Source organism: Equus quagga, chromosome 3, assembly GCF_021613505.1.
Source record: "Equus quagga isolate Etosha38 chromosome 3, UCLA_HA_Equagga_1.0, whole genome shotgun sequence".
Lineage (NCBI taxonomy): Eukaryota > Metazoa > Chordata > Mammalia > Perissodactyla > Equidae > Equus > Equus quagga.
Window position 1 is genome coordinate 133126957 of NC_060269.1, and position 72089 is coordinate 133199045.

The window sequence follows — 72089 nt, forward strand, 5'->3', positions numbered from 1 at the left end:
CCTTCTATACCCATTTTACTGAGGGTTTTTATCATAAATGGGTGTTGGATCTTGTCGAATGCTTTCTCTGCATCTATTGAGATGATCATGTGGTTTTTGTTTTTCATTTTGTGGATGTAGTGTATCACGTTGATTGACTTGCGGATGTTGAACCATCCCTGTGTCCCTGGTATAAATCCCACTTGATCATGGTGTATAATCTTTTTGATGTATTGCTGTAATCGGTTTGCCAAAATTTTGTTGAGGATTTTTGCATCTATGTTCATCAGTGATATCGGCATGTAGTTCTCCTTCTTTGTGTTGTCCTTGTCAGGTTTGGGGATCAGAGTGATGTTGGCTTCATAGAATGTGTTAGGGAGTTCTCCATCTTTCTCAATTTTCTGGAACAGTTTGAGGAGAATAGGTATTAAGTCTTCTTTGAATGTTTGGTAGAATTCTCCAGAGAAGCCATCTGGTCCTGGACTCTTATTTTTGGGGAGGTTTTTGATTACCGTTTCTATTTCCTTACTTGTGATTGGCCTATTCAGATTCTCCATTTCTTCCTGATTCAGTTTGGGGAGATTGTAGGAGTCTAGGAATTTGTCCATTTCTTCCAGGTTGTTCAATTTGTTGGCATATAGTTTTTCATAGTATTCTCTTATGATCTCTTGTATTTCATTGGTATCTGTTGTGATTTCTCCTCTGTCATTCCTAATTTTATTAATTTGCGATTTCTCTCTTCTTTTCTTGGTGAGTCTGGCTAGGGGTTTGTCAATTTTGTTAATTCTTTCGAAGAACCAACTCTTTGTTTCATTGATCCTTTCTATTGTCTTTTTTGTTTCAATATCGTTTATTTCTGCTCTTATTTTTATTATTTCCCTCCTTCTACTGACTCTGGGCTTTGTTTGTTCTTCTTTTTCTAGTTCTGTTAGGTGTCGTTTAAGGTTGCTTATGTGAGCTTTTTCTTGTTTAGTGAGGTGAGCCTGTATTGCGATGAATTTCCCTCTTAGGACTGCTTTTGCTGCATCTCAAATGATTTGGTATGTCGTGTTCTCATTTTCATTAGTCTCCAGATAAAATTTGATTTCTTCTTTAATTTCTTCAATGATCCATTGTTTGTTGAGAAGCGTGTTGTTTAGTCTCCACATTTTTGCACCTTTCTCTGCTTTTTTCTTGTAGTTGATTTCTAGTTTAATAGCATTATGATCAGAAAAGATGCTTGATATTATTTCAACTCTCTTGTATTTATTGATGTTTGCTTTGGTTCCCAAAATATGGTCAATCCTTGAGAATGTTCCATGTGCACTTGAGAAGAATGTGTAACCTGCTGTTTTTGAGTGAAGTGTTCTATATATATCTATTAAGTCCATCTGGTCTAATTTTTCATTTAATTCTATTATTTCCTTGTTGATTTTCTGTCTGGATGTTCTGTCCATTGGTGTTAATGGTGTGTTGAGGTCCCCTACTATTATTGTATTGTTGTTGATGTCTTCTTTTAGTTCTATTAAGAGTTGCTTTACAAATTTTGGTGCTCCTGTGTTGGGTGCGTATATATTTATAAGTGTTATGTCTTCTTGGTGGAGAGTCCCTTTTATCATTATATACTGTCCCTCTTTATCTTTCTTTATCTGTTTTGCTTTGAAATCTACCTTGTCTGATATTAGTATAGCGACACCTGCTTTCTTTTGTTCATTATTAGCTTGGAGTATTGATCTCCATCCCTTCACTCTGAGTCTGTGTTTGTCTTTGGGGCTGAGGTGTGTTTCCTGGAGGCAGCATATTGTTGGATCTTGTTCTTTGATCCATCCTGCCACTCTGTGTCTTTTGATTGGGGAGTTCAATCCATTTACATTTAGAGTGATTATTGAGATGTGGGGGCCTACCACTACCATTTTGTGTCTTGTTTTCTGGTTTTCTTCAATTTCCTTTGTTTCTCGTCCCATGGTTTAATCTGTTCTGATGTAGAGCTGCTACTCTCTGTTGTTGTCCTTCTACTTATCTCCTCTGCTCTTGGTGTTGTAGCCCCTTTCCTTTTCTGGATTTTTCAGGAATGAGGGTTTTCCTGAGGATTTCCTGTAGAGGAGGTTTTGTGGCAATGAACTCCCTTAATTTTCGTTTATCTTGGAAAGTTTTTATTTCTCCATCATATTTGAAGGATATTTTCGCTGGGTAGAGAATTCTCGGCTGTAGATTTTTGTCCTTCAGATTTTTGAATATATCATTCCACTCTCTTCTAGCCTGTAAAGTTTCTGCTGAGAAATCTGCTGATAGCCTGATGGGGGTTCCTTTGTAGGTTGGTTTCTTTTGCCTGGCTGTCCTTAGTATTTTCTCCTTGTCGTTGACTTTTGCTAGCTTCACTACTATATGCCGTGGAGTTGGTCTTCTTGCGTTGATAAAGTTTGGAGATCTATTGGCTTCTGTCACCTGAAGATCCATCTTTCTCACCAGATTTGGGAAGTTCTCATCCATTATTTCTTTGAATAGGCTTTCTGCCCCTTTCTCCTTCTCTTCTCCCTCTGGTATACCTATAATCCTTACATTGCATCTCCTAATTGTGTCTGATAATTCTCAGAGAGTTTCTTCATTTCTTTTTAGTCTTGCTTCTCTCTCCTCCTCTGCCTGCAGCAATTCTATATTGCCATCTTCCAAATTGCTAATTCTTTCCTCCATATTATTGGCCCTACTGTTCAGAGCATCTAGATTTTTCTTAATCTCCTCTATTGTGTTCTTCATTTCCAATATTTCTGTTTGGTTCTTCTTTATCGTATCAAACTCTTTTGTGACATAGCTCCTGAACTCCTTGAGTTGTCGGTCAGAATTCTCTCTTAACTCATTGAGTATTTTAATGATGGCTGTTTTGAAGTCATCATCATTTATGTTATATATCTCATTTTCTTTGGGATTGTTTTCTGTGTATTTGTTACTTTCTTTCTGTTCTGGAGATTTAATGTATTTTTTCATATTGCTTGATGTTGTTGATTTGTGCCTCTGCATGGAGATAGAGTTTAGTTGCTCCTTTCACTTGTTTCAGCTGCTGTGGTGGGGGAGCAGCTGTTTATACTGCACCAACCAGGAACCCTGTCCACAGTTGCTAACTGGGCCTGGGCCCCTCCTCGTAGCCACAGTGGTCCTTTGGATTCCCTCCTCTGCCGTGGGGGCCATCACAGGGGGGCTTCAGGCTGCTGGTGCGTACTGTTGCAGGCCACCTAGATGTGCTCCCTCCTTGGGGTCTGCAACGGTGTTATGGACTATTCCAGCGGCCAGGGGTGGGATCACTTATATTTGTCACTCCGTTGCTGTCGGCACCCACAAAATCTCACTTGTCCTCTATGGGTCACAGGAGAGCTATTGGCATCTTCTACAGTCTGTGGTTAGTTCACCTAGCTATGCTGCTTTTGCCCTGGGGTCTTCCAGCCTTGTGGCTGCCGGCTGGGTGCCTTCTACTGGTGCTGTGCAGAGGCTTTCCCTAAGGCTGCTGTGAGCCTGTAGGGTTTCCCCCTAGGCTACGGAGCTGGGTCTCTGGAACTCCCCCCAGCCCCAGTCCTCTCTGAGATCTCCGGCTATCCCTAGTCCCACAGGGTGGGCAATGGCAGCTGGGGGTCGCCCCACCCTCTGGGATTCTCTCCGGGACTTTCCCGGAGCCGTGAATGCTGGCTGTGGCCCCTCTGCTAATGGCAGACAGAGAGTTTTGTCTGCTGCCCAGGTGGAACTCCGGAGCTTCCCCTCCGGGTCGCAGAGCCGGCCTTTGAAACTTCCCCCAGCCCCAGTCCTCTCCGAGATCTCCGGCAATCCCTAGTCCCATAGGGCGGGCAACGGCAGCTTGGGGTCGCCCCGCCCTCTGGGATTCTCTCCAGGACTCTCCCAGAGCCTTGAATGCTGGGCATGGCCCCTTCACTAATGGCAGACAGAGAGTTTTGTCTGCTGCCCGGGCAGAATTCTGTAACGTCCCCTCCGGGGCGCAGAGCGGGCCTATGGAACGTCCCCCAGCCCCAGTCCTCTCCAAGATCTCCGGCAATCCCTACTCCCACAGGGCAGGCAACGGCAGCTGGGAGACCTCCGTACCCTCAGCGACTCTCTCTGGGACCCTCCGGGCGCCACGAACACCAGGCAGGGTCTCCCTGCCAATGGCAGGGAGAGACTCTCCCCGCGGGCTCAGGTATGCAACTCCAAAGTTTCCCTCTGCATTTAGGAGTAATTGCGGGGGGTTTAGGTAGAGTTCTGGTCACCTGTTTCCACCGTCACTCCTCTGTTGTGTGCTCGCTCCTGCCCTAGATGTGTGTAGATCCTCTGGGGGCGTCTGTTGGAAGAAAGCCGCTTGCGGGTACTAGGCTGCTCGGTCGGGGTCGGAGATTTTTCACCTATTTCCACATCCTCCCGGAGGAAAGTCCGTCCGCCTTCCGATGTATAGTCGCGTGGGTATCTCAGACGTCCTGAGATGCTGTCTGGATATCCTTTGTCAAGCGATAAGTGTCCAAATAATTGTAGACTCGAAGGGGGAGAGACAAAGAGGACTACTCACGGCGCCATCTTGGATCTTCTCTAGGCTGATTGTTTTTAAGAAACAAAAAATACTCAGAAAATTTTTCTTGTTCCCTTCCCCTTAAGTGCCTAAAAGAACTTAGATAAATGGCCTGTAACAGGAACAAAGCTATCACCAGAGATATCTACAAAGAATATGGAAAGAATGTGGTTGGGGAGACTGGCAGGGCCTAGAGATCAGAGTCCTCTTCATGTCCTATTGTTTCTATATGGCATGGCAAACATTTGTTTAGCAAACATTTGCTTTTCCATCTCCAAGTGAATTGCCTTCTTCCCTTTTGAAGTCTCAGACTACTACCCCCAACATCCTCTTTTGTCTATGGCTGAAGATGGTATTTAAGTTGATGGCTTTGGCCATTTTGTCAAGTTACTCACTTTTCCTGGATCTCTCCCATGTATGCATGTTATTAAACTTTGTTTTCCTCTTGTTGATCTGTCCCACATCAATTTAGTTCTTAGACCATCCAGAAGAACCTAGAAGGGTAGAGGAAAATTTTTTCTTCCCCTATAGTGCTTCAAAGAATTCAGATAGGGGGCCAGCTCCATGGCTGAGTGGTTAAGTTTGCGCACTCCGCTGCAGTGGCCCAGGGTTCTGATCCTGGGCGCAGACATGGCACCTCTCATCAGGCTACCTTGAGGCGGCGTCCCACATGCCACAACTGGAAGGACCTGCAACTAAGATATACAGCTATGTACAGGGGGGTTGGGGAAGATAAAGCAGAAAAAAAAAAAAAAAGAAAATGGGTAACAGTTGTTAGCTCAAAGGCCAAAATTTAAAAAAAAAAAAAAAAGCCCTTTAAAAACAAAAAAAGAATTCAGATAAAAATATCCTGTTTAGAGTGATGTCAGCATGATGGTGGAGTGAGCTCTACCAGTGATCTCTCCCTTCCATGATACAACAAAAAAGACATTCTTACTCCAAAAAAGGACATCCATGCAACACAAAAGACATCTGAGAGACCCAAGCAGCCATACGTCAGAGGGTGGAGAAGCTGGAGCCCCCCTCAGAGGAGGTGGAATGAGGTAAGAGAAAACTTTGCTCCCTCCTCAAAAGACTGTGATTTGGGACTGTGTGCAGCCTCTGAGAGGGAAGGAAGAGGGAAGGAAGAGCCCATTAGCGGGAACGTCAATGATCCCCCAGGTCCCTCACAGCTTAGGGGAAAGTCCCCTACCAAGGTGAAAGCTATCACAGGGGTGACTTCATCAATCCAACACCCCAGGAGAGCAGATAGGAAGGTCAGAGCAAATAAGCCTGTGAGAGCATGCATAAGAAAGCCTCCCTCACCCCCCAGCCATCCAGTGCCAGATCCAGTGCTTGGGATCCTGGCAGAAGAAACAGGGCTCAGAATATGCAGCTCTTGACCTCAACTCAGTGGCCATAGGTAATAATGGCAAACAATAATACCAGGATGTGGAAAAACAGAGCCACATCTTCTAGCAGTGTCAAAAATTATATTAAATTTCCAGACCAGAGAGAAAATGGCAAGTCCACAGAAATCAGTCCTGAAGACACAGAAATATGACATCTAAACGACAGAGAATTCAAAATAGCTATCATCAAAAACTCAATGAGTTTAAAGAGAATGTAGAGAAAAAATTCAACAAGTTTAGGAGCTACTTCACAAAAGAGATTGAAACTATAAAGAAGAACCAATCAGGGGCCGGCCCAGTGGTGCAGTGGTTAAGTTCCAATGTTCTGCTTTGGTGGCCTGGGTTTCACCAGTTTGGATCCCCGGTGCAGACCTATGTACCACTTGTCAAGCCATGATGTGGCAGGCATGCCACATATAAAGTAGAGGAAGATGGGTATGGATGTTAGCTCAGGGCCAGTCTTCCTCAGCAAAAAGAGAAGGATTGGGGACAGATGTTAGCTCAGGGCTAATCTTACTCAAAAAAAAAATATATCTGGAGACAAATGAAAATGAAAATATACCATACAACTCATATGGGATGCAGCAAAAACAGTACTAAGAGGTAAATTCATCACAATAAGGCTCACCTTAACAAACAAGAAAAATTTCAAATAAGCAATCACAAACTTCTCCTAATTGAATTCGAAAAAGAAGAACAAACAAAACCCAAAGTCAACAGAAGCAGAGAAATCATAAAAATCAGAGCAGAAATAAATGCAATTGAAACAGAAAAGCCAGTAGAAAGGATGAAGGAAAGACAGAGCTGGTTCTTTGAGAAGATAAACAAAATTGACAAACCCCTACTCAGACTTACAAAGAAAAAAAGAGAGAAAGCTCATAAATAAAATTAGAAATGAAACAGGAGAAATAACAATGGATACCACAGAAATACAAAGGATTATAAGAGAGTACCACGAAAAGCTATATGCCAACAAAATGGACAATCTAGAGGAAATGGATAAATTCTTAGACACTTAAAACCTCCCAAAGCTGAACCAAGAAGAAGTAGATAATCTGAATAGACCAATCACAAGTAAAGAGATTGAAACAGTAATCAAAAGCATCCCAAAAAGTAAAAGCCCAGGACCAGACAGCTTCCTTGGAGAATTCTACCAAACTTTCAGAGAGGATTTACTACCTATCCTTCTCAAGCTATTCCAAAAAATTAGGGAATATGGAACACTTCCTAACACATTCTACGAGGCCAACATCACTCTGATACCAAAGCTTGACAAGGACAACACAAAAAAAGAAAACTACGGGCCATTATCACTGATGAACATAGATGAAAAAGTCCTCAACAAATTATTGGGAACCCAAATAAAGCAATATGTCAAAAAGATCATACATCATGATCAAGTGGGATTTATACCAGGGACACAGGGATGGTTCAACATCTGCAAATCAATCAATGAGATACACCACATTAACAAAATGAGGAATAAAAACCACATGATCATCTCAATACATGTGGAGAAAGCATTTGACAAGATCCAACAGCCATTTATGATAAAAAAAACTCTTAACAAATTGGGGATAGAAGGAAATTACCTCAACATAATAAAGGCCATTTGTGACAAACCCACAGCCAACATCATACTCAATGGGGAAAAACTGAACACCATCCTTCTGAGAACAGGAACAAGACAAGGATGCCCACTATCACTGCTCTTATTCAACATAGTACTAGAGGTTTTGGCATGAGCAGTTAGGCAAGAGAAGGGGATAAAAGTAATCCAAATAGGGAGTGAAGAAGTGAAATTCTCACTGTTTGCAGATGACATGATCTTATATATATACAACCCTATTGGAAAACTATTAGAAATAATTAACAACTACAGTAAAGTTGCAAAGTACAAAATCAACTTACAAAAGTCAGCTACATTTCTATACTCTAATACAAACTTACAGAAAGAGAAGTCAAGAATAGAATTCCATTTACAATCACGAGAAAAAGAATAAAATATCTAGAAATAAATCTAACCAAGGAGGTGAAGGACTTATACAATGAAAACTATAAAACATGATTGAAAGAAATAAATGATTACTTAAAGAGATGGAAAAAGATTCCATGCACATGGATTGGAAGAATAAACATAGTTAAAATGCCCATACTACCCCAAAGCAATCTACAGATTCAATGCAATCCCAATCAGAATCCCAATAACATTCTTCACAGAAATAGAACAAAGAATCCTAAAATTCTTATGGGGCAATCAAAGACCCCGAGTTGCTAAAGCAATCCTGAGAAAAAAGAACAAAGCTGGAGGCATCATAATCTCTGACTTCAAAGTGTACTACAAAGCCATAGTGATCAAAATGGCATGGTACTGGTACAAAAACAGGCACACAGATCAATGGATCAGAACTGGAAGCCCAGAAATAAAGTTACACATTTACAGACAACTAATCTTCACCGAAGGTGCCAAGAACATACCGTGGAGAAAAGATAGTCTCTTCAATAAATGGTGTTTGGTAAACTAGACAGCCTCATGTGAAAGAATGAAAGTAGACCGTTATCTCATGCCATACACAAAAATAAACTCAAAATGGATCAAATACTGGAAGATAAGTCCTGAAACTATAAAACTCCTGGAAGTTAATATAGGTAGTACACTCTTTGACACTGAATTTAAAAGGATCTGTTGGAATCCCATGTCTTCTCAGACAAGGGAAACAAAAGAAAAAATAAACAAGTGGGACTTCATAAGACTAATGAGCTTCTGCAAGGCTAAAGAAACCAGGATCAAAATAAAAAAACAACCCACCAACTGGGAGAAAATATTTGCAAATCATGTATCTGACAATATATAAGGAACTCACACAACTGAAGAACAAAAAACAAACAACCCAATCAAAAGAATGGGCAGAGGATATGAACAGACGTTTTTCCAAAGAAGATATACAGATGGCCAATAAGCACATGAAAAGATGTTCAACATCACTGATCAGCAGGGAAATGCAAATCAAAACTACACTAAGATACCACCTGATACCTGTTAAAATGGCTATAATCACTAAAACTAAAAATAACAAATGAAGAGGGTGTGGAGAAAAGAGAAAACTCATACACTGCTGGTGGGAATGCAAACTGGTGCAGCTACTATGGAAAACACTATGGATATTCCTCAAAAAACTAAAAATAGAAAGACAATATGGCCCAGCTATACCACTACTGGGTATCTACCCAAACAACTTGAAATCAACAATCCTAAGTGACATATGTACCCCTATGTTCATTGCAGCACTATTCACAATAGCCAAGACATTGAAGTAATCCAACTGCCCATAGACCAATGATTGGATAAAGAAGATGTGCTGTATATGCATACAATGGAATACAACTCAGACATAAAAAAAGACAAAATCATCCCATTTGCAACAACATGGGTGGACCTGGATGGTATTATGCCAAGTGAAATAAGCCAGACTGAGAAAGGCAAACACCATATCATTTCACTCATATGTGGAATATAAACAAACACATGGACAAAGAAAACAGTTCAGTGGTTACCAGGGGAAGAGGGTGGGAGGTGGATAAGGGAGTGAAGGGGAGCACTTATACGGTGATGGACAAGCAATAATGTACAACTGAAATTTCACAATGATGTAAACTATTGTAACTCAAAAATAAGTAAATAATTTTTTTTAAAAGTCAAAAAACAACTCCTGTCTTAGGAAGTGAGCTATCACCTTGGCATCAAATGAACTAGTTGGTAGACAGGGAGGAACCTACAAAAGCTTGTTTGTTGGGCTCCCCTCTGTGTTCTTCTGCTTCTGTGTGGCCAAACAACCACTTGTTTTTCAAATGTTTCTTCCTTTTCACCTACCTGTGAATTGCCTTCCTTTCCTTTGAAGTCCCTGACTCTTTCCACCCCCAACATCTTCTTTTGTCTTTAGCTGAGGATGGTATTTAAGGTGAGAGCTTTGGCCATTTTGCCAAATTACCTGGTTTTCCTGGGTTTCTACTATGTACATATGTGATTAAACTTTTGTTTGTTTTTCTCCTGTTACTTTGTCTCAGGTCCATTTAATTCTTAGACCAGTAAGAATAACCTAGAAGAGTAGAGGAAAATTTCTGCCTTGTCTAAAGCACTCACACAAACCTAGATGGTGTAGCCTACTACACATCTAGGCTATATGGTACTAATCTTATGGGAGCACTGTCGTATGTTTGATCTGTCATTGACTGATGGACTGACACATCATTATCTGGCACATGACTGTATATGTAATTTAGTAAAGGAAAGGAAGGGTAGAGAAAAGCCTCCTATGGTTTCCTTAGGAAAGATGAATACGTTTTTTAGGGGAACAAATGGGAAATAAGAAAGTTTGTGATAATGTTTGTCTATACAGGTGTGAGTATTCTTTCCATTTTCTTCAGGACCATACAACTCCCTGAAGAAGGGATTTATGGTAGATTTATGCTTGTTCTTCCTTCTGGGAGTAGACCCACCCTGGAGAGGGAATTTATGGCAGCCTCACTTCCAGAAGTTTCTGCTTCTACTCTAGTTGAATAAGAGAAGCTCTGCTAAAGTTTCTTTCTGCATCTGTTGAATCTCAAACATCATCATTTTAAAATAATTTTCATACCAACTATGATATTCCCAGTGGTTCCCACAGAATTGTTTCTAAGCTTTGGGTTCATCAAATTTAAGTGGATATACTACCATAATCTACCTTGTGAGATAATTCTTGCAAACAATTTAGCGTTATTCTGGGATTCTATATTTGTCAATTAAGTGTAAAATATTATTTCTAAGAATTAGACAAACATTTTTCCTTGCAGGGACTCATAAGAATGACCATGTGTATTCCTTACAGTAGTTTCCTTACAAGTTAGTATTATGATGAGTTTTATAATAATCTTTCATCTTTTTACCCTAAATATAGGCTGATCGTTTTTCATCAAAGCGTGGTACTTTTCCTAAGTCAGTAATGCCCATAAAGAATGTTATTATGATGTTCCCCTTAACTGAATTTTATGAGAAAATGATTAATCCAGTCTTCATGGAGTGGATTATATTCAAAACATGTAGATCTGAAACTCAGATTCACAGAATCTCGGGGTCCTGGCATTAACATATACAAATTTGTTATCTTCATGTATAGACTCTACCTTAATTTAATTAGGCAATACACCTCACCTTTCTATCCCATTCTTCTCAGGTAAAAAGAAAAGAACTTTCATTGCTTCTGATTTAAGTAGTTCACTTTTCTGCTGAAAACAATAAGGATATCTTTTACATACCTAGACTATTTTAATTTCTTAAATTTCTTAAAAACTTTTCACACTCCTTATCTCGTTTGAGCCCTCTAACATGTGGGATATGGTTGGTTAGAGTAGTCTATCTCAAAATCACTATGTCCCAAACAGAATTCATCAAGCTCTCATTCAGCTCTTACTTCAATATTTTCCCACTTGGTAGTATTACCATCATTCACTCAGTCACCCCATATAGAAACCTGGCACATATTCTTGATTCCTTTTTCTCTCTCATTCCCTAAATTCAATCAAAAACAAGTTCAGCTGCTTCAGTTCCTATCTATACATATTATCCATACATGTGTAAATATATAGAGAGTGTGTGCACTCTATTCTTTATCCAACCTGCCATGGACCTAGTTATGTGATCAAATTATCACCCACGTGATCACAACAGAATCTTAATTTTTAACCTTCAAACTCATTGATCATAAAATTCATTTTCTACAAAAAAAGCTATAAATTCTATTTGAAATGAACCGTCCTCAGTTTTTCTCTACTTATCTCTCCAGTCGCATTATCCCATGACTTGTTATTTTATTCACTTTTTTTCAACAAACATTGAGCATCTACCATGCTTCAGGAATTGGTCTGGGTATTTAACGTATCCATTCCTTTATCAATCTCTCTCTCTTTCATAATAGTCATTGAATGAGTGAATGAATTCCTATGCAGAATTCTTAATATTTATATATCATGAACAAGGAAAAGCACTTGGATGAGAAATAGCAGTTTTCTAAAACTTTTCACCACAAAATGGCAAGAATTACCAAATCAAGTAATTTTATTGTAAACTTAGATAATTTGTGTCCTGGAAAATATTTCACAGGTAGGAAAAGTGAGGATATGATCTATTTTAATTTATCATCTGGGCTAACCTTGATAGAAAAACTGGATAAGGATTTCACAAGAAATCAAAACTTCCTCATTCTCACCATCAAACAATTAACTTAAAAAAACTTCATGAGGGCCAACCCAGTGGGCATAGTGGTTAAGTTTGTGCACTTCCCTTCAGCAGCCTGGGGTTTGCGTGTTTGGATTCCAGATGTGGACCTATACAACACTCATCAAAGCCTTGCTGTGGCAGTATCCCAGAAACAAAATAAAGGAAGATTGGGCCAGATGTTAGCTTGGGGCAAATCTCCCTCACCAAAAAAAAAAAGAAAAAAAGATGTCATGTCCACATGAGTTTTAACCCAGGATTGTAAGATGATTCAGTATTCAAAATGTGTTAATGCAGCCTATGTTGCAGGCCTATAGTGTTGCCTATATCCAAAATTTCTCTGAATAGCCAAAGCAATAAAACAAGAATATTTCAAATACAGATGTGAAATATAGGATTAGCTATGTAGAAAATGCAAGAAAATATATGGATCATCTATTTGGATTGATAAGAGAATTTGGGGGCTGGCCCCGTGGCTGAGTGGTTAAGTTCGTGCGCTCTGCTGCAGGCAGCCCAGTGTTTCGTTGGTTCGAATCCTGGGTGCGGACATGGCACTGCTCATCAAACCACGCTGAGGCAGCGTCCCACATGCCACAACTAGAAGGACCCACAACAAAGAGTATACGACTATGTACCTGGGGGCTTTGGGGAGAAAAAGGAAAAAGATAAATCTTTAAAAAAAAAAAAGAATTTGGCATGGCACTGTGGGATAGATCAGTAGACAAATAGAAAGAATAATATAGAATAATTATAAACGATCCACACTTGAATTGAAATTTGATGTATTACAGCTATGGAATGAAATCTGAAAGGTGATAACTATCTGTTAAAGAAGTGGCACTAGGCCAAGGGATTATCCATGTACATAAGGTGAAATTGATTTCCTATTTTTACTGCACACAAAAATTAAATTATAAGCTGGCTGATAAATTATTTAATCAAGAAAGCAAAAATTTTAAATATCAAGAATAAAATATTAGATAATACATTTGTGGCCTTGGTTTAGCAAGTCACTAACAGCACAAAGCATAAAAAAATTAATTTGACCTCATTAAAATGAAAATGTATTCCACAAAAGATATAGAAAACAAAGTGAAAATTCAAACCAATTAATGGTATGCAATGCCTACAATTCCTAAGCAATAATAACAAAGGAATAATTATCAAAAAAGGCAAGAGTGGTATCTAATCATAGAGAACATACCAATAAACATATGAAAATGCTCATTTCACTTGTAATTAAGAAAGTACAACTCAGAATCACATTAAGACAGCATTTTATATTATCAAAGTTAAAAAATGGAGAAGCTTTGACAATAATAACTGATGCAGGGGCCACTTGGTGGCATAGCGGTTAAGTTCGTGTGCCCTGCTTTAGTGCTCTGCAGTTCTCAGGTTCGGATCCTGGGTGCAGACCTATGCACTGCTCATCAAACCATGCTGTTGCAGGTGTCCCACATATAAATAGGGGAAGATAGGCACACATGTTCTCCTAGGGCCAATCTTCCTCAGGAAAAAGAGGAGGATTGGCAGTGGATATTAGCTCAGGCTAATCTTCCTCAAAATAAATAAATAAATAAATAAAATAAATAATAACTGATGGCAAAGATGTATTGGAACAAGAACTCTGTTATCTGGAGAGCAAACTTGTATAAACACTTTGATGAGCATTTTATCAATATTAGCTAACATGGAAGGTATATATATATATATATAGCTCCTTTGAGCTAGTAATTCCTCTCCTAGATATATATCCTAGCAAAACTAAAGTTTATGCATCTGTAAGGACATGTTTAAAGAGGTCTATTGCAGCATGGTTTTGATAACAAAAGAAATGAACCATTAACAGAAAAGCAGGCATATATGATATACGAATACATGAAGTATATTCCATCAGTAGGGTATACGTGTGATCTAGTCTTACATGGGAATTGTATAGCTTGTTACAAGAATTACCTACAGTTACATGTTTAAACATAAGTTATCTAAAAATCTTTAGTAAAAGTTTCTGAAAATATAATAGAAATATATATATTTCTCTATTTAAAATATTTCAAAACCATGAAAACTATACTATACATTTTTACGAATACAAAAGTTTATGCTATTTTTATAAACTGTATACATGCTGTATTCTGCTCTCTACGCAGTGTCTAAGAGAACAGTTGGCTTATAATAGGTACTCAGCAATATTTGAATAAATAAATTATGACAGATTGAATAATAAAGTATCAAAATACTATATGGTTAATACTGGGGAGAAAGGGAGTGAGGTAATAATATGATGAAGGGTGCCAAACTGGCCTTTTCCTCCTATGTCTGTAGGTTTGGTTTCAATATGCGCACATATATATTATATAATCTAAACCAATAAGATTAGAGGACTTGCTGCATACTTTGAATATTAGTAGATACAGTTATACTATGTATTTTTCCATGCATTTATAATATAGGTTATGAAAAATAAGTGGATTTGTTTGCATCTCAGAGCAAATTAGAAGCAAAACAAATTACATGATCTAAGGGGTTCTTTTAAAATTTTTAATTAATGTCATCAAAGTACTTGATCCTGACATTTAAATACTTCAGCTAGTTGATGATTCACTCAACATATTAACAAAAAGGATAGTAAGTGCTACAAGCCCAGAAGACAAGCAGAGATTTATGTTTGTTTACAAGCAAGCTACATATAAAAAGCCAATAATGAAATCAATTGTTAGAGCAGAAGTTCATCCAGAATTCAAAAATCAAAAAATTTGTTTTACTAATTGGAGTAATGAGTATAAAAGTATAAAATAGCATGACTAAAAAATATTTTAAAAAAGAAAAAGTAGATTGTCCTCATGTTTCTCTAGCACCAGTTTGGATTTTAGTGTTTACATTATTTAAATCTAATGTCCTTGAAATTCTATAAGCAAACCACTTCTCTATAGCATGTCCACTGGGGGGAAATAGTTCCTCAGTTAATCACAGGATGAATTGCAGTTTACTTCTATAAACACTGACAGAGCACCTTTTAGGTATCAGATCATGTGTCAGGTGCTAGAGAGTTAATGAGAGAAATCCTGATCATTGATGCTTGAAGGAACTTGACTTTATGCAAAAGACAGATGTTTAAAGAGATTATTTCAATGCAATGTGGTAGAAGCTATGAGAATTTATACACAGGATGCTCTAAAAGTGAAGAGGAGAAAAATTTACTCTACACAGGGACATTGGGTCCCAGAGGGGTAAGCCTTCCTTGTCAAAATTTGAACAGGACCATGGGTTAAAAATGGTTGTTTGGTTTTATATCCAATTTCTACCTGATCCCTAGTACCCAATCAGTCGAAAACTTAGACAGAATTTTACTTCTTTTCTTCTAGTACATGTAACTTTGCTTCCCATCTGTTTCTCTCCTTTGAAAAGAAAGTATCTTTAAACATAAATATCAAAGATCTACTTTGTTGTCCTGACAATTGACCAGTTCACAGCTTCTTTCCCCTCTTAGAGACCCCTTTCCCATACTGATTCACAAGCAAACTATTCCTCTGTCCCCTAATATTTCAATGTCCTTCATTCAAATTATGCGCCACTCTCATTAATTCATAACATTTCTCATCACTCTCATCTGGAAATCATTTTTTAACCCATTTCATCCTCTTTATCACTAAGATCTGGTCAGACATCTCAGAAGTGTACATTTTCGACACAGAAGATACCATTTCATTGGTGCTTAATAAACATTTTCGAATGAATAAAATGACAAAACAGCTTCAGGAATAATAACTCAGCCACTCATTTGTGTGATAATAACTATACTGCTATCTATTGTTCTTTTTTTCCCCATGGCTTATGGCACTTTTAATTTTGATCCATGAAAATTTAACATTACCAACGTGTGCTATTGTCATTATGAGACCATTAGTGGCTTTTATGAAATGTTTGGATTAAAAATTAGGCTATTTATTATATACATATATACCTTTATTCTTTTAGAGCAGTTTTAGATTCACAGCAAAATAATTGAAAAGAAGGCACAGAGATTTCCTATATGCCCCTGTCTCCACACCTGTATAACCCACCCCTCACCAGAGTGGTACATTTGTTACAGTTGATGAACCTACATTGATACATCATAATCACCCCAAGTCCATAGTGTGCCTTAAGTTCTCATTGCTTTTTTACCTGTGAAATGACGTTAATTTTCAAGAGCATGCAAAGCAAAACCATGCATACCTAATGTACTTCACAGAGAAATTTGTCTTCGTTTCAATTTTCCCTCGTTTTTCTAAGTGCAGAATATTCAGAATGTACACGGAGTTTAAAAAATAACATTTATTATTTAGTTTATTTTAAACACATAAGACAAGCATAAATATTATGGAAGGATTAGTAAATTCTTAATTATCATTTTTAAAGAGTTTGGCAATAATGAATTTTCCATTATTCAATATTTCATTAAAAGGTCTAATTAAAATGATTTAACAGTTTCGAATTAGGTTCCAGGAAGACAAGCATCATGCAGTTCCTAACAACAACAAAGTAAAATGGAGTGGGTTAAAAGCAAGATCCCATGATGAGGAAGGTATAAAGATCCATTTTAACTGCTCAGGAATATATTACTGTGCTCAGACTGCCATAGCAAAGTACCACAACTTGTGTGACTTCAACAACAGAAATTAATTTTCTCACAGTTCTGGAGGCTGGAAGTCCAAGATCAAGGTACCAGCAGGGTTGGTGTCTGGCGAGTCCTCTCTCCTTGGATTGCAGATGGCTGCCTCCTTCCTGTGTCCTTATATGGTCTTTCCTCCATGCTCGTGTTGAGCGAGAGAGAGAGAGAGAAATCTCTGATGTCTCTTTCCCTTCTTTTCAGGATAACAGTCCTGTTCCATTAGAGCCCCACCCTTACGACCTTTTCTTAACCTTAATCCTCTAAAGACACTGTCTCCAAATACAGTAAAATTGGAATTAGGACTTCAGTGTATGAATTTTGGAGAGACACAGTTCAGTTCATAACTGAAAGGCTTTGATCTTATGCAATAGTCTTGAATATTTAAGTTTTAGAAAGGCTCACATTATAATTTTAAGCATAAACTTAAACTAGGTTGCAGATTGTACTAGATAAAACCCATCTACACATTAATGTACTATGTCTACCTTACTCTTCCTAATGTATTCACTGATGCAATAGCCCATTAGCAAGAAACCACTGCTCTTCTATTGTCCTCTAAAGGGTTGCAAACATGGCCCCTATTTAGAGGAACCAAGTAAAAAAATTATAAATTAGATTGTGAATCTAATTGGAATATGACTGGACCTCTTTAAATAACCTATTTTCTTAATATATCTGGAGATATTGTTGCACTATAGTGTAACCTATAAATTACAAATTCAACTCCAAAAGCATGAGCAACTGTAATGGATAAGTAACTCATTTATTCAGTATTCCTTTCATTCAAAGAGCCATAAATCTTCCAGCCAATACAATTTTTGTTCATTCAGTTGTACTGAGGTCAGGTACTTCCTTCCTCATTCTTTACATGATCTCCTTGATAGCAACATGACCCAGAAATGGACCATCCCCCTTATGTCACTTGTTCATGTATCAGTGCTAATCAATTCCAATTCCTTCTTGAGATTTGAGTAATGATGTCAACTGGGCTTGCTTATGCACCTGTATTTGGATGACAGGTCAGTTGACTATTATATAACCTAATATGGCCTCATTCACAGGTCTGCTGGTTGGCAGGCTGTCAGCTGGGGCTGCAGAGGCAACTGGGTCACTACATGCCTCTTATCATCCAGAGGATTTGCCCGGGCTTATTCACACATAGTGCAGGGATTTTAAGAGCAGCAAGAGGATAAATCCTGACATGTGAGCGCTTTTTAAGTCTCTGCTTGTGTTATATTATCTGTTGCCCATTAACCACATCAAATAACATGATAATCCTAAATCACTATGAAACCAAGAAGGATCCAGTTGAAAAATCTTCCCTAGAGCAAGAACCTTTGAGATAAGTCTTGCTAACTGCAGCTGTGCACACTCAGGCATAATCAACTATTGTTCAAAACTAACCAGGTCTTTCTGTCCCTCCTTAGTATACGAGTGAGCTGTCTTTCCAAGGAAGTCAAGGTTCAGACACCAAGATTCAACTTCACCACCAGGTCCAGCACCTCCCAGCCCAGCTATTTTTGAAGTCAAGATAAGCAACTTTCCAACTGCAAAACTTCCCCCAAGCAGTTGACCTTGACTGTCGCATGCACACAAATCCTTGAGATGACCACTATACGACATTTCTCGGGTGGTGATAATGAGCAATATTACCATGTTGGACCTACTGGGCAGGCGCAAGGATTGCAACCCCTATGGGGCATGCGAAGATGACACCACCAGGAAGAGGGAAGCAGCATATCTTTGGAAGAGGAGAATCATGACACTAGTCTTCTCCCTTCACCCGTAAAAGACTCAGGATGACTCCTTTGAGGGGGCCAGCCAGAGAGCCACTTCTCCTGTGCTGTCTCCATTGTGCTTAAGCATAAGCCCAAATAAAACCTTGTCTGAGACTTTGCTTGGACCTCTTGTTAATTTCTATTACACAGGGAGTCTAAGAGCCTAGGCTTGGTATCACCAAGGGAGGAACTGCATACAGCAGAGTCCAGGAAAGTTCCAGCTGTGGAAGTTCCAGTTGTTTTCTCCCTGTGGAGCTGTGGACAATGTTACACTCCCATTAAGGAGGTGTGACTATATACTCAGGGTACTGTCAATCAGGGAAGCTCACCCAAGCCTTGGTGTCCAGATTTTTATTGGCGCTCCTTTGCATAAGCGTGGTTGGCTGCCCACATGATTGATCTGATTGATCTCAGACTCAAGCCCACCAGGAGGTCAAGGAAATGTCACGTAATCCAAAGTCCCCACCCTAAATCACCTTGTAAGACTATGAAGGCCCAGGGAAACAAAAACACTCCTAAGAGCATGACACACACATCCCGTTCATTCTGTTTCTCTGGAGAAGACTGACTAATGCAGTAATTGTAACAATTTTCGGAGATCAGTGTATTAAGGTAGTGTTAAAAAGGAAACGAGTCCAAAATGGAGTCACTTGTACTAAGCCCCACCAAGACTTAATACTTAATCTAATTGCAGTTTTAACCTCTCCCACGAGTGGAATTTTAAGCCAGTCAGTCTGGAATCTCTTGATCAGCACTAGTGAGGTAATGTACCTGATGAGATCCCCAGCCCTTCCCCCTAAGGGAAGGTGACCTTGCCTGAAACAATTCTTTGTTTTCTTTTGCTAATAACTTCCTTGTCCCACCCCCCTTCTGGTATAAAAACCTTACATTTTGTACAACTCCTTGGAGCACCCTTCTATTTGTTAGATGGGATGCTATTAAATTAGTGAATCATTGAATAAAGCCAATTAGATCTTCAAATTTACTCAGTTGAATTTTTTTTTAATACTGGACAGAATAATGTCCCCTAAAGTTGTCCATGTCCTAATCTTCCAAACTTGTGAAAATGGCAAAAAGGACATTGCAAAAGTGGTAGAATTTAGGAACCTTTAGATGGAGAGACTATCCCGGATTATCTAGGTGAGCCCAGTCTAGTCATATTAGATCGCGTTAATCTCCATTTAACAGTAGAGAAGCTTTCCTGGCTGAGGAGGGTCAGAGAGATTCAAAGTGAGGAAGATCTGACCCTGCATTACTGGCTTTGAACATGGAAGAGGGAAGGTATGAGCCAAGGAATATGGCAGCCTCTAGAATTTGGGAAAAACCCCAGTTTACAGTCAGCAAAAAAATAGGGGCCTCAGTCTTACAACTACAAGGAACTAAATTCTGCTAACAAGCAAATGAACAGAAACTAGATTCTTCCTTAGAGACTCCAGAAAGGAGCACAGCCCTGCTGACACCATTAGCTTAGCCTGTTTACACACATGCTCTACTTCCAATTTACAGACACAAGTTGAAAGACTATATGTTGTTATAAGCCACTAAGTTTGTGGTAGCTTATTGTGGCAACAACTGAAAACCTAATGAAGGTGTCAGTCTTGGAATGAATGCCACCTTCATCTTAGAAGTCAATTATCTAAAATCAACCGTAGGTATTTGTGGTACAATAAGTAATATATTAGGTCTTGTCCTCTATTCCCAGCTCAGAGCACCTAGAAACTCTTTGAATTTCCTGGGAGATAGGAGTGTGTTTTTTTTTGTTATTTATAAGGAGTCCCTTCTGAGCACTCTTGAGTTTATGCAAATGAGGTGACCTAGGATGGAGCCCTTAGATAGCTTCAGGATGGAGCTGGTCACCAGAAAGACCAAGTGATTAACAGAACTTTCAGCCCCACCCTGACCTCTGGGAAGGGAGAGTTGGGGGCTACAAAATAACCAGTTGAAAACCTCTTGAACAAGGAGATTTGATGAGCTTCCATATTAGTGAATGTGTCCACATGCTGAGATGGTGGCACACCCCAGTTCCAGTTCCTCAGCTTCTGGGCCTTTCCTTCTGCACCGCTTCATCAAGATGTTCATCTGTATCCTTTCTTCTATCCTATATAATAAACTGGTAAATGTAAGTAAATTCTTCTCTGAGTTCTGTGAGCTGCTTGAGCAAATTAATCACATCCAATGAGGGGGTCGTGGGAACCTTCAATTACAGCCAGTTTGTTAGAAACACATGTGACAATCTGGACTCGTGATTGGTGGCTGAAATGTGGGGAGCAATCTTGTTGGACTCTGTGCACCCTGAAACTGTGGGATCTGATGCTATCTCTAGGTAGATAGTGTCAGAGTTGAGTTAGATTGTAGGATACCCGGTCATCGTCCCCTGAAAATTGGAGAATTACCGAGTGATGTTGAAAAACACACCTGAGTATTGAAGTTCATAGTCCTCCATAAATGATACACCTACAGACCTTCCAAAATCTTCCTACTTCACATATACCAAAGCAGCATATTCATTTTGACATACAGAAGCCTAGAAAATATAGGCTGATAGGTGTTGAATATAAGAAGATCAGTAGAGAATAATAAAGAGAAGTTTCAATGCAGATGCTGGGCAGTTGTCTAGGCTATTCCCAGGGCAACGATAGCCACTCTCTCCCACTAATTTCCATAGGCCCAGATTAGATCTCACTCCAGGTCCTGCTCTAGGGCCAAATCCTGAGGAGTCTTCTAAACCAATGGCAAAAATCCATCCATTTTTCCACTGTGATTATTTCAGGGATGGCACTAACCTACAGTTAATCTAATCTTTCTGTGCATTTCTCCATCTAAAGGGATTGGTTCACAGGTAGACCCAACTTGGAACATTCATCTTGATGTCTAGGATTTATATTTGATGGTTAGAGGAAGATAAACTCTTATTCTGGATGGTTTGCTACACAAATGTGTGGACTGGAGCACTTGAAATCATTTTATTGTCCCAGAAAAGCCATCTGGGTCTAAAATATTCATATAGAAAAAAGGCAGCATCAAAGGATACAGCGAAAGAGAGTCAAAGCACAGAGCTAAATAAAGCAATGCAGAAACAAAAATTCTAAAGTATGCATGGTACTCTGAAATTACTTCCCTTTATTATTTAAACTAGTTTCACTTGGGTTTTCAATTATTTATAACAGAAAGCAATTTAACTTTATTTTTAGGAAAATTAGATATTTCATGATTTGGAACTGTTGGGGTCCAGGGCAGGCCGCCCCAAAATATCCCACAATAGCATATTGATTATTTTAAATTAAAATTCCCTGAGAAGCAAAAAGGGCATTCTGACCCTCCTGTCTCTCTTCCCCTGAGAGCAGGAAATACGTCTCCCCTGTGAAGGGTACTCTCCCTGCATCCTCATCATCAGAGCTGGGGATTCAGGCTGAGAAGCTGTCTAAACAAACCTTGTTAACTTACTACCTCAACTCTAAACTCTGCTTACATTTCTCACTAATTATGTACCTCAAACCTAACTTACTTTGTCTTGTCATTCCTCACAAATTTACTGTTTCTTTGTGTAAAAGATATATATACTGCCTGCTTGTTCACTCTCCAAGCATCGTTTTCATGATTCTCCTGCGTGCACGTAACTAAATTGGGATTTTCTCCTGTTAATCTGGCCTTGTGTCAATCTTATTGCTAGTCTAGCCATAAGAAGACAAAAGGGATCAAAGGGGGAATTCCCTCCTCTCCAGCAGAACTTTAGGATCACTCCTCAATAGCTGGACTTATACATAATAAATTTGGAAATGCCAAGCTTTTATTATATAATGATAGTCATAGAAATAATTGAGAAAATGACAAAGGAAGTTAATTCTCATAATTGAAAGAATTCCCATCTGCATTGTTCTGTACTTCTCCTCAAGCATCGTCACACCCAGGAAAGTCCCTGACTTCTCAGGCTAGACTGGAGCCTGGTCTTGTACTTCCTTAGTACCTTGTGCATATTTATACTGTGTAATTTAAGGTAAATTGGAAGCCTCTTTTGGTATAGTTATCTTCTGCATTTGAATAAACTGAACTACATTAGGATACCAAGAACCTATTAGTGTCTGACACATAGAAGGTGTTTAACAAGTATTGGTTGAATTGAACTAACATGAAAAAGTGAGTATGACCCACTTTCCACTCGCTGTGTTATCATCTCATGTATAGATCTTTTAGGAACAAATCTATAAGGCGTTTTGCCAGTCCCTGAAGCTTGCCTTTGCTCTCTGGAGGTGGAGAGACCCTAAGAGATTTATCTGGGATTCTCAAGGTGGCTGCTTCCACACTGAGCATTTTACCACTAATTCAAGATTCTTTCACTTCAGCCAGATTATTTATAGAATGTCATCAAGAGAACTCAAAGACATCATTGCCCATCATACTTACATATACTGCCCTCTTAGCTGAAAAATCTCTAAGTCCACTTCAGTTCTGTCTTGTTTATTCAAAGCAACCCAGAGCTACAAAGGTTTTGCATTAAAGGAGGATTAGATAAGTGGAGGGATGAGGAAATTGTGCATCATGTGACCTGAATCTAGACAACTGAGTGTTTTTTTCTTAGGGTTCATTTGCTTTTATTCTGTTATTGCTACCACTTCCTCTTTTATTTCAAACAAACTGACCAACTGACAAATGAAAAATCCAGGTTATTAGTGAAAGGAAGGTCGTTCAAATAGAGAAAGGGAGAGCTATGCTTCACACTTCTTTCAGCATAAAACATTAGCAATTTCAAGTTCAAGATTCAAATGTGATGTAATAGTTCTTTACAACCATACATTAAGGGCCAATATCTTAGCTTGCTAATAATTACATAATCACATAGTTCTATTCTGAACTAGTAATGAAGATATATGTCATCAATAACAGAGCTAGGATTTTAGAATTCTAAAATAGAGCTAGCATTTAGGAAAGGGAGATGGTTAGAAATCCAGTTTACATTTAATAAAATGTATAAAATACCTTTCTGAGTTCTTTCTAAAGGAACTTTCAGGTTCTATACATACTACTAGTCTTTTTATTGCTGTTTGTATACTCTTTAGTTTTTTATAACCTCTTAGACTTGTTTTGTAATAGGAGGATGAATGATTATATCCTATTTTGTTTATACTGGGAAATTTCATTTGCATTGAGTTTATTTACATATTTTATAAAATTCAATAACCTATCTGGTGAATATATTAATGATTATTTCCATTAATATTTAAAAATATTTTTAATTATGAAAGCAAAACTTAAAAGCAAAAGAAAATACAGTCATTGAGTTAAATATATTGAGTTCATGCATGAGAGGGAAAGAGAGGAAAACATCCCCAAACAAATTTACATAGCTTCGTTTACTTCAGTTATGTTCCTGAACTATTTTAGTATTTACTACTTTCTTAACTAAATCTCTCTATGTCTAAATAAAGGCTTATGTTTTCCAAAACTAGCTTTGTTTCTCCTTTCAGCCACAATGCCAAAGGGATGATATCATACCATTTACAAGATAAAACACGCCAATAGGAAACCTAGGAATCAGACCCAAAGGTCTGACACAAAAAGAGAGTAAGATTCTAAGGGGCATGGAGCAGAATAAAATAATCACAATGCATTTTTATACAGTCTCCACTAAAATCACTATAATTTTATAAGCAATATATTTAAGAAAATGTTACTTTCATTTCTCTTTTCATTTTAACACCCTTAATGAAATATGAAGACAGTCTTCTTTGCTAATTAGCAAACCTATGTTAATTAAATTTTGTTTGCTTTGAAGGAAGATAGAAACAAAATTATTTTTGGAAAAAGCATTTTCCAAGTTATAATCAACTACATGCATATTTGGATTAGTCAGTTTCTGCTATAGGTTATTTTGATTATTTCACTCCTTTGTTTTATATGATATGACCAATCTGGACAAAATATCCTCCAACTTAACTTGGTCAAACTCTAATCAGTCTTCTCTCCCCGAGGGTCCTTGGACCTTGACTCAGTCTTGAATTTAAGAAAGTATTGAAGTTAGGAACAACCCTCCCTGCATGGGCTCTTCTGAGAATTGACTGCCCTCAGGGAACACCTTGCTAGACCAATTTTCATATCCTGCCACCTGCTTTTCCACCTCCCTCACATCCTTTTCATTCTAGTCGTGTTTACTCCTCCCTATACAAGAAAGTCCTTTCTGCCTACCTTTTGAGATAAGGGTGGGCCTTCTCCTAGAAGTGGACACTGCTCCTACTGCAACAATAGTCTAAGTAAAATCTCTCCTTACCTACATCTGGATTTGTTTTTTATATGACAGTCTCCAAGGTGTTCCTGAGTCAATTCCATGCCACAGTCCAGAAAATGATGCACTGGTTTCTCAGAAAAACAAATGCGCACTTCAACATCTAATTTTGAAAAAACGAGTTACCTTGTGTCAGGCTATTAATACAAAGTATTTCTGTAGGACTTTCTAGAGTTTTAAGATGTATACATCTTTATTAGCCCTTTTCTATAGATGAGGAAACCAATGAGTTTAGCATCCTTTTAGGTTGGAATTATAAGACCAGATGCTGAGCCACAACACTATATTTTCTTCTAACTTCCCCCAAACAATCTGTGCATTCTTTTTCCTCCTCCCAGTTGTGTTATCCAGGTGAGAAATACTGCCTCATCCCTCAAAAGACTTACTGTGAGGGGATTTTTCTAAAATCTGTTTTAATTTTGGATTTGAAAGTTGAACTTTTAATTCAGTTGTTAAGTTGTAGCATTTTATTTTACCTTACATACTTGCTGTTAAACTGTTTTAAAGTAGTATGCAAATTAAGCAAATCTATATGTATATCTATGCAAAATAAAATGCAAATGTGCCTACCTAGTGCTTTCACAAACAACCGGAAACTTTAACATAGAAATGATGGTATTAAGAGCTTGCCCATTTGCTATGGCTTATTCATGGGTTCCATGCCAATTGAGAAAAAACCTAAGTTTGGTGTTATCAATGCAATTTTTTCTCCTCCTATAAAATTTCTTCAGGTTAAAAAATTCAGAAAAGTAAGTAAATAATATAACAATTTAGATATCAAATGATTATATTAGAATTACTAATATAATTTTTTTAATGGTCCAGATCTTTTAAAACAAAGAAATCAGGCATTACAGGTAAATGAGGGATTTTTGTTTCTCTCATCAGCCCACTTCCCTTTTATCCAGGCACAACTTGATTTTCATAAACTTATTTTTTTGTTTCTTAATCAATTTTTAAAAAATGTTTATGCTTTCATATACAATGCATGTCTTTGTTTTTAAAAAATTACACCTAAACTCTCTTCTTGTAACTCACTTTTCCCACTCAACATTGTGTTCTGGTGCTGTATTCAGACTGAAACTGCAGGGGAGGAAGAGCTATTGCTCTACCCTTTAGGTCCTTCTGGCTGGTCTACAAATTAAACTCATGAGATAGAATAACAGGAGAAAATCAAACAAAGTTTAATAACGTGTATACATGGGAAAAACTCAGGAAAACTGAGTAACTCACCAAAACGGTAGAAGCTACAACCTTAAACACCATTTTCAGCTAAGGACAAAGGACGATGTCGGGGTATGTGGTTTGGCACTTCAAAGGGGAGAAAGGCAATTTACATGGAGATGGGAAAACAAATGTTTGGTAAACAAATGTTTGCTGGGGCACCTATAGACAGTGTAACCTTTGATAAAAATAGACCTAGAAAGGGTCCTCCCAAACTATTATAGCCAGAGTTATCTATGGTAGTAGCACCTTCCTGAGACAAGCTTTCTTTTTTCTTTTTTTTTTTTGAGGAAGGTTATCCCTGAGCTAACATCTGCTGCCAATCCTCTTCTTTTTGCTGAGGAAGACTGGCCCTGAGCTAAGATCCGTGTCCATCTTCCTCTACTTTATATGTGGGACACCTGCCACAGCATGGCTTGACAAGCAGTGCGTAGGTCTGCACCTGGGATCTGAACCAGCAAACCCTGAGCCACCGAAGCAGAGGGTGGGAACTTAACCACTGTGGCGCCAGCTCAGCCCCTGGGACAAGCCTTCTATCTTAAATTCTTTTAGATAGGGGGAAGGACAAAGTTTCTTTCAGAGTCTTTTGTCCCTAAAAATGATCAAGCCAAAGTGATACATTTTGGGGTGGCAAGTTCTGATCTGCCCCCAAATCATATAAATTTTATAATTTTGAATGTTGTGTGATGATATATGAGACAGATAAACTTAAAAATAATTTCTATGACCATACTGATGGACCTTTTTCCCCAATAGTTTATCATGAAAAGCAATTTAGCAATAAGTATTATTAGGCCTATGTTCTATTACAATTATATAATACTTTTTTCTAGCATATTCCTAAAAGGAAATTTCTATCATAGAGTGTTATTGAGTTTAATTGTGTCCCTCCAAAATTCGTGTTTAATTCCCAAACCCAAGTACCTCAGAATGTGACCTCATTTGGAGACAAAGTCTTTAGAGAGGTAATCAAATTAAGATGAGGTCATCAGGATGGATCCTAATCCAATATAACTTATAAAAAGAGGAAATTTGGACACAGCCACTGCACACAGGGAGAAGGCCATGGGAAGATGAAAGCAGAGAGAGGGTGTTTCTTCTACAAGCCAAGGGACACCAAAAATTGCCGGCAAACCAACAGAAACTAGGGGAGAGGTGGGAACAAATTCTTCCTCACAGCCCTCAGAAAGAACCAGCCTTGCCAACATCTTGACCTTTGACTTCTAGCCCCCAGAACTGTGAGCCAATCAATTTCTGTTGTTTAAGCCACTAAGTTTGTCGTGTTTCGTTATGGCAAGCCTAGAAAACTAATAAGATATATGCATTTTTCAACTTTACTAGATGCTGTCAAATATCCTTTAAATCAATTTTCACTTCTACTGGCAATGTTAATTTTTCTTTTCTTTTTTGAGGGAGATTAACCCTGAACTAACATCTGCCGCCAATCCTCCTCTTTTTGCTGAGCAAGACTGGCCCTGAGCTAACATCCATGCCCACCTTCCCTTACTTTATATGTGGGACGCCTACCATGTCATGGCTTGTCAAGTGGTGCCATGTCCACACCCGGGATCTGAACTGGAGAACCTGGGGCTGCGGAAGTGGAAGTACGCACTTAACACTGCGCCACTGGGCCGGCCCTCATTTTTTTTTCAATGTCCATTTGGGACAACTTAACTCACCAAAGAAATTACTAGATCTAGAAGCTCTTGCTTGACAAACGTTCTTAAATGATAGGGTTAATAATGAAAGGGTATTTCTCTCTTTCTTGCCCCTTCTCTTTAGTACTACATATACTAAGGAGTTAGGAGAATCACTGTTTGTATCTCTTATCCTGGTCGCTGTCTTCTTCTCTTCTAATCCAGGATTCTGATGACATTTTCTTCGTTTGTTCAACACTTATAATGATCATTAACATTTATCACATTGCTACTGTATTAGCACTTTTCTAAACATAAATTTAATTTTCAAAGCTCTCCTATGAGGTAGCTCCTATTGCCTCTGATTTGCAGTTTGGACAGCTGAGGCTCAGAAGACATTAATATGTGCCCAAGGTCATGCAACAAGGAAGAAGCAGCATTCGAGCCCAGTTTTTCTGTACTTCAAAGTCAATTCTCTTGACCATTACTCTACAAGGCCTTAGTGCCTGTGGTAGGCAGAAGAATGCCCTCACAGAGATGTCCTATTCCTAGAACCTGTGAATATGTTAGGTTACATGGCAAATAGGGAATTAAGGTTGCCGATGGTATTAAGTTTATTAGTCAGCTGATCCTAAAATAGAGAGATCATTCTGGATTATTATGGTGTAATTGCAAGGGTCTTTAAAAGTGGGCGAGGGAGGTAGAAGAAGAGCCAGAGGGAGATGCTTTCCTTCCTGGAGGCTCTGGGAGCGAAGCAGTCTGCAGGGACATTCAGGCTGTTGGCAGCCCTGAGCCAATGCAGTTGTAGGACTGAAGTCCCTGTTTTTTGTTAGCTGTCTGCAGGGACTCTCTCTCAGCTTCTTGGAGGCTCCCTTCCTCCATTCTCAAAGTCAGCAAGGGTGGTCCAGTCCTTCTCATGCTTTAAATCTTTCCTCTGTCTCCCTTTTCTGCTGAGCTCTCTGACTCATCTCTTTTGGTTTCCTCTTCTAATTTTAATGGCCCATTTGGCTACTTTGAGTCCACCTGGATAAACCAGAGTAACTTGCCCCCTCAATGTCAGTAACCTTAATAACATCTGAATATGAATATGTAACATATTCACAGGTTCCAGAGATTAGATTGTGGGCATTGTTTTGGTGGGGTAGCATTATTGTGCCTACCATACCATCATAAATTTAGATGAGATTTAGGATATAGTATAATTCTATATTTTATTTACCATGTGTGGACATTGAAATACATTGGAACCTCTGATAAAGGTAGTGTATATATTACACCAATGCTTATTTATATCTTAAAGATTTCCTAAGTTTTTTCAGTCCTTATATGGGTCTGTGATTGTTAAATTATTTGCTTTATAACATATTATGGTCATTTTTATTATATATTTAATTCCAATACTAGTGAGGACTACATCCAGTATTTTAATGTGCTTCTGTAGGAAATTATAGTGTTATTTACAATAATGTACTTTAAGACTGAAATGCACAGAGAATGCACATTCCTCTTTGGCTTAAAAAGACTAATGTAGCTTTAAAGCAGGAAAAGGAATTACACAAGCATAGAGATAGGTTCTGCAAGATTCTTGAATCTTAGTGCTGAAACAAACTCTGAGAAAGGGATAACTGCCAACCTAAAGAAAGCAGACTCCTCCAGGGCAGAGAGAACTCAATTCCTAGCCAAAAATTGATGGAATCCACAGAGAAAAGGAGTGCCATGGAGAAAATGGTGTGCTTTTTTTGCAAATAAACAATTGTACTGTTTTGTCATTTTTAATAAAAGAATAAATTGAATCTGTTTAAACGTAATGTGGTTCCAATCTCCCAGACAATAGCATACGGAATATTTAATAGTAAGATGATGTAAATAAGGAAAAGTGGTTCTCACTTGGCCATATGGTTTTATTTTCTGTGAAAATATATTTTTTGCTCGGAGTTATGTTATTCTTTTTAGGTTTCAAGATAGTTTATTTCCTTTGTAGATGTAATTTAACACTTCTCCGGAATATTTGTATAATTGGAGAGTCATTCCAATGATTTTATTAGAACATTCTGATAATAAATATATCCATGGGAGTTAAGATGTCAAGAAACTAAAAACCTGTGGGTGGGTTTATTCAGAAGTCCCATGAAGCTGAGTGACCTAAGAGGAGACTAGCCACACAAGAGAGATGATAATTGCAGGTGCCTGAAGTGGAACAAAGGAGACACACACTCTGCTAACTCATTCTCAGAGTCAAAAGATGGTCTCACTCCCTCCCCACCGCCTAAAAATGTTCCTAAATCTGTTCAAAAGATAAACTAGTCTGTAGAAAAGACCTGTTACCACTGATATCAGCAGTGGTTTTGTAGACTTCAATATAAGTAATATTTAATTTTGTTTATTAAACATTTTTTAATTTTGTTTTTTTATTGAGATATAATTGACGTATAACATTGTGTAAGTTTAAGGTGTACAATGTGTTGATTTGATACATTTCGACCTTCACCTCACTGGTAATGAGGCTCAATTACAATTACACTGCTCCTGGATACTTTTCACTTTCAATTGATACACAGTCTTTACCGAGGTGGTAAATGTGCTCTGTTTTACTAAGCAGCTGTGAAAAGATTTACTTTGAAGGAAATCAGTGACTCATAGGATTGGAAGGAAAAATGACTTTCTTTTCCAAAATCAAAAAATCTTCAATCCTGGGGTGACATTAGATTCTTATTCAATAGATTCTGAAGTTGTGGAAAATTAAAAAAAACAAACAAACTGTGCATTAAAGGCTTTTTGTGACCATAAGCCTTTCCATTATACATAATATTTCCTTTTCACCTGATAGCCTTCCAGATTTTATAGTCTTTAAAGCTTACTTTATTTTAACATGGAAAATCTCTATTGTACTAACATAGAAAAAATCCACAAGATATGTTATTAATTGAAAAAAACCCCACGATGTGAAGAGAATGTTACTAATTATGCAGCAAAAATGTATATATGAGTGGATATAAGCTTTTATATGCAAGCAAATTTCAGGAAGCTTACATAATAATTTGTATCAATCAGGGTCCAAACAAGAAACAGATGGCAGAATCAAATTAAGGTAATTTGAATAAGGCTTATTTACAAAGAAATTAATTACAAAGGTGTGGATGCGTATAGAAAACTGAAAGATAGGGTTAGTGCAAGATTCTTGACTATTAGCAGCAGGACTGTTATCACCCCCAAGGCTGAAGGAATAATGGAAATTGCCAGAAAAAGGAAGAATCTTATAAAACAGGCTGTCTTTTAAGGGACATAGACAACCTGAGTCACCATCACTCATCTGGTGGGTATATCACTCATCAACTACCCATCTGTTCGTATATGTGGGCATGGTTCCTTTATGAATAGTAAACATGATAGTCATCTAATTGATTTTCCTCATTTTATAGAAGAGAAGAGTACATCTCATATGCTAAATTGTCAAGACAGAATCTGAATCCAGTTCAGCTGATTACACTAGGATACTAAAAGATTTAAATGAGAGAGAGGCGTTAACAACTTAGTTTCAAATCCAACCCGTCACATTAATTGTGTATTTTTGGCAAGTCACTTCACTTCTCTAAGCATATGCAGTTTCTTTTTTGCTTTTTTTTTTGTTGAGGAAAATTCACCCTGAGCTAACATCTATGCCAATCTTCCTCTATTTTTTAGTCTGTGGGCCACCAGCACAGCAGGGCCGTTAACAGAGCAGTGTAGGTCCCAGCCTGGGAACCGAACCCAGGCCGCCAAAATGGAGTACACTGAACTTAACCACTAGGCCACCGAAGCTGGCCCTGTTTTTCATTTTTAAACAGAGATTATAATTAAAATATTTTCTCATAAGGGCTGAAGCATGGATAAAGTAGTATGGTATCTGAGAAAATAGTTAACAAAGTACATTGTTTCATGCACGATATAGTTTAGGTTTCTGTCTGTCTGTCTTTCTCATACACACACACATAGACTCCCACATGCATGTGAATTCTTAAAGCCTAACTTCAGAGTTCTTATCTGGCATTTCTCATTTCCATTAGAGTGATTGGATCTCCTAGTCTTGCTCATGAGATAGGGGAAGTGCACATGCGTTGTGAAGCATTGCAGTCTTCATTATGTTTGTTTGTTGAATTGGACTACTGAAAATATTTTAGCAAAAGCCACCAAAACAGTTTGGAAATTAAACAGTTTTTGTCTTTATGAAATATGTGAGACAATTTGTCTCTTTCTCCTTGTGAGTGTTCCTCTTCTTTCTTCTGTCCTGCGGACAACAGGCTCGTTCAGAGCCTTTTCTTAATAAAGGCATTTTTGGCAGGAGGAAAAAGCAGAAGTTGTCTGCATGACACTCTCCTTATTTGGCATTTGTTTCCTAAAACCAAATCCACTGAAGCAATCAGTCTAGATTCCCCAGAGGAAGAAGAGACTGAAAGAAACATAAACAGAAAGGAAAGATTTCTTTCAGGCTAAAAACTGAATCAGGAGACTGGAGAAAGCGAGTTAGGGTGCAGTTCTGTGGTTAGGACAATCAATGGGGCCCTTTAATCTGATCTGGAGAGATTTTCCAGGAAAGTATCAAGAATTCCAAGTGGAAAAGTGGCATGTTTTCCAGCCTTGGCAGAGATTTCCTCAGCAGGGCAGAGGAAACTAAGGGAACCGTGTGAAATGAACCTGAAGTTTTCTTCAAGGGAACCAGTGTATTCTGAGGATCAAGAACTACAGAGGACATCCCAAGATTTTTTTCCTACTGCCCATGGCCAAAGTTGAATTTCCTGTCAAATATGGAGGAGATACATAGTGAAAATTGAATTGTTTTTAAAATTAATTAGGTTGAACTTAAGATATTTCCTGCTTGTGGAAAGTGAGCCCTGTCTCACGCATTTGTGTCAAATACAGTCCGTGCAGCGGCTTGGGGACTTCAGGAAGTGAGAGCATACAGGTAAGTAAAATATCATTTTAGGTCAAGAGCTTTATGCCCTGATGTTCTTGGCAGAGAAGTAGCCATTGTGGGGCTTCAGACTTTGGAGATATTGACCTGAAATGGTACCTTAACAGGCCCACACTGAATTTTAGAGTTGCCACTCAGGTTTACTGAGGTTGTTCTGGTTTTAGCTGCGCATTTGTTTAAGTTAAAGGAAAACTCCTCCTGACGCTATTGAGTAATTTTCTTCAAGTGTACCTTTATATCCTTACTACACATTTCTTTTTGAAAAAAACCTAGCTTTATTGAGGTACACTTGCCATTCAGTATACTATACACCCATCATGAAGGTCAAGATAATGAACATTTCTCTCACTCTCAAAAGTTTCTCCTTCTTCTTTGTGACACATCTCACCTGCTCTCCCTGCCCATTCATCATCCCACCCTCACCCTCCTCCCCGGGTAACCACTGATCTACTTTCAGCCATGATAGATTAGTTTGCATTTTCTAGGATTCTACATAACTATAGCTGTATAATATGTACTCTTTTTGGTTGAACTTCTTTCATTCACCATAATGATTTTCAAATTCATCCATTTTGCTATATGTAGCAATAATTAAAATTTTATTAAAAATAAAGAGGGCATGAAATTTATGGGCAAGTCTATGTAAAGACGTATGCTTTCAACTCCCCTAGAAGTAGAATGGCTACATTGTATGGTAGGTGTATGTTTGACATTTTAAGAAACTGCAAAAGTTTTCTACAAATGGTTGTAGTATGTTATATTCCCACCAGATGGATATGAGAATTTCAGTGTCTCTCCATCTTCACCAACACTTTGCATTGGTAGTCGTTTTAATTTTAGCCATTCTAATAGGTCTGTAGAGTTTCATATTGTTCATTCGCCTGATGACTAATGGTGTTGTAGATCTTTTCATGTGCTTGTTTGCCATCTATATATTTTCTTTGGTAAAGTATCCATTTCTTTTGTCTATTTTAAGAATTACTTTTGTTGTTGTGTTATTACTAAGTTTTGAGAGTTCTTTATATATACTAGTTACGAGTCCTTTATTAGATATATGATTTTCAAATATTTCCTCTTGAGGTATGGATTGTACTTTCATTATCAGTGTTTTTCAAAAAGCAGAAATTTTAAATTTGATGAATTATGTATTAGTTAGTTCTTTGTAGATCATGAAATAAGAAACAGAAAGGCAATACAGAAAAATTAAAATTAAATCAAAAGCTGATTCTTTGATATGAATAAAATCGATAAACACCTAGCTAAACCGTGAGGAACAAAAGAGAGAAAACAGAAATTACCAATCCTGGGAATGAGAGATAGGACATATCTACAGATTCCAGAGGCATTAAAAGGAATGTAAGACAATATTGTGAATAGCTTATGTCTGTAATTCAACATTTTTACTGAATTGAACAAATTCCATGAAAGACGGAAACTAGCAAATGTCACCAATAAGAAACAAAACATGAGTAGCCTTAAATCTATGAGAGTTACCAAATTGTATTTAAAAACTTTCTCACAGGGGCTGCCCAGTGGCATGGTGGTTAAGTTTGCACACTTCACTTCAATGGCTCAGAGTTCAAGGGTTCAGATCCTGGGTGGGGACCTACACACCGTTCATCAAGCCATGCTGTGGTGGCATCCCACATATAAAATGGAGGAAGATTGGCACTGATGTTAGCATAGGAATAATCTTAAGCAAAAAGAGGAAACTGGCAACAAATGTTAGCTCAGGGCCAATCTTCCTCACCAAAAAAAAGCCAAACAAAAAAACTTTCTCCCAAAGAAAACTCCATGAGGGTGACGTCAGCAAGATGGCCAAATAAGACATATCTTCCCCTCAATAACAATAGTTTGGCCCCATCCATGGGTAAAGGTGCCTTTGTGGGAGTTGTGGGATTCAGGCAGCAGACTGTGGAACCCTCGTGGAGACCAAGAACAAAGAGACCCATTTTGAGAAGATGAGCCTGACCCCAGGCCTGCCCTACAGAGGGTGGTTCCAGCCAAAGACCCAGAAACAGCTTTGTACCCATGAGGACTCAGCTAAGCCCCATTTGGCTGTAGTTCTGTGACCAGCATCATACATCAAGGTGACCTGGGAAGAGTCTTGCCCAACAATACCTTGGGTGATAGGCACACAGACCTCATTCCTGGCTGTGGACCTTAAAGTGTCCCTGTGAACCAGCTAGGGTCTCTCTCAGCCATGGACCAGGATCCCCTGGAGAACGCTGACTTAGACAATCATCCACAGACAAGACAGCCTTTGTGGAAGTCCAGGAATCCAGTGGAGAAGTTCTAATACATGGTTGGAACAAAAAAATCTAAAAAGAAAAAAAATGCCACAACTAGAAGGACCTGCAACTAAGATATACAACTGTATGTCGGGGGCATTTGGGGTAGATAAAGCAGAAAAAAAAGAAAAAATCTGAGATTGGATGCATTGTAGAGGGTAGGAGGAACACTGACTTTTTCCATGTTACCCCTCTCTCAAAGTGGCACAGCTCAGTGTCAAGAGCATCCTTTTTAGCCTGTGATTTCTCTCCAAAGGAAAAATGGGAGCGTGTGAGGGAACATCTGGCTTCCCCAACTCTGCAGACTGCTGCCAATTTCTCTCTCACCCTATCCAGAGTACTGAGTCACAAGCTGCACAACTTGGGGTACTAAGCAGTTTGGAGAACACAAGCCAGGGCCTGGAACGTATCAAAGGGTCCTAGATCCTGCTCACTGTGTCACAAACTCCATTGGGAAGCCCATCCATGAGCTGCTAGGGACACCTCACCCTTGGATCCCCACAACTGGCCTATAGGCACCTTCAGCACCCTACGTGCCTCACCTATACACGCCTGCACCCCATAGCCATCTCCCTGTGTATATCCCAGAATGCAGTAAGAGTAAGCTTTTGCAGATGGCTAGTGAGCACATGCAGAAAACCAGCCTAAATCTGCAGGTCTGGGAGAAACCACAAACTTGAGTATTTAGCATTGCCCTCAGGAAAGCAAAAGTGAAGCTGTCAGCACCCAGCCTGGTGCTTTGCAGGATTGAGAGAAGGCATACAAGCTTAAGAATTCTGCCACAGGAAGGAGCAAGAAGAATCAAGCAGGTGTATCCACAGCAGGTCTGAGTAAGCCTCAGAATTCCCAGCAAGGCTGACAGAAGGCATTTCTCTCCCAAGTCAGTCAGTAAAGACTGCAGCAGGTGACTTCTATTTCAAATGCTAAGACAGCAATGGAAGATTTCAAGGGACATAAAAAATAAAGGAAACATGACATCATTGAAGGATCACGATAATTTTCCAATAACTAATGCCAAAGGTACAGAGATCTGTGATTTACCTGAATAGCTTTTTAAGGAAGCTCAATGCTAACTGTTTAAACTCTAGTAAAAAGATTAAAGGACAAAAGCATTAAAATAACTATAGCTACAATAATTTGTTAATGAATGAACAATATAAGAAGAGGTAAATCATGACATCAAAAGCATGAAAAAGGGGAGTGAAAGGGTAGAGCTTTTATATGTGATTAGAGTTATCAGAATAAAATAGACAATTGTATCTATGAAGTGTTTTATGTAAGCCTCATGGTAACTGCAAAGCAAAGACCAAAGATAAAAAAGTAAAGAGAAGGAAATCTAAATATTCCACTAGGGAAAATCATCAGTTCACAAAGGAAGACATCAAAAGAGGAAGAAAGGAACAAGTGAACTGCAAATCTAAGAACAAATAACACGGCATTAGTAAATCCTCACCTATTAATAATTATTCTAAATGTAAATGGATTACTTTTTCCAAACAAAAGGCATAGAGTGGCTGAAGAGATAAAATAAATAAGTAAATAAATAAAAAACAAGAATTAGCTATATGCTGCTTACAAGATACTCACTTTATCTTTAAGGACTCACAAAGGCTCAAAGTGAAAGAATGCAAGAAAAGATGTTCCATGAAAGTGGAAAACAAAAGAGGACAGAGGTAGCTATACTTACATTAGACAAAATAGATGTTAATTCAAAAGCTGTAACAAAAGAGAAAGAAAATTATTATAGAATGACGGAGTCAATTCATCCAGAGCAAATAACATTCGTAAATATATGTGCACCCAACGTCAGAACACCTCTATATTAAGCAAATACTAACAGCTCTGAAGGGAGAAATAGAAAACCATGCAATAATGGTAGAGGATTTCAATACTCCACTTTCAAAATGGATAGAAATAAAATCAATAACAAAACATTGGAGGTAAATTATAATTTAGATTAAATGGACCTAGCAGATATGTACAGAACATTCCATACAACAGCAGCACAATATACATTTGTCTCAAGCACACATGAAACATTCTCCAGGATAGGTCATATGATAGATCACAAAACAAGTCTTAGCAAATTTGAGAAGATTGAAGTCATACCAAGTGTCTTTTCTGACCGCAGTGTTATGAAACCAGAAATCAATAACAGTAAGAAAACTAAGTTCACAAGTATGTGGAAATTGAACAATACACTCTTGGACAACCAATAGGTCAAAGAAGAAATCAGAAAGGAAAATTAGAAAAATCTCAAAAACAAACCTTGCTTGTTTCTTGATGTTCAGTGTCTTATAAACCATAGTAGCCTATATTTTGCCTATATTTTCAGTTATTTCTGGTGGGAAGGTAAATGCAGCCCGTTATTCCATCTTTTTCAAAAGCAGAAATAAATAAACTTCTTTTTCCTTTTCTTTTAAGCCAATTATGGCATAAATAATTTAATTAATGATTATCTATTGAGCATTCACTATATATAAGACACTGTGCTATTAGATGTTATACGAATTATACCAAAGTTTTGGTGTCATAGATTTTGGGAAGAAAATGTGAGATTCTATCTTTTTCTACTTTCTTGTTACTTTATTTACCTGTGTATAACTCTGGGATGTGTTTGTACAAAATAAGACACATATTTGTGTGTGTGTGTGCATCTTTCATTGAAGGAAAAGATGGTTTCCTCCAAATTATTGGTCCTTTTTTAAAAACCCTCAAATTGAGGGAGTTGGATTAATCATACTACTCATGGTACCTTATCATCATTGGTCCGTTCAAGGTTTCTCTCTTCCTTTGCTCTTCTCTCCCTCCCTTTCTCTTTTCCTCTGTTAGTCCTTCCTTCCTTCCTTCTTTCCTTCGTTTCTTCCTTCTTCCTTCCCTCCTTCCTTCCTTCATTCATTCCTTCCTTCTTTTCTTCCTTCCTCCCTCCCTCCCTCGCTCCCTTCTTCATTCATTCCTTCCTTTCTTCCTTTATTCCCTGGGTATTTTTCTTCCATTTCTCCACAGAGATGACAATTCCAATGTTTATTATGCATTTTTGATTCTGTGTTCTTTTAAAATATACATTGATTATACGAAAGTATTTTTAAATTTATATAAGTGATATTGTGCCTTGTGCCTCCTGTTTTTGTTTTGTTTTGTTTTTACTCAGAGCTATAAGATCCAGCCATGCTTTGTTATATGTGTTTATTTCTTGTTTCTAACTGTTATATGATGTGAATCCATTACATTTCTTCATCTGCTTTCCAAGTGACGGGCACCGAGTTTACCTGTAATTCTTTACCACCTCTCAGAACACTGTATTGAACATCCTATAAATGCCCCCTCTGGACTTCTGTAAGAAGTTATGTATTATGGATTCCCAGGAGCAGATTTGCTGGGACAAAATGTATGCGTAAGAGCCATTGGACTATGTCCCAGCAGGCTGCTGTTCAGGATAGATTCCACAGTCTCCAGTGCCACCATCAGTGCTTGAGAGTTGCTGTTGTAAGAACCGTACACGACTCAGAATTGCCCAGCTTTTAAAGTTTTGCCAGAGAAAGGGATGTAAGCTAATATTATGGTTACTTGCTTTTGCATGTTTCTGATTTCTAATGACTTTGTGCATCTCTTCATATGCTTATTAGCACTTTATTATTTCTCTTCTGTAAATTACAGTTTATAACATTTGCTTATATGTCTGTTGGAATTGTTGTATAACTCTTGTTGCTTTGCAGACCCTCCTTGATTTTTTTAGGGCAAGTACTCAACCATTGCCAGTTTTGAACATGTAAATATTGTCTCCCATCTGGCATCTTTCTAATAATTTTGTCTGTAATGCTCTTCACTGACAGTGTTGTTAATTGTGATGTAATTCAATTAATCCTTTTTAAATGCCTTATTGGTGAAAAGTTTTGCATAAGAATTCCTTCTCCCTAAGGTAGAAATATTTCTACATTTTCTTCTACTAACTTTATAGTTTCACCTTTCACTTTTAGATAGCTAATCCGATAGGAACTACCTAGTGTCACATAAAGATACGGTTTTGGTTTTCTTCATATTGTGAGCCAATTTTTATAGATTGAAAAACTGTCCTTGTCCTTTTGATTTACAGTAACATATCTATGGTATTTTATGTCCCCATACATATGGTTCTGTCTCAAAGTCCTTTAATCAATTTCATCTATTTATCTGTTCTTCAACCAAACGACACTGTTTTTATTACTAAGGCCTTGTGGTATGTCTTAGTTATTTACCTCCAGTGTAGAAAAATGCTGTTCATTTGTATCATTTGGTCTTAGATGTCTTAGGCTTCCTTTATGTTTTCCAACTCTATCCTTTCCTTAACTCATCTGAGAGTTCTTCAATCTGATATTCCAATCCATTAATTTCCTCTTTACTGTAACCTTACTTATGAACTCCATCTATTTTGTTATTTGTCGTTACATTTTTCATGTATAATATTCCAAATTATTTATTTTTATTGCTAATACCTTTATTCTCTTTTTAAAAATGTTCATCTGTCTGTCACAATAACTGCTTCAAATCTTTCTTTTGTCTATTTCTTTTACTATGATTATCTTCAAATATCTAGTTGTTGGCCTGTGGGCTTCAGTTCCCTTCAGGGTATCAGACATGATCTGCTAATATGGGTTGAGTATGGCTTCAAGGTCATACTCTTTTGTGTGTAACATTCTTAGCCAGTTAAATCATTCTCATTTTCCACCAGTTCATCAGAAAAATCTTACGGCCAGAGTGGAAGCAGTAATACTCAAAGACTACTCAACTCACACTTGTTTTCATCAACTCTAAGCTTTTTCAATAACCTCAAGGACACTAGTACAAATGGCCTATGCTATTATTGTGGGTTTTTTTCTGAAGGAATAAGGCCACCAGGAGCCAAGGTAGGAATAAAGCCTAAAACGTTTTCTCCAAGCTATCGTCTCTCTGTAGGTTCCAGGTGTTTTCTTTTCCAGAATGCAGTCATTCACTGCCAGGCACCTTAGTCCAAGACAACATTTTGCCTTCCTATGATGGTTTTGATCGTATTCTTGCTTGGTTACTCATATTTTGTTGTTATTGTTTGTTTGATTGATTAGTTCTTGGAGTCCATGTTTCCTTCCACCTTTAATTTTCTGAGAGTTGAATTTTGGGGAGGGAATCATAAACTGCTTTGTGCCATCTTGTATAAAACTTGAACATTCTCTTTAATCATCTTTCTTATGATGTTTGTACAAGGCAAAAAAAATAGCTTATTTCACTATACACTCATAAGCCTTTAGTAAATTTGAATCCATTCATTTAATTCCATTGAGTTCATTTTTTAATCTTAAATTGTGCTTTTTTTCTTATTTTAAGAAATACTTTATCCTCAGGCTTTCTCATAGTACCTGGCATGCCGTGTAGAAACGAAGGTACATCTTCAATAACAATAATAACAACAATAATTTTAACCAGTATTTTCTTTCAAGAATTATCTGAGTCCTCATATCAACCTATTAGTTTAGGTATTGTTTTCACCACTTTTTAAAGTGAAGAAATTATTAGAGAAATAACTTTTCTTGGATCCCGGAGCTTGATTTGGAACAAGCTCTGAATTGCTCCAGCATCTGAGCTTGCAGCCACTAGAACCTGATTTTGTGATGCTAAGTAAATGCTGACAGACGTTTATTGGTAAAAAGTAAGAGCATTAAAAAAAAGAAACTAAAAAAGGAAAAAAGGAAAAAGGAAAGGAAGTGCATTTTCTCTACCTCAGTTTGCCACAGATCACAGTTCAAAACTTTTCTAAGCTCTCTCTACCAACAGAATTAATCCACTTTGCCTTATTGACTTTATCCTATCTCATGCTACCTGCTGTGTCAAAACCAGAGGCATATAAAAGCACAGGTCCATCCTTGTAGTCCTGATGAAAATGAGGTCTTCATACTAAGATCTAGGAGCAATTAATTATATTGCTCATGCCCTGGTGTCCCTACACATGTTTATAGAGCACTGCATCCTGATGGGAACTGCCGTTCTACCATTGAATATCACATTCATTATTCATAATGCATGGCAGTAAAACTGAATAATTAATATCTCGATATCACTGATACTCCACCCTCCCTTCCACATGCCAATATACAATTTGGAAATTCTTTTTGATGCATGCCCAAAGCACATATCACACTGTGCAAAAGTTCTGCATTCTGAAAGATATAGGCATGCACTATAAATCTGAAACATAGCTATTGTGAGTCTTAGAACTCAGCAATTATTTCTTCCAAGACCCCATAAGTAAAAATGAGAAAGTTTAACCGTACAACTTTTGAAAATGGAGAGTTGGTACAACTTTAGTAAACTACTCATTTTAAAAGAATGGTTATTGAACTTAATGCAACAGCTTAATATATGTGCAGATATTTACCCTCTTGACAGTGCAATTTAAAAGCTGACTTGTTTCAGAATTAGACTGGTAAAAACTATAGAAGTGGTTTTTCAGTAAGGATAGAACTCCCAGTCCTTTCATGACTCTCTGTACCTAAAAATTAATATTCTTAAAAAAAGGGCAGGAGACTTTTTCCTTCCTTAAGTGGATAATAGTAGCATATTATTTATTATTATATAAAAATCTAAAATTTAAGTTAAAAGATATTGTCTATCCCCGTTTTAGCAGTATCATCTTTTATCTACTTCCATCCACATTGATTAATATTTATTGAATACCTAAAGCATCTATGCCACTCTAGCAATGGACCTGATCCTTCAGAATACTGATGTTTGATCTAGAGTCAGATAAGCTACTATTGTAATCATGAGGTCACAATTAATTACAGGAAGAGTATGAGTTATTTATTTACAAGAAACAGCATTTCCTGAATCCCAGTTGTGTATAGGGCACAATCTAGCATACATATTATTCTCATATCTAATTGGGATTACAATTGAAACTAAAAAGGCAGAAAACACAAAAGCGTAGAGAAGGACTAGAAATGGGAACCCAAAATAGTCCCCTTGTCAAAGTGACTTTAAATTAGGGTGACAGGCAAGAAATATAAAAATAGAGATATGGAAACAGCCAAGCTGATTAAAAAAATATGTTTCTGAATTAGTGCCATTTGGAGGTTAATATCAAATTCTGATTCTGTTCTGACGTATTAGGAAATGTGTCATTTTTGCACCTCAGGCCATTTAGATATCCTTTATCTAAGGGTACCCAGGATTCTCAGGGATGCTTCTTTATTTCTCTTGAGAGCCCAAAAACCTACAGCACAAAGACCAAAATCCCCTCCTAAGAGAAATTCATCCCCAATATAACCAAGACATGACTATTTCCACTTGTATGTACAGGAGAGCTCCCTGCTGTTCTGGACATTGTGAGTCATTGTTGTTCACTCTCCCTGAAGTTGTAGAGGTTTTTTTATTAACAAGAGAACGTTTCGATTCAGTTGGCGTTCTTTAGTCCCTGAGGTGGCATTACCACTAACTTTAGCTCTTTGCAATGGTTGCAGTCAAGTCTTAGATCACAATCCTCATACCATTAGTGAGGGTAATGGTTTTCAAATAACGCAACTGTAAGAGAGAGCCTGGGAATTGCCTGGCAAAGGAAAGGTGAGAAAGTAACTCTATTGAAAAGTAAGAATCTCTTGTGACTGGAAAAACCCCTTTATGTATTGATGAACCCCAAATAGACCTTTCCTATTGATAAGCCAAAGGTATGTCTGAGAATGGGGCAGTTAAGTAAGAAAAACTCATTTCCTCCAAATTGAAGCGAATTGCTAAAGCTACTGCTTGAAAGAATGACCTCTTCAGAAGACAGGACAGAAGAATTTAGCCATGTTCCTCCTCCAACTATGTATGGTTAGCAGAACTGTCAGCGTTCCTGACATCACGAGGAACAGCCCCTTCGAGGAAGAAGAGCAGAGGAGGTCCAAAATGGTAGCACAATCCTGTGGGGAAGGATCATTAAATGCCTGTTCTCGCTTTCTTGGTCGCTGAGCTTCATCATTCCCCAAATAATTTATATCTTCCTAAGGAATATATGGATATTTGAATGAATTTCATTTAACATTTTGCCTTTTGCATAAGTGCAAAAATACAAAGTGTCAGTGTCCCAAGTGATTCCCCATGGGGCTCTAATATGTTTACTAGGTCCTTGTACTACGACATAGTCTGATGGACAGTGTCTCTAGGTTGACATTTCTTCCTGCTATTTTCACAGGTTGGCTGAAAACGGTTAAAAAAAAATGACAGTTAAGCATTTCAGCATTCCTTGATCCAGCTCAACGCAATGCTTAGAATTTTATTCACATTTCTTCTGTTGTATGAATATGGATTTTCAGTATTAACTATGGTTTTCCATTATTGATGATCCAAGGGACATCACCTCTGTTATTTTTAAAAAGGAAAAATAAATTACATAAAATAACCAGTTTCTCATACATACATCCACCAGAATAACACTGCTATGCATATCTAATCTTTGAGCATTTGCCTAGTTTTGCATTTTCATAGTTTTGCAGTGAATGGGTATGTCTTGGTGAGTTTGATTATATTTTCCATATTTTGTAATGGCTTCCCAGACATCAGAAACTATGTGTAAGTACTCTCAGACTACTGGGAAATGAGATAAATCTATTTCATCAAAATATTTAAGAAAGATTAAAAAATATCACTGGAAGATGTTGGTAAATAAGTCAACAAATGCCGATATGACTGAAGCAATATGTTATGGGCTGGCTCTACATAATAGTCTACACACAACCTGGACTATGATCTTTTCTAAGTGCAAAGCACTCAGAATAGAATTTTAAGATTATTCATGATTACCACTCTGGATTTTAAAACTGTGTTCCTCTTCTTGTTTACTACACGAATTAGATAGCTTAGGTATTGTTCCCAAATTCTAGTTAAGTAACTTTCCCATTCAAGGTATTCACGGAATCTATATTAGTGACCAAATGGTCGCATGTTGGTCATGGCATAATACAGAATTTTACCTAGTCTTTTTGCTAAGATCTTTTCCAGGTTTAAATTTCTAAGATGGACAAGAATAACTTTCAGCAAAAGTAAACTGAAGGTAATATCAGGCATGTTATTTGTTCTAATCACAACACTTCCACAGAGAAGGTCCCCTCAATGACATTTAAAGTGGAAATGAAAGTTTAAGATTGGGGTGAGGGCACATCAGTGTCAGTGAAGAGACCCAGGACCCCTGAGGAACGTTTTCATCAGAGTGGAAAGTAATAAGGAAAGTGAGTCTTACCCAAGGCTTTTTCGAGGTGAAGTGAGGCTTATGATGGTGAGTACCATGTGAGTTTGATCTTGAGCTCTCTTGACATAATTTTTGAGACAAATTATCAGTAAAGTGGTATGGTCAGGAGAAAGGCATCGAGGAGAAGAGGGAAGGCTAATTTAATTGCCTTTGTTCCTCAGTGACACAGCTTAAATTGAGCTTGCCTTTCTGAGAGCTCAGGGATATTTGCATGCTTGGATTTTCATAAATGGGAAATGAACTCAAAGCACTTGGCCTACAGAAAATGTATCGCTTTATATTTGAAGGACAAGAAATACAAGAAGGAGTCAAGGGAATCTGAAAATTCCTTTTTTCTCTCATTTTCTCCTGACGTTTTGGGGGGATGGTGATCAGACTCAGTTAAGTGTAAAGTAAAATGTAATAAATACCATATAAAAGTTTAAAAAAATATGGAAAGTCAAAATACATACCCTTAACATATGTTCTCGAGGAACAGCAATGACTTGTGGCTGTAAGTAAAGGAAATCAGTCCACTTCCTGCTGATTCATTTATTAATATATTAAACAAAGACATATTAAAGATGCTTTGAAACTGGTTTGTACCCAGATAAATTGAGGTACTAAAATGTTATGTAAAAGACACTTTGTCTGTATGACTGGATTTACAAAGAATCAGGGAAATCCCAGGGTAGTGATTCTAAGCTGTTCTAGGAAAATAAGGAAAACTTGGGAAATAGCCAACAATATTCAAAGGTTGAAAAACTTCAAACTCTTTTCGCTAAAAGTCTCATAATACTGTGATTTCCTGGAGGTGGACACAATCAAAACATTTAAAAAAGAATTTACGCTCTTTGCTTCCAAATCCTCCAGTAAATTTAGATGTTATTTGAGTTGATTTCTTCTTCATTTCTTAGAGTTTGTTGTCGCTTAAGTCTCTTACCTATGATCACTGTTTGAGATTTTACTAATGTTCAATTGCATCTAAGTAATGAAAAGTTAATAAAGCTATTATAAATATAATGAAAACTATAATTTTGCTATAGAGGTAAATAATTAAGTGTTTGTGAAACACTGAATCATAATTCAGTGGGGTTTATGAGCAATATAAATTTATAAAATTCAAATAAATGAAACATCAATAAATGTGAGCTATTGTTGCATCTTGAAGAGGGAACAATAAATAGCATCTCTTTTTTCTTCTGCTCTAGTTGTAATCAATTAAGAGACGCAAGGATCAGACATATGGAGATCAAATGTGCACCAAGAATACTGATGAAGCCTAAACTGGAGAAGTTGTCTTTAACTCTGGTAGCTTTGTAAGCTTAACTAGACTAAATCCTGAAATTGAACATGCCCATCAATTTTCAAGCATTACTGGGAACTTAGAAGACATCTCCATAGGGTCCTGCCCGTGTAAAGCTTTAAAGAAGATGATGCAGAGATTATGTGTTATCTTCTAGCAGATATATCAGAGAGAGAAGACGAGGCTGGGTCACACTTGTTAATTCTCGTCTCTCAGTCTCACCCTTGAGAAAAGTGACTTCCTCTCGTGGGCAAAAATGAACCTAAGAACAGAAAGAAGTCCATATTTTACGCTATTGGGAGCTTTATTATTATTATTTGCTGGAATTAAAAGAGGATAGTAATAACAATGACCTCTTGAGATTTCTAAACATACTCATATTTGGACTGAGGTAGATCAACTACTTATATATCTTCGGTTTAGCCATGTGGTCTCAGTTTGACTGTTAAGTAAATAGTGATAGGATAATAGCTACTTCCTATTACCTTCTCACATAAGCATTCTTTTAACTTTGTTATGAAAGGATACAACAATTAATAAATGTTTTAGCTATTGTTATTAAATGTCCAACAGCTAGTCATATAACTGAATTCCTTTGTCTGCTATGTGCTAAGTATATGCCAAGAGGAAGGACTGGGATATATGACATAGATGGTAGATTTAACAGTTGTCCCTATAGTCTGTCCTCAGGGGCTTTGTTTGTCTTACATGTTTGATGAGTTTGAGGAAAAAAGAAACAAAGGAGTTAAGAAGGCAGTGAGGAAAGTCTATGCTGCTTCACTAAGAATCGTTCCAATAAAACTCCATTATTCCTCAGGCAAAATTTTGAATAGAGACAACAAGATTGTATTCTGTTAAAAACAATGCTGAAACAGGAGACTTGTCTCCCATATATTTTTTTTAAGTGGTAGAGGGAATGAGTTTTAAATGTGCAAAATTATGAAAAGTGTGAAACAGAACACAAAGGTAAAGTATTTCAGGTTTGTTAAACTTGCGATTGTTATTACATCAAACGGCAAGAGCATGACAGATATAGAAATCATCTTTTGTGTTGAGTGTAAAGCTCATTAAAACTAAACAGACATGACATATCCATATTGCTTGGGTAGACTACCAGTGCAAAGGAAATGCTGCATCGGCAATAAAGGTCTAAGATAATTGCTAAGCTAAGTGAGAAGTGTACGCCGTATTGAAGAGAAGTAACATTGCTGTACCATAGACTTTGAAATGGCAAGATATTTGAGGCAAAATTCTAGCTCTTCTTGGATTAAACTATTACTATACTGTTTTACTTCCCTGTAGAAAATCACTTATTTTCGTGTTCTTGATTGTGTAATAAACAGTCCAGCATTTATATTAATGTTGATAACGATTTAGAAAGGTTCAAATCTGAGAGACAGAGTCATAAGATTAGTAATGGAACCGAAGAACTCCACAGTGATGGGATGAGCCACCTACTCTATTTTAGGGGTTACTTAGAACCATTTAGCTCCAACACTAACTGACATTTTCCCAGCTCAGTCTCAATCAGTAGATGAGATGATATTTTGCCTGCCATCTCCTTTTCCTTTGTTTTAGACATCCGTTTAAAACATCTGGGTAAAGAAGAGAAGTGTTATTTATGGGGATGCCTCAGAGACTCCAGCTCTTTATAAATATATGTTTATCTTTCAATATACTGCTTTCAATACCTCTAGTATTCATCAACTCACGTATACAAATAGGTACTTGCAAACGCATATTTTTCATAGACTAAAAAAATGACTTCAAAGTTTGAAAGTTTATATATTTTGGATCATTTCTTACTTGGAAAGGGTTGAATGTTACCTTTTGTCCCTATTCAATGAAATCAGATCAAAATATAATGTAATGCCAGAACTGAAATTAATGACACAAGAGTAGAATGTAATTATTTTATTCTTTTGCCCAATTAAATCCTTTGTAATAATGTGGCATGGTAAACTAATGATTTTTTTTTCATACACTTTTTTACTCTTATTTTCTGAATTTGGGCCTATTATTAAAAAGCTTATATATTTGGCTTCCTAAGTCTTCAAATTCAGAAGATTGGGATGATCACCGATACGAAAATTATAAATTATCTTTATTTTTAAGAAAGTTATTAATGTCTGCCTGTTGCAATTTCAAATAGTCATTAATCTAATTATTTAAAAAGAAATAGATCTATGTAGCTATGTGCTCTTAGCATTCAGTCTGCTTGTTCAAATATTTCCTTGTTCTTTACCATTATTAGCTCCCAGATATCACTATAAGCAGAATGCAAAGATAAATCAAATACAACTTCCAGCTTGTGGCCCTCTCCTCCTTCTCTGCCTCAGGAAGAGAAATGCCGTTCTTTCAATTTCTTCGGGCTACCCTATTCTAGGCCTTTGTTCCAGGGTCCTTTACTTAGCTTATTAACCTCAGTCTTGTTGAGTATTTTTGAGACGGCTCAGCATCATCCAGCAACAGTGTCCGACAGTACCATGTCCAAACATAAAAATAGTTTGAGATAAGCCTGAAACGTCATTGGAATTTCCAGGGCAGTATCCAGAGGTGATAGGCCACTACTCCTATATACCTTTACTTGAAATGGCACAAAAATGATAGTATCCACACTAAACAGTGAGTAAACTGCTCAGGGAGTTATCTACATTTGACTGTCTTATGTAATATAAACTACTACAGCGAAGAGTTTAATAGAAAGTGATCCAAAATAGGAGACGCATGTTCAAACTCCAGGGCTATCCCAACTCTTAATATGATCCTTGGCTGTTATTTATTCTTCCAGGTTAAGTTGATTCATTTAAAAAGAGAGGAGAGGTGGGCTGTTTGTAATAGCCATCATCGGGGCCGGCCCCGTGGCCCAGTGGTTAAGTTAACACGCTCTGCTACTGAGGCCCAGGGTTTCGCTGGTTTGGATCCTGGGCCTGGACATGGCACCACTCGTCAGGCCACGTGGAGGCGACGTCCCACGTGCCACAACTAGAGAGGCCCACAACTAGAATATACAACTATGTACCAGGGGGTTTTGGGGAGAAACCCAAAGAAAGAAAAAAAAATAGCTATCATTTCTTGAGTACTGACTATACCTAGACTTCTCTCTGTTATTTATATCCATTATATCATTTACTCTTAATAACAATTGTGTGAGAGATGTATTAATATTATTTCATTTTACATTTGAAGAAACTGAATCCTAGAGCAGCTAAAATAGTCTCATGGGCACATATCTAGTAAATGGTGGAGGCAGAGCACAAATTCAGGTTTGTTTGTCTTCAAAGTCTGTCCTATAGGGATGAAACTCTGGTTCATGTTAACATTCTATCCTTATTGTTTATTAGGGTGGTGTGTGTTGTTAATGGGAAGAAATAAAGGGTCTTGGTACACAGGGTGACTTAGAATCTCTGGCAGCACTTACATCCTTTAAAGTGAGAGAAATAATATATTTTTTAATAGGCTATAAGCTAGATGTATCTTCATCTATATCCTTTCTTTTAGATTGGAAGCTTATTGTAGTCATATTTCTGGAATAAATAGGATACTGGACTTAGTATATTACAGTGCCTGAAAATAATTTGGGGATAATGGAAAAAGGCAAGGAAATCATCCCTGATTAAATTTGTAAGTGGCTGTCTGGAGAACCATTATAATTTATGAGGATTTGCTGCTCAGAGAGTAAATAATACCAGTGACAGCATTTCCTCAGAGAACAGAAGATCAGATCTGTTGCAAAGTAAGTGCCAATACTTCCTCTCAAAAGCACAGTGGAAGAGACAGAGGTAATAAATGATGCTTCATTTATCTCAATGCTTATGACCCTCCTGGCCGCTTAAGAGCAGAGGGACAGCATTTAACTCTTTCAGTGCAGTTGAACAGCTACACCTTCCTGCTGCATATGACAGCCTCACATTCTCAGAGCATAACTGGATGAGGTAAGTTGTCTAGATAAGCGAACCCCACACAATCACACCCGCCATTTCTGACATATAGAGAAATGTTTGCTAATTTCGTGTAATAATCTTTTTCATTTATTTGTAATAATGATGATAAAAATCTTCATGTTATACATTGCAGCAATACTGTGTTCATGTCATTTAGAAGAAATGACAGGTACTTTGAAATTAGCATTTTTGAGTGTCTGGTAATGCCGGCTGCATGTTGAAAATTATAATTTGTGGTCCTATATATCAGAGCTAACCCCCAAATCCAAGATGCAGATTTTAGCAGATTTAATTCCACCTTTAGCTCTCTTACAGCATATAAATTGAAAGCTCGGCAACTTGTCATTCAAATGAGTTATTAAATATTGAGACCCCGGATCTCACCACTTTAGAATCTGATGGTGTCAGCACATAGTAAGAACAATTTATGAAACGTGGAGTGTGATTGGTCAAATAGCCATATACACTGATGTTGACATTTCAATTAACACCTGTTCATTTTTTAATAGGCATTTGTTATATAAAATAAATTATTGTTCTATTCAGCTAGCAATGTCTGGCCCTTATTGGTATCTTATTACACAGCTTTAATAATCATTTGACATTTAGCCTTTCCTAACTAACAATGGAATGCAATAATTCACATCTCTTGGATGGATTTTAAATCCCAGAGGGAAGTCATTATGTTCTACATTCATTTTATTAATTGATTAATTAATCTGACACAAAGTTAGAACTTAGTAGGAATAGTAAGTATCAGAAGATTGATGAACAAAAAGTTTACACTTAACAGGTACAGCAGTGTGTATAGCTATTGTATTTCTTTTTGTAAATTTGTCATATAATGAAATAATGCATGTAACACATCCAAGACAGTGTCTGTAATAACATAGACGATATATATGGTTTCTTTTTACTGCCATCCTTAATTTATGCACTCCTAAAAGTCTATGTATGGAAAACATTTTCTTTCTAGGCAAGATGTTTGTTTTCATGTAGGCACAACAGGCACACCAGAATGGTCTCATTACAGGTATACTGTAGTACGTATAGTAAATCTTGTGTATACTCAATTCTATCTGTAATGGCCAACTCGGAAACCCACATAGAAAGTAAGAAAGAATGATCTCCATGCATTTCACTGAGAAAAGAGCATCACAGTGCACTGCTTTCTTGGAGGATAATGTAACATAGGTCCAGCTTTGGAAAGAACAAGAAAAGCATGCTGGTTTCTCATTTTGCATTTCACAACAATTTGTCCAAATTTTGTTTGGTTGATTGCACTCAATTGTCTTGTTTTTGAAAAACAGCAACAGATTAAAAGAAAGCTCTCTGCAGGAGAAAAAACTATGCTTCAGGGAAGAAAGAAGAGCAGAAAAGGAGAGTAGGCATTTTAAATATGGCTAGTTACATGGTTATTCTCTTTACAATTTGTTTCTTTAGTGCCCAGTGACAGTTTTTTGAACTCACTTTGTTGGCCACAACACTTAACAGATTACCAAGCAATCAAAGCAGTCTTCATCACACAAAATTAGAGTATATTTATTATAAGAAAACAAGATAATAAACAAACATATACACAGAGGTCAGCAACACTTGAGAATTAATTCTACTTCCTCATATGCCATGTGTGCAATGATTCAGGGTAAATGATAATATATTATACTTCAAGTCCGTAACCTTAGAAAATAAAAGCCTAGTTGGAACTGGACTTACATGAGCAAAACAAGCTTACAGTACATGGGACTGTGCTATTTGGCAAGTAGTCAATAAAACTGTACCTTATGACTTTCTCTCCTAAAGGTTCTAATCAAAACAATTTATTTCAGGCATGTAAACTGTGCTTTTCAGACTGTAGCTATTGTCAGCATGTGCAGCAGCATCAGCAATAGCTGATGCAATTTTTGGATTGAGAGTCTCAGAGCTCCCCCATCTGTCTCAGTAATGGCTGGATTTTGTACTAGATCAATACGGCATGTCAGCTATAGTACAAGGATTTTCTCCCTAACCTTTACAATAGCAATTTCCCTGCCTCCAACCTTGCCCAGCATAAAAGCAATATCTGAGGATATTATGCAAAGAATCTGGAGCTGATAAAGCTTAGAGGACATTAGCTACCAGTACACTAATTGCTGGAGGCCAAGCATTCAGACATTATAGCCCATTTGAAATCTTAAACTTGAGCCATGAAAAGAGAACATCTTTTCATGATAGATGTTAACTTGCTTGCTTCTGTGAGCATAGGACAGTGGGTAAAGGCGAGAAAGTGATCTGTAAACGAAGTCACCGTTTCTTTTTGTGTGAGAGTAATCTGGCTGCTCCAGTTGGTTCTCTGAATGTATTTCTCTCTTGTCAGCAGTGGCAGAGGAGAATCGAATGTGATGTGTTTGTCTTAGTAAAAGGTATAACTAGATCCTGGGGGGAGACAAAGTGTTTTGCTTTGTTTCTGCTCCAGTTCTCTACTGAGAAATAAAACCAAGAGGATTCAATTCTTTTCCTTGCAATGGACTTGGAGTTGCCCTGACTCACAGCTCACATCCACAGTGAGCTGATAGTTGTGTATCACTGCCCCTTAGTGGTTGGCCAGTAGCAAACCTTTTTAACACCTAATGAACACCACAGGCTTACAGGTAAATAGAGCATGCAGGCTCTCCTCTTTATTTCTTAGAGCAGCATCAGAGACTTAATGTGCACCCTTACCCTTTTCTAAGGTGATGTTTTGTTTCTCTATGTCAGTGTAATACAGAGGAAAGGACAAGCACTCTGGGGTCGGAAAGACATGGGATTATATCTCTCTGCTATGAGATTTTAGGAAAGTTGCTTAATCCCTCTCTGCTTCTACATTTTTTCCTTCCAAAATAGAATTAGCAACTACCTACCTAAACCAATGCTGTCGGATTAATTGAGATAATACAGGAGAACAAGTTGCAAAGCATCTGAATGGCTTGGCCTCTATGATGATAATTATTGTAATAAAAATTTGTGAAGCATGTGCTTATTTTGTAAGACCAAAAAAATGTGAGCATGTCATGTAAACATCTCTGTCTTCATTACGAAATTACAAATAGAGCCTGCCTTGATGAACAACCCTAGGAGCAATATAACACAACGGTCCCTGCTTTCAGTCCAAATTACGCATCAGTTTATTTGGTGTGGTTTTGGGTTAGATTATGGTTACGTGAAATAGGATTTTAATTCAATTCCTCACACATTTATTGGTAGTCGACTGTTCCGTATAGTCAGTGTGCAAAGAAAAAAATAAATAATACCATCGTTTCAAGAAGCAGTTTGTAAGTTAGTGGAGGATACAGAGATATAAACTTACCTAGATAGAAAGTAGACTCTTCTAAATTAAAGATGTCTAGGAACTGCTATGGAAACTCATTGCTAACCTCAGGGTAGTTTTCATAGAGAAGGTGCTATTTTTAGTGGGATTTGAAATATAACTTTAGAATTGGATAAGCAAGAGGGAAACATGTAAGTAGAGACAATAGACAATAGCAGAGGTAAGTACTTTTAAAAGAAATGTATAAAGTACGGAGAGATAATTAAGAAATTAAGTGTGGCAAGAACATGAACCATATGTTAGGAATAATAACTGATAAAGGTGAACAGGATGGATTTTGAAGAGCCTTGAGCACTATGCTGAAGTTTCACATACTATAAGCAATAAGAGAGTCACAAGGGAACATATTTTACATTTTAGGAAATTTTCTTTATTTTGGTTTAAGAAGGAAATAATTGAAATGTGTTTCTCCAATAGCATCTTTTATATCAAAGCTAAATACTTTATACTCATTTTCAAGTCATGCATCGTTATATACAATGTCCACTATGTCCTCTTAGAAATGTTGACATTTTTACTGCCAGCTCTTATCATTCCTTTTCAACAACCAAATCTTCCATTGGTCTATCTTTTGATTCCCCCATTGCTAATGTTAGCTGTATGTGAATATTGGTCCCCATTCCTAAGAAACTGTATTCTGCCCAGAAAATAACTGGGCATTGAAGACACCTTGAATTTTTACTGGGATCATTCTGCATGTGAAGTAAAATCTTTGGCTGTCTTATGAAGATGTAAAAGTCATAAAGTAACACTGAGAGATGAATGACATTCCCCAAAGAGCCATAGGGAGGTATGTCAGCTGAACCTACAAAGATACCCAAATATCTATTTTTATCAGCATCATTAATACTACCCAGGTCCAAGACACTGTCATCTCTTACTTGGACTACTGCACTGGCTGCAGCCATTTTTAAACATAAGCCAGCCACCTGAACTTTCTGACTTAAACCTTTCTTTTGATTCCTAACTTCATTAAAAATAAAATCCAAATTATTGTGCATGTCTCATAAGTTCTCTGTAACATTTCCAAACTCGCTCCACCCCATGCTTCAATGCAGGCACTCTGCTTCAGCCACACAGATTTTCTTGTTCTTCTAACAACGAAACCCTTTTTGACCACAGGGCTTTTGTTTTCTCTTACCTTTCCTGGAACATTGATCTCCTGTATATTTGCACGGCTCACATCCTCACTTCATCAAGGTGTTCATTCAAAGACTTCTGTAGGGAGACTGGTCCAGATGATGCAGTATAAAGTAACTCTTGTCCCCACTCCCATTCTCTCTTCTTGATAGCATTAGGCTTTTTTATTTCTTTCATGGCACTTATTGCAATTATAAATTATTGTAACTTTTACTTATTTTTTTTATAGTTTTTCGTATCAGTGAGAGTGGTCTGTTTTACTGACCTTTGCATCTTCCATGCTATAAACAGCGCAGCCATGTGTGTTTGCTAAATACTTGTTGAATAAAGGAATGAATAAATGAATGATTCACTAAAGCCTAAGTTGCATGAGAATAGTAATGAAATAGAAAGCAACTGAGATGCTACAGCTACCAGGGAGAACGAGAAAGAGACGGAGATGACTAAACAAAGAAAGCATGAGTATCACAGATATGAACAATGTAAGATAGGGAAAATAAAGGAGACACAGCTAGTGTCCCAATGGCCATGTTTACAGTCAAACATCATTTAAATTCAGTGTGCCAGTGCATAAGTAGGAGCGCTAGGAATGCATTCTCCTCCCTATAGGCTCTGGGGAAGCAGCCAAAGGAAGTGTCAGAAGCCCACATAAGCAGCCTCTACAGGTACTCTTGGGTGGCTGGAGGAAGAGGCAATGTGTCCTTATGTAGCACAGCAGTGGCACCTGGAAGGCCAACACTGCATGGCAACATCTCCCAACAGGTCTCATAGCAGAGTTCTGGCAAATTCAGGAGCAGGAATTATCTATAAGAAACCCCGGCATTAGGAGATATGGTCCTACTTTTAGCAAGCTGGGTTTTGGTATCAGGATTCTGCTCTCCAACAGAGACATGAGAGAGGGCAGGCAATGAAGTGAGGACCAAAGTCCTGGAAATAAAACAAAGATACTATGCATGTTGCTATTTTGAGAATTCTGTCAGGTGTGTAATTCAGAAACCAGTAAAATCAGAATGAAGAAACAAGATCAGATTAGACCAATAGGTACTTGAGGTGTGTTCAGACTGTTGCTTTAAATATTTCTCTAAACCACTTATTTCAGGCAGATGTTGGTGCTGGAGCTGTCTCTGCAGGCATGAACCAACTGCCTTAAACAGAGAAGGGGAGAACCACAAAACCGACAATCACGTGGTTCAGGCAAAAAGGGAGCAAATACCTACATTCTAGTCCAAGTTGTTGTTTTTTTGATTTCGGTGGCTAACGGTAATATTGTCTGCAAATAACTAGAGAAAATAACATAAGGTTAACAGTGATAGTCGTTACACAGACTTTTGCACAGACACTCTCATTTGGCTGAGATAACTATAGGAAGCGCTGTGAGCCGGGAAAAGGGATCTGTGTGGCCCAGAATGCTGATGGAAATGCTGATCTATGGAATCTGTGAGAACCGAATGGGATGAATAGTAACACAGGGTATTGCAGGTTTTATGCAGGAAAAAAAATGCCTGTGATTAGAGATAAGTTCATAGGAAATAAAAGAATGTAGGGGCAGAATTACAGACTTGGTACAGGAAAATAGATTAAGGTTGAGAAAAACTAAGATAAAAAGAGATTTGCCAAGAGGCTGAAATGCTTTTAAATCCATTCAAATAACCAACCAGGGGAAGTGAACAGGTTGGGAAGATAAAACAATGTCTTTTAGAGCAAGAGAAAAGATCAGATACAGAGACAGAACACTAAAAAACTGCCTCTATCCCGATTTATAAGTTATCTAGGAATACAAATTGACTTGAAAATGTTCTCAACAATGTACAATAAAAACAACAACCAAACAAATATCACTAATTGAACAAGAAAGGAAAAATCAGAGTGATCTTGGTTAGCAATATTATGCGAATGAAATGGAGGAGTTTCTGCTTAAAAAAAAAGAATTGAGGCCAGTCCAGGGGTACAGCAGTTAAGTTTGCACGTTCCGCTTCAGTGGCCCTGGGGTTCACTGGTTCGGATCCCAGGGGCGGACATGGTACCGCTTGGCAAGCCCTGCTGTGGCAGGCATCCCACATATATAAAATAGAGGAAGTTGGGCATGGACGTTAGCTCAGGGCCTGTCTTCCACAGCAAAAAGAGGATTATTGGCGGCAGATGTTAGCTCAGGGCTAATCTTCCTCAAAAAAAAAAAAAAAAGAATTCATTATGAATCTTGACTGGAGCATTTAGGGGAGATTTTTATTTTATGCAGTTTGAAGTTTGCATAAAACAGGTACTGATTTTACTGTGCATTTGTGAAAGATGGCATCCAAGACCAAGATCGAATCCTTATGAATCACATTAGAGACAGAACAACAACCTTCAATTCTGAGAGGACTGGTTGTATTTCCAGTATCTTTATTGTGAAAACACCATTGATTCTGTGTCTTGTCCCTGATGTGGTTAAACATGGAGGATATTAATCTAGAGTTTCTATGGATGTGCTTTGGATATGGGAAAATTGAAGATTTATGAATAACTTGAAACCATAAACAAACTGAAGGAGAACAGGATATATTGCTGTCATCATTTTTTTCAGAGTCCTCGACTCAAACATTTCAAAAGCACTGTATAATGATGTAAAAGCTTAATCTAAGTGTTTGTAGATCATACCACTTATAGATTACGTACATAACATCACATACATAGATCACATATATGTGTGTATACAAAATGTACATATACATTAGTTGATGCTTTTTTGTGGGTGTGTGAGAAAGACTGGCCCTGAGCTAACATCTGTGCCAATCTTCCTCTATTTTGTATGTGGGATACCGCCACAGCATGGCCTGACGAGCTGTGCTAGGTCTGTGCCTGCGACCCCTGGGCCGCTGAAGTGGAGCATGTGTACTCAAGCACTATGCCACTGGGCCAGCTCCTAATTTATGCTTTTCTATAATTGTTTGGTTAACATTCACTTGTATAATAACTTAGGAAATTGGGAATAAATGGTGAATCCACAGTGAACGGGAAATTGTTTTGGTAACTATATACATGATGCAGTAAAGAGTCAGAAGTAAGGGTACTCCACGGATAGACAATTATCTCCAAAAGCATATTTGGAGATGCTTGTGTTTTCTTTCCTTTCCCAAACATTCCAAAATGTATATGATGGCTGTCCCTAATACAACCAGTTTAACTGTTTTGCTCAAATTACAATTCAGTTAATATCTTCATTAATTAAGGATAACATAGTTTTATCATTCATTCAATTATTATTTCAAAAGTTTGAGGTTAAGGTATTAAATGTTTTATGTATATTTTATGTTTCTCTTTTGCTAGATTTTCTTTTTCTTGGAATGACCAGAAATAATTTTCATCCGGAAAAAGCTTGCCTCTGTAAGAGCGTAAATCTCATGCAGAAAAATGAAGTCTTGTAAACCATATAGCTAATTAAACTGAACTACTATTGTGTTGCTGTGGCATGATAATTAATCATAGGATAAGGCTAAAAGCCTAGAATAGAGAAGTTTTCTGCTCTTAGTGCAGTGAAAATGAGTGAAGTGGTCATAGTATTGATTAAGACTTGATGCAGTGGCATCCATTAATCTTTTATCAATTTCTAGACCTAGAGGGTGGGTAATAAGTTAAAACAACTACTACATAAATACATTTGTTCAGAGAAATACCTTGGAATTCTGACATATGGAACAAACATTTTTTATTTTTTATTTTTTTTAAAGATTTTATTTTTTTTCCTTTTTCTCCCCAAAGCCCCCCCGGTACATAGTTGTGTATTCTTCGTTGTGGGTTCCTCTAGTTGTGGCATGTGGGATGCTGCCTCAGCGTGGTCTGACGAGCAGTGCCATGTCCGCGCCCAGGATTCGAACCGACGAAACACTGGGCCGCCTGCAGCGGAGCACGCGAACTTAACCATTCGGCCACGGGGCCAGCCCCTGGAACAAACATTTTAAGATTGGGTCCTTGCCCTGTTTCAACTATAAAATAAGTAACTTAATATCCTCTGAACTGCAGAGAAAACTTAGAATTTTCTGAGGGGTCTACTGAATGTAAGTTGAGAAGATTCTGCTAATTTTGTTACTTAAATATGAATTTGGGCAGTCATCTGCGGACTGTCTCATAGGTTAACATTTTCCCTATAAAACATCTTTTGGTTTTTGAACTCTAAACTTTCTCTTATGCACATATCTCTTAATGCAATGCTTTTCAGCTAGTGCTTAAATAGAAGCAATTTGTATTTGCTTCCAAAATTTATTTCCTCTAAAATAACATTTAAAAAAAATGGCATGAGGGAAAATTCTTGAGTTACATTTCACATGTAATTGGTAAAATGTCATACTTACATATGGAAATTTTGAAAAGCCTTTGGATTCCCAACAATTGGAAAGTGTGTTTTACATGTTGTGGGCTTAAGATAGGCATTCTAGCAAAATACACCATGCGACCCTTCTCTGCCATATTCTTCTCATGTCAACACGCTTTCACTGCGCCTTTGTATTTAGCCCTTGTTTTTGTCTATTATGGTACAATGATTCCTAGAGAAGTCGAGAAAGTATTGAAGAAAATTACATAAAAGGGAGTAAAGCAGACAAAAAAATTAATTACCAGGGGCTTGCAGAGGGAGGAAAGAATATTTTATTTCTTGATTATGAAAATAATAGTATTATCTTCCTAATTCTTTTCAGTAACGGGTCAAAATCAAGCTAATGAAGGAAAAATGCTTAAAACCTTAAAAAAAATTGCCTGTATTAAGACATCATTGTATGTAATATAGATAATAATGACTCATATCCCAGCATCCTCCTCCTAAGTTATTCTTCAGACCTGGCTTATTTTATTTCTTTCCCTCTCTCCCTTTCTTCCTTCTTTCCTTCCTTCCTTCCCCCTTCCTTCCCTCCAACCCTCCTTCCTTCCCTCCCTCCCTCCTTCTGTCCCTCCTTTCCTTCCTTCCTCCCTCCCTTTCTTCCTTCCTTCTCCCCTTCCCTTCCCTTCCTTTTCCTCCTTCCTCCCTTCTTTCCTTCTCTTGCTCTCTCTCCTTCTCTCTCTCTTTCAATTGTAATTCTGTAGCTTGGAAACAGAGATCCCTATCCCCATCATTGAAAGTAAATTTCTAACTCTTCTTCTGCAGCATTATGGCTATCAAAACAAGGTTCTGTTTCTTCAAAGAAAATTAGTTTCAGTATTTGAATTGCGGTTACTTCTGGTAAATGAACTTTTATAAATGTTTTAAAGTTTATCGTGAGGAACATTTTCATCCAAATAAAGAGAGACTAAACTTTAATATCCACTCTGGCTGGCAATTTCAAAAACAATTTTCTACTGGAAAACTGTTAAGGGCACTCAGTGAATGATATCATATATGTACACTTATGGGTTAATTACATCTTGTAGTACTCAAAGAGTTTTCGTAGCCAGGAATATTAACTTCCTCTTTTCTACATTTATAATGTTCCTTCTGTTTTCTTTAAGTTCTAAATTTAGAGCAGTGTTTCTCAAAATTATTCAGTTGGTTCGGCAGCTGCAAATCACAGTGATATTTCTGGAACACTATTAAAACACCAAGATACTGAATATAATGCACCTTTAACTTAGAAAGATACAATTTTGTGGTATGTCAGATATCATTTTATACAAATATGAGATCAGTAATATACAACAAGAGTCAATGTTCTAAGACAAATATATTTGGAAGAAAAAAGTAAAAAAATCATTTCCATTGGTATTTTTTCTACAAATTGGGAAAAAACTTATTATTCAATTATAGCAGTAGAACACCTTGACCCTTCACATGGAACATGTTCCATATGATAATTACTTAAAAATCATCTTCCCACATTAACAGACTTTGAAAAAATACCAGGGAAATAAAGAACATTTACATGACTATGATCAACATGAAAATTAGCTGGATATCTGAATGCATAAAATTCATGGCACACTGCAAGATTTATGATCTAAACAGGATGTGTTAAGCAAATATGAGATTAATTCCCTTAAAACTGCTCCTTAATATTAATATTGTCTGCACATTTATTGGGCAATAACTTACAGAAAAATTAATATGATAAGCGGTGATCAAAAAATTTTATCTTTTGGTAAAAAGATAAAACAAAAATCTAACAAATATGCATGGATGCATTAAATAACAAATACATTGTTTTAAAAAAATGTCTCTGTTAGAATAGTGCAAAGAATGCAGAGGAGACAGATTTACATGGAGTGCTTTTTGTGAATTGATTAGTGGTGCAAGACATTCCCAGGTCATCACAGAATCTTAGAAAAATGTTCTGGCAAAAATCTACAGTCCATTCACTTCTAGAAAAGGTTGGTAAATCTAGGAGAATTTATTTAAAGTTGAGTTTTTCCTTTACCAGTAATCTGTATCAGGCTTAACTTCTCAAGATGGTGACCAAATAATTAAGAATGCAGTTCTTGATCACATAGGTAGTAAAGAGATTGATACACAAAAAAATGAGAAGGCTAAGTCTTATATATATACATATATATTCTTTACCACTAAGAACTGATTGATTGAAAAGTATCAACTGTAACTTGGATATCAAACATGCAGAATTACAGCTATTTGGTCTAAAAAAATAACTGAAAGTAAATAATTTAGTTTGCAAATGGTGAAGCTGAGGCTTGAAAGGATATGTGACATATCCATGATATCGCTGTGCAATGGGGTCTAGGCTCAACGTCTCTGCCGCCTAATGCTTTCCCTAATTTCTCATACTATAAACACTACAATACAAAAAGCTGTATATTAGACTTTTATATTGAATAATTCCTTTTTCTTCTTCTCTTACCATGTAGAGATTAGCAATGAAAAACTTTTCTACAACTCTGTTGTTCAGAAAATTAGGACTAGAATTTTAGGCAGTCATTTATTCACTTGTAGAGAGTTATTATACACCTACAAGATCCTATAATGCATGAATAGAATTTCTCCAAAGAAGATAGAGAGATGGCCAATAAGCACATGAAAAGGTGTTTAACACAATTAATTACTAAGGAAATGCAAACCAAAAATACAATGAGATACTACCTCACACCCATTAGGATGGCTTCCATAACAAAAAGAAAAGAAAAGAAGTTTTGCGGAGGATATAGAGAAGGTGGAACCCTTATACACTGTTGGTGAAAATGTAAAATGGTACAGCTGCTGTGGAAAACAGTATGGTAGTTCCTCAAAAAGTTAAAAATGGAATTACTACTATAATCAAGCAATTCTACTTCTGGATATATATCCACATGAAGTGAAAACCAGGTTTCAAAGAGATACTCGTACACCTGCATTCAAAGCAGCATTCATTATTCACAGTACCTAAAATGTGCAAGTAACCCAAATGTCCATCAGTAAATGAATGGGTAAGTAAAATGTGGTGTAATGTGGTATATACATACAATAGAATATTATTCAGCCTTGAAAAGGAAAAGAATTCTGACATATGCTACAGCATGGATGAACTTTGAGGACATTACACTAAGTGAAATAAACCAGTCACAAAAAGAAAAACACTGCACGATTCCCTTTAAGTGAATTATTTAAAGTAGTCAAAATTATAGACTCAAAAGTAGAGTGGTGGTCTACAGGGGTTAGGGGGAGGGAGAAATGGAGAATTATAATTTAATGGCTATAGAGTTTCAGTTTTACGAGATGAAGAGAGTTATGGGGATGGATGGTGGTGATGGTTCCATGATATTATGAATGTATTTAATAACACTTAACTGTACACTTAAAAATGGTTAAGAGGGTCGCGTGCTGACCCCGTGGCCCATCAATTAAGTTCGCACATTCCGCTTCAGGGCCAGGGTTCGATGGTTCAGATCCCAGGTACGGATGCGGCGCCACTTGTCAAGCCATGCTGTGGTTGGCATCCCACATACAAAGCAGAGGAAGATGGGCACGGATGTTAGCTTAGGGTCAGTCTTCCTCAGCAGAAAGAGGACTGGTGGCAGATGTTAACTCAGGGCTAATCTTCCTAAAGAAAAAAAAAATGGTTAAGTGGGTCAATTTTGTATTGTCTGTATTTTGCCATAACAAAAGAAAGATTCTATGATGCATAAGAAGAAGCAAGAAATCAAGGAAAACATGGTCTCTGCCCACAAGGAGCTTATAGTTTATTATTGGGAAAAGTTTAATTACAGAAAGAACTAGAATACACCCGTCTAAGATGGGAGACTTCAGTCTGGTGACTTCATTCTATCACACTGTCTCTTAACCATTAGGAATGGCTGGTGATTGAGACCTGTGACAAGTGGCTGGTGTGTCTATCTACAATGGGCATTAACACATGCATCTGCCTTTTAGGTCCATGGTCCACACCCAGATCCTTTGTTCCAAATGGATATGGATTTGTATAGCCAGATAATTTTACCAAAAGATAATATAAACTATTTCAAAATCTTCTCACAATTATTCAAGTGTGAATCTTGTTTAATAAGCAAACACTTTCCAACCACCTTGTCCTAAATGTCTTCTTTAGAAACACCTGGCATTTTAAAGAGTGAGAATTGTAATGTGGGAATAAATATACACTCATATTATTACATTTTCTTTGTTCTTCATAAATATCTATGAATGTCATGTAAGAGACATTTCTATTATGTGTTTTCCAAACTTAAGAACTGATACACAACCAGGGATCAGAGAATTTTAAATGCAACGTAACTTACAATATTTTAATTACAGACAAGTAGATTTCCATGTTAAAATTCCATTTGAATTTTGACCTCCTCAAAAAGAGTTGCAGGACAACTAAGTACAGGTTACATAAATTCACTAGCAGAGTAAAAGGGAGGGCTAAGACAGTATGTTTTTCAATATATTCAAATTTGGAAGTATAAACTATTCTATGGAAGAAAGCATTCAGAATAGCTTAAACCTTGCATGTTCAGGGTGGAATTGCATTATGTTTCCTACATTCATTTCAGTCCCACTTTCACATTTTTCAAGAGAGAATTATTGGCCACTCTCACAGCGGGTCTTGCTATCTAGATGTCTGATTTCAGCGCTTTCATATGACACTAGCTGGTGTTCTGAGCTACAAAAAAATTGAAACTAAATTTGGGTTACATAAGTAGAGAGGGGATTTACTGATAGGACTTTGATGGGTATGACTTCAGAAGGGCAGTGTGAGGAGCCCTGCAAAACTGTTCCCCAGCAAAATAACCAGAAATGGTGAAAATCATGAAAAAAAATTAAAGTCCCCAGAGATGGTCCTAAGGACATGCAATAAATGAAGAAATGAAATCTCAGTAAGAACAGCGAGAGTCTGTGGTAGCTGAGCATAGCACGCTACCTCCTACTCCCCTTCCATCAGTATGATGGGAGAGCCACTCTGGGCATATGTTGCCAAGAAAATGGAGGTTTTTCTCTCCTTCCAGCTCCCAATCAAGGGCCACAGTGTCAACTTGAGAGCAGCAGTACACCAGCATTATTCATACCCCTACATCTCTGTGCAGTAGAAGCTGAACTCCAGGTGAGTGCCTCTGGGAGGTGAGGACCTTGTAAGGTAGAGGCTGTACCCCAGACACAGCAGGCCTAGAATACTGCATCTGGAGAATACTCACTTCATTCTTAAGAGGAGGGTCCATGCTGGAAGAGCCAACTGGTGAGAATTACAAGCTGCCACCCACCCTGAGCACCCTACTGGTAAAGCAGGTGTCACTCTGGGAGACGTAGGCCACTATCCCTGCTCCTGAATCAAAGACTTGGCTGAGACAGAGAGATAGGCCATAAGAACAAAGAGTTCTCAAGCTCTCTTCAAAGTAATTGATTTTATTTTGAACAGAGTATGGGGAGTTCAAATCTAAGGGCAGTATCAAAAAGTGTGGAGATTTCGGTGGTAAGCAATTAAAAAGAGTTTGGTAGCTCTACGAGTGCAGCAAGCTGAGCTGTGGGCCAGCTAGTTCACCAGAGAAAGAAAGAGCTGAGAAGAGCCCGCCTGGAATCAGAACAAATCCGAAAGACTGGTCTCGAAAACTAACCCCTCGAAGTGAGAATAACTGAAATGTCTATTAACTTATAATTAGAAAATAAAATGCATATTCCTAAAATGGGATAGTATTTTGCAAAAGACTCCTTTCTTTTACAAATATAAAGATATATATTTCAAAAGTAATATACATGCTACAACATGGGTGAACTTTGAAAACATTATGCTAAGGGAAAGAATCAAGTCACAAAATACCACACATCGCATCTTTCCATTTATATAAGCTATCCAGAGCAGATCAATCCATAAAGACAGAAAGTATATTAATGGTTGCCTAGGGCTGGAAGTAAGAGGGTTGGGGGAGTAGAGAGTAATTGCTATTACATACAGGATTTCTTTTTGAGGGTGATGAAAATATTCTAAAATTGATGCGGTGATTACTGTACAACTCTGTGACTATGCTAAAAATCATCAAATTGTATACTTTGAATGAATTGTGTGGTATGTGAATTATATCTCAAAAAAGCTACCAAGCATATAGTATTTAAGTAGACATCTGGTGGTTCCCATTATCACTGGAATGACTGGAGAAACAGGCTCTGAGAAAGATCAGGAAGAAAAGGTGGCTGGGCTACCAGAAACACAGCTGGAATGAATTCATAATATCTGAGGCTACGAACGCCTGACCACTACAATCTGCCCTGCCGCTACCAGTTTCTTTGGATGTTATATGCAAGGATTCCTGTCACTGGTACCACCATTCGAAGATATTTTCTACTCTCCTTGTTATTTACACCATTAGCTCCCACGTCAAAGCACTGGGAAGACTTGCCTAATTGGTTAAGCATACATTACACGCCTGCCCTGGCAGGATGGGTGAATATAAAGCCTTTTGCTCCCCTGTATTAGAGGTGGGACTTTGGTCCTTATCAGGCAAGAGTTCTTCAAGCGTAGGAAAGGGACTCAGACAAAGATGACAAATATACACTAATAAGTAAATATAAAATATGCTATATAAATATGTGCCATATTTATATAAATGTAAACTAAAGTGATAATAATTAACACATATACTTCTTACCGTGTATGAGACAAGAGACTGTACCAAGAGCTTCATGAATTTTAACTTACTTATTCTTTGCATCAACTATGTGAAGTAGGTACATTTATTATTATGCATTGTCTTCCAGTTGAGGAAATTGAGACAGAGGCATAATGTAAAGCTTCCATGATCGCTAAGCTAGTAAGTGGCAGAGACAGGATTGGGGACCAGAGCATGTCTGCCACTGGAGACCAGGCTGTACTCACTGCTGTGTTGAACTCCCTCCCTGTGAATAACAAAGGTCTTTTGATTCAACTCAGCTCTCCTAGGTGGATCATGATCCATACTCAGAAATATGCTTTTTCTGCTAGGCATACCACTGAAAGAACCAGATTAATTAGCACTCCATTATTTTACTCCTTCAGGGGCCGTGTTTGAACTTAGGGGAGAGAGTAGGAAGCAAAAGTGAGTCCAATATAACCTCTGCTCTTAACAAGCTTACAGTATAAATGGATTCATGCTAAATGAGTACATAAAACAAATTAAATGAGGTCTTTATTTTTCAAGAGACGGAAACACTGTCTTCAAAATAAGTGTCATGCAGAAACAAATTATATGTAAAATAAAAGTGTAATGGCTTTGATTCAAGCTGGGGCTTTAAAATTTGAAACTATACCCACTTAATCCTTTCCCTGACCCTCCAAGACAATTTCTACAGCATCTCTGAGGAAACCCTCAGTTCCCTGAATTTTAGTCTGAAAACCCTAGATTATGATAAATCCAGAGAGAAATGGAGACGTAGACTCATGGTGCTCTCTAGGAAGAGAGAGAGCATTGAGTTAAGGGGAATCTAAAAGTGATTTTTAAAGAGAATGGCATTTGAGTTAAGCCTAAACAGATGCAGAGAGGCAGTGATGACAGAAGTAGGAAGGGGACTATTATGGCCATAGATTGACAAGAGTGTTCAGGTAACAGTGGATGATCTAGTTTTGTTTAAACATGGATTATATGTACAAGTGAACTGAGAATTTTGGTCAGATGAATTGATTCAATGTTATGGACCGTGAGTTGCCAATGTAAGGCTTTCATATTAAGCTGAAAAGTAACAAGAAATGATTGTTTGTTAATTAGAGAGTGATATGATCAGAACTATGTTCTATGTTTCTGGATGTTAATTTTTTTTGTTTTTTTAACTTTAGGGTTGTTTCAAATGGTGACAGAAAAGAGAAATAGAAACTAGTAGAAGACTATCTCAGAAACTGCTAATGAGATTTAGTTAAGTGGGAAAGAAAAGAGAAATATTTGCTGGATGGATGAATGGATGAACAAGTTAATAAAGAATGAATAAACTCATGATGCAGCTGGAGTCAGAATCCATATTATTTGATCAGTTTTCACAATATAAGAGAAAAATCAGATGTTGATGTAAACAATTTATTTGAAATGTTGAAGTTATCTAGGGTAACGCTCGTATAATTAGCAGAAATCAAGAAGATGGAAAAGGGAGTGACAATTTTGAGATCAAATAATATATTTGTTTAATCTATTTAGATAAAGATCAGGCATCTTTGAAGTGATATCAAACAGTTGAAATTACAAATCTAAACTTTAAGAGGGACTTTAGATTATAAAATCTGATAATATATACACAAAGAAAATAAATTAAATTGTAGGAATATATTCAGAATACAATCAAAAGAAATTAAAGAAGAGAGAGAAGTTCTGAAGAATGAGTTCACCTAGGCCAGAGATAAAAGTGTGAAAAAGATCACAATAATTAGATAGCAGACAAGACTCAAGTTTGCCACGAGCCTAGAAGCCAGAGAACGAGAATCTAACGAATTGATTTGCAAAGTAGGTTGGACAAGAGTACCAGATGTTGCAGAAATTAAGGATTTTATGCAACAAGTGACCAGCTTTGCTTAATAAAGAACGTCATTTGGACTGTTTAAAATCTTTGTCGAAGCACCGCTAACAATGCCCTATCGAAAACAGAAGAACCCCTCGACTTTCAGGCTATGGAAACATTACTTTATAGGTATGATTCACCTAATTGCATAATTTCTTCATTGAATTTATGTTAGGTCATAGGAAATCGACCTAAGAGTTTGGAATTACTCTTCAGTTTTGAACAAAATTAACGTTAACATTATTAGAAAGATACGCTTACACAAATGTTCAGTTTTTTGAAGATATTCAAGAGCAGTGCCGAGGTGTTATTTCACCCGGAGGAGATCTTCTAGTTACTCAAACACAACAGATGTCCAGCAATTGTTCTCAATGATAATATTCAAACTATGATCTGTGGCTTTTATGTTGAGATGCTGAGTCATTCTCTTTATTCTATTTCTTTTTGCTTGAAATAGCAATAATGTAATAAATATCTTCTATTTAGATATGATGCTTTCATACTATTTTCACCACTTAAGGATAATGAAGAAAACCAAAAGAAAACTAAAAATAAGCCATCATATAAAGTTTCTAGGGCAAAAGGAAGAAAAAACAAATACACACACACAAAAGCAGGGCTAAGATTTCAAAATTTTGTTTTCTAGACTATTTTTAGCAGTGTGCAGATAAAGCCAATCTTCCAAGTCTACTGTGAGGACTGAGATAATATACATAAACAAGATCTGCAAATTATAAAATATTGTAAAACCATTGTTTTATTAATTTTCTTAAAATTTGCATAAGGCAAGAGGAGAGAGTACCTATTAATCCAACATAGTAGATCATGAAATAGAAAACAGTACTAACAGTTACTTCAGTTTTTCTTGTAGCTTGTAGTTCTACTTATTTTGTCTTAACTGGCGATCACATTGACCCCATGAAAAAATAAAAATTAGATATTATTATTTTTTAAATTTTTTAAATGGCAAAACTAATATCTATAGGTAGTCATTTTCAAATCTAACATTGTTATCAAGACAGAAAATAACAAAAATATGCTGGGTTGAGCGTCAGTGTTTTGTGCCCCGAAAGTAACTTTGCCAAGGTCACAAATCAAGTGACAGGGATTATACTTTGATCTTTTGCTCTCTATCATATACAATATTTCTTGAATTCATATCTATGAAAGGATTTCTTCTAGCAAAATCAATAGGTTTTTCAAAACAAAATTATTAAAACTGACTTTCAGACTTTTCACTTAATTCCATAAAGATTCATTGATAGCTTAGGATGTTCAAGTCAGATGTTTAAGACACTGGTAAATTAAAAATCAATGATGTCCCCACAGCTATCTCCCTTCTTCCTCTAATATCACAGGGACTCATAAGTTAGTAGACGAGGTAAGTATATATAAATGGCTAATAATACAAATCAGACTCACATAAATAGTGTAATAAATATTCAGACAAAATTCTATGGAAGTGAAGGGGATGTAAATGCAAAATTTATTCTGCTAGAAAGTGATGTGTGAAGGGATCTTAGATCAGGTCAAATTTGGTAACGGCCCTGAAGGGAAGTAAGTGTAGATAGGAAGATAATGGGTAAAGGATGTGTATGGCATTCTTCAATAGCCTTACTCAGGTGAAAACTTCAGAGATTTGAGATCACACTCAGAAAACTCATCAGAACATCTATCTTTAGAATTCCACAGGGTGTGTTGAGCAAAGAGAGCACTGCAAGCCGTGGAGAAATGTTTTGACCAATAGTTATAGACACCTGTATGTGGCAGCAGTCACATCAAATAAGCGAGTGTGTCTATTGGAAAAAAATCACATTATATAGAGATGGTATAAATTAATAGCACTTAATTGTGCAACAGAACACTGTGCTAACCAAAATAAACAGTTACATGAATGCCTTGAAACATAAACTGAATAAACTCTTTACCTCAGATCTGCCTCTTTTCTACTAAAAATGAAAGAAAACTTTTATCTGATATCATTGAAGCCTAATTTTAATTGGCATCATTGTAAAATATATAGTCATTTATCTTTTCTTAACCAAGAGGCAAAGGTACATCTTTTTGAAAAACTGGGCATAAATCAGAAAATATGGGGTAGCTGCATACTTGGCAATCGAGAGAACTTGGAAGTATTTGGAGATCTTACATACTATGTCCCAGTTCTTCTGATTTATCTCTGAGGACTTATTAATCAGAGATATATTCTATTTTACGTAGATTTTATATAGTTTGTAAAATTGCAGTCAATCTTATAGAATTGGATTGTAGATTTCTAAAAGAATGATGTGAAAATTAGAATTTAATATTAAAGGACAAGAAATATTCTGTCTTTGAAATGTTCTAATATGCTCTCTTCATAAACAACAACTGGCTTCCATAGTATTTGGATGTTCTATGCTGATATTTCCTGACTCTTTTCTGATCTTACTGAGAAACCAATGGTGGCTTTTCCTAAAGTTCCCTTGCATCAGGTGGCTTCTCTGCCCAGTAGCTATTTTGGCTCTTTATTGTCCAATCACATTGAACTCTCTTTCTGACAGTCAAAAACTTAAAGAATATGATCACATGTTTCCTAATTCATTTTTCCCTCCTTCAAGTCTTTACCATTTGCGTGATTTCTAATCAGATTACTTTCCACACGTTTTCACTAGAGAACAAACTTACTTATGCATTTGGCCATCATGGACTCACATTCCACTGGTCTCTGCTACTTGAATTCTTCCAATTATTCAAGACCTAGTTCTGTTTAATTAGGCCTTTTAAAAGAGATTTATTAACTTATCACTGTATTAAAGGCATAGCACTCTTAAATATTATCCTTGCGTTCAAGGAGCTTGTATTTTAATCAGAGCAAATCAGAAGAATAAAGCAGTAAGTTTGCTAATATTTAGAATTCTTTGATGAAGAAATTCTGTGGCTTGGAAGTGATGGCAAGACAAAGTCATATGAATAGAAGTGGCTATATCTTAAGAGGCAGGGGCCTATTTTCAGGTAGGATCTTAGGCACATGAGCACTGAGTACCCTCTCCAACACTACCCCCAATACTACAAATACTACAAACCTGAGGTCAGTATCCAGTCCTTGCTACTCAACTTACCACAGCATAACACCTATACATTTGAGACTCAAGCAAAGGTCATTATCAGGACGCAGGGGCTCAAGTCATCAATCCCAAGGAAACACATTATCATGTAATAATCTGAGGCATCCATAAGACTGATTCTTTCAGAAGCTGAAAAATACATGCTCTTACCAGATGGTCATGCCAGACTGGAGCTGTGCATTCACTATAGATTTATTCGTTAATTATTTCTACAAATAATTCCTGAAGTCTGTTATATACTAGGCCTGTATGTCTAGTTATGTCATATTCTGTGCTTCAAATTTTCCCACAGTCTTGATTCATGTGCTCACACATTGCGTTTCAGCTCCTGGCAGCCCTATAAATATTCTAGATACTAAGTTTACCCATAGGATTAACCTTTTCAAAGTTGCCCTGTTTGCTTTTTTCCTTTCAACCCACAAGTATTCTGTCTCCATCACTACCCAGATGAAAAATTTCCAGAGTTCAGAAGCAGATTCAAGTCTAAAGTGTCAGGGCTGGCAGCACATTCAGTTCTAAAGCAGCTTGTTCTGTGCTGGGTTTAGAGTAGAAAGATCAGGACGCCAGAGCTACCTGACGCCAGGACGTTTTAGCTGGGTGATTTTGGGCAAGATAATTAATCTTATCAAATCTGTTTATTCCTCTGAAAAGAAACAGTACTGCTTGCCAGCTCACATGATTTTATGAAAATACAATGAGAAAAAGCATGTGAAAGCACATTGTTAACCATATCGAACAATAAATCTGTTATTACAAATAAAACTAATAATAAAATGAAAAACAATGCTTCTTTTATTCTTCAATTTTTATTTGGGTTATCTATAGCTTGGATCCTACACAATGCCTAGTAGAGTATATAAGCATGTAATTAATGCGCAATAAGAATGGTTTCATTCCCTGGGAGATCAAATGAAGTTTAAAATATTGAATTATCTTTTACACAGACAGGACAAGTAAAGGCTTATTTTCTAGGCTCATGATAGAAACAGAGACGCATCACATTCTCTGACATGCAAACAAAAACTTAAGTGTGTGTGCGTGTGTTTATTTGTGTACGTATGTACACATTCACATACTAATCAAAAACTTACAGCAAAGAATATACAAAGTTCCACATTTTATCAGTCAGGGCCCTTGGCAATAAACCAATGACTCATCTGACCTCTAATTTGGCCACTAAGGAAACATATTCTGAGAGGGATATTAGCAAGCATGGGGATTATTCAGAAGTCCCCTGGAATCGACTCTGTGGGGAAGTAAAGGAAGTTGGAATGAGTGGAAGGAGGTGTTGAACTCTAATGCCAATATGAAAGAGGACTTTGTTGATTCTCCAGGGTCTCTGAGATGGAATGAGCCTTCTTAGTTGTCCCACAGAGGAAAGGGGACCAGACTTTATACCATGTGGTCAACCACTCATTGGATGCCTCCAGGAGAAACACTGAACTTGGGCCAGGTCTCTTCAGGGCACTTTTCCAAGAGCGAGTTAGAGCCATCTGGATCCAACACTTCCAGAAGCCCATGGAATTCTGTTTCAGTCATGAACGGAGAAAAAGGTGTCTTATCACAGCAACAAGTAAAGCCCCAGCAACCAGGAAAGCACAGATCCATCTGTTTCACAGAACAAGTGCTATGAACAGCTCCTCCAGGATTCTAAACCACATTAGAGGTTTCAACTAATACTTATCACCAATCTCATTTTTATATAATAAATAGTCACAAAGGGGCTATTCCACTGTGATATTACCCATCAAGATCACGTATATGTAGTAAAAGCAGGCGTATCACAAACTCCCATAAACCTTCTTACAATAGAATTCATCATAATTCATGGAAATATCACTTATTTCCCATCAAAATTATCTAGATATTTTAGAGATGCTGCTTTGTCCTGAAAAATTTTGCTGATTTTATTAATTTTCCCTAATTTTGCTAATTCCAACTGGCCATCTTCCTTGTCAACAATTGTTTTCTAATCCAAAACTATACCTTAGGTTGTACTGTGTCTAGGTAAGGCATATACATGTGCCTGAGATGTATTAAGTGCAGCATTGATAGACAAATAAAATGACAAGGTCTGTACCATTGCTAACAGGGCCAACGTTGGTAAATATTGACTGTACCACAAACAGGGGTGCAAGATAAAATACAGGACACACAGTTACATTTTAATTTAAGATAAAAAATCCAATGCTATTTTAGTGTAAATATAT